Here is a 72089-nt window from a genome sequence, read left to right on the forward strand (position 1 = left end):
ACAGAGAAACCCTGTCTCAAAAACACAAAACAAAAAACTGGCTCAGAACAAAAAAAGAGAGACATGCTTTGGTAGTCAGGGATCTGGGCAATATCTGGTTGCTGAGCAGAATCTGACAGTAATTAGTTTGACATCAACAGAAGAGCTATGTTCTTACCAACTGATAGCTCCGTGGTCACATCTCTTCATGATCATTGTTTTCCAACAGTCATATTGCCTTGTTGACAACTTCAGAGCAAAAGCCTAGTTCCAATCAAAAAACAGACGGAGGTAGATTTGCAACCTAGTTCCCACCAAAACCAGTGTTACACCTACACAGAACCAGTATGCTAAGGGCCAGAGCTCTGGAATCAGGCAAACTTGAGTAGATACCTTTCTTAGTTATCAGCTGGGATACAGGCGCTGAACTTCACCAAGCCTCAACCCCCTACTCGAAGGAATAGCTTACAATGAGGTGGGGTGAGGTGCAATCTCCATAAGGGGCAGATGAATCAAAGTCTGTGGGTCAACCATGGGCAGCTATGTGTCTTTGGCCCATGGATGCTTCAATGGGATGGCAGTGTTGAAGATATTCGGAAGCCATGTGCTATGTTGTAAAACCTTAGATATTTACTGTCTGACCTGGACAGACATGGTTAAGCCACCTCAGATCTTAACTACCAGCTAATGAATGAATAATAAAGATGCACAGGAAAGTGCTCAGCGTAGTCCACAACTTGTCAGGAAGCAAGCACATATTTACTTCATCACTGTCGTGAGTGCACATGGTCTAACTATAATTTTTGACAACTCACTGCCTGAAAGCAATACATCTCAGAGCTGCCACAACCCTTTTCTTGGTACCAATTCATAAAATACCTAAAATTGTAAAAGCAGTAATAAACATTTGGCTAGGTGTGCATCTTGCTAACACTGCTAGAATTCGAGGGCATCTGTACTGGCCTGTCCTTGGGGTTCTGACAGGACACACCCTCAACTGCAGCCACTAAGAACACCACCTGTGCACATTCACTACGTTCCCTTTTAAAAGGGCCCTGCCCACCTCTCATCCCTTCTCTCTTTCTCTCTCTCTGTTCTCCCCACACTCTCTCTCTCTGCCCCTCTTTCCCTGTCTCCCTCTTCTCCCTGCTTGAAACTTGTCAAATGGTATCTTTCTCTTGCACATTGCTTTTCTTATATTATAATGAATACTACATAGCAAAAATCTCGGAGTCTCCAAAGGAGAAAATCACTTTTACGTTCTTTTCCAAAATTGGTTTATGTGTATGTGTGTGTGCCTGAGTATATGTATGTAGGCAGGAGCCCTGAAGAGTAGAAGAGGGAATCAGATGCCCTAGGATGTAGTTACAGGTAATGTGAACCGCTGAGTGGATGCTAGCCAAACCAGACCCCCTGCAAAAGCAGAGACCTCATAACCAATGAGCCAGCTCTCTAAGTACAAGAAAATCATTTCACTGATCTTCCCTCAAATGTCTCCTTCCTTCCTTCTTTCCTTCCTTCCTTCCTTCCTGGAGAATATTTATTAGCTAATTTATGCTAGCTTTATCCTCAATTATAACTAATTACTATCATACTGAAGAAACAAAATCTTGGGCTTGGAGATGTTGCTGGGAATTTAACCTATGGATAATAGTTTTCTCCAGGCTACAGAGAGCTGAAAAGGAGAATGGCTTCATTCTCGGTGAGGAGGTATTGGGGATACTGCTGTAGACAGGGGATAAGAAATGGACAAAATTATTCAGATAATCCTGTTTATAATACATTCTAGTACATGCTCAATGAAATGGGTAGGGAGGCAACCCAGAATTAAAAATGAAAGCCATTTTTTTCAAACACAAAAAAAGGAAGTCAGAATTAAACATTCTTGGGTGAGCCTCTGTCCTTTTGTGGCAATGGTAAAAAGCAATGCATAAAATGATTATTTCTGGAAATGGTATAACAACAACCCAGCCACCTACAGAAAATAAATAAATAAATAAATAAATAAATAAATGTTCATCAAAAGCACCAGAACACAGAAGATACCTGACCCGACTCTGTAAAGTCAAAACTTGCCAGGCTGCCTTTGAGACAATAAAGAACTCTCTCTCTCTCTCTCTCTCTCTCTCTCTCTCTCTCTCTCTCTCCTGTGTGTGTGTGTGTGTGTGTGTGTGTGTGTGTGTGTGTGTGTGTGTGTGTAAAACTTAGTCAGGAGAGAATCCTGGATGGATTTACATTATGGGAAAGGGGCCTCCTCAAACCAGGAAATGAAGGTATTTTCTTCATACACAGCTTGGAAAATTTAAACTGCTGAATCCCCTTACTTTCTGGGATGAGTACATTGATCCTGTTGACTCACTTAAATATCTGGAAAAAATGTTAACACTAATGCCCTTAAATATGGAAGTCAGTAAAGTGTCTTTCTTCTATATGTGAATATTCATATCAGATTGTCTATGTGAAACATGCTATCAGACATTGAGAGGAACACTTCAAACATTTTTACCTTTTTTTGAATTCTCCGTTAAAAAGCAAACTTGTTTTCTGGTTTTCCATCCGGTATCTTTAGCATTTCAACCAATCAACAGTGGCTTCCAGGTAACCTGGTTTGAACTTCTTAACATCATCAATATCTGTGAAGGAAGAAACAAAAGCATTTTGTTAAAAATCGTTTACACTCGGGAATACAATCAGGCCAGGTCTTGAGGAAGCCATGAAATGTGGGCCAACTCCAGCTTCCATCATAACCAACTGTGCTAGTGATGCTTGACAAGTCTCATATCCCACACAGACTTCTTCTTCCCTATGTAAAACACTGTTCCTTCATTCTACAAACATCTACCGGGTCCCTTCAGGACACAGGTTTCTCTCTGTCTGCAAGTTCCCAGGGTTACACAGTAGGGAACAGACAGCAAATGGTGATGAAGTGCAATGAGGTTATCATACACAAAACAGGATGGTAATACCAAATCAGGGAGTGAAAGAAAGCACCATAGAAGGCATGCACAAGTAGTCAGACAGAAGTGGAGAGGAAGGAGACGTCTCTAGGAAGGAAGGGCCACTGAACAGCACATACCACGACAGGGACTGCTATCTTCTGACAGGCAAAGGAAGGGTTTAAACTGGTAAAATCACAGTGTCCAGGATTCATGTTTCTACAAACACTGGTCTCAAAGGTCTGAACACGGTCGGGAGCAGTATCCAGAAAACGGAGCACTGAGGCCGGCCAAGAGAGGCTGTGTGAGTCTTCTCTTGTGTGTGCGATATTTAGTGAGTTCTTTCTTTGTGTCACATCCTGTTCTAAGTGGTGAAGAAAACTGAAATGAGTAGATGAGAAACACTCGCCCTCAACCGTCATGGCTGACCCTGCATGAACACAGCAAAAGAAAACAGTCCCCAAAGAATGAAACCAGACAAGGAAAGGCAAAGATGAGTCGGGGGAATTTAAACGGGGTAGGGCACAGATAGCACAAAAAAAAAAAAAAAAAAAAAATTGTCCCTAGCTCCAACCATGGTTTTTCAGGATTTTGGTTGCGAGAGCACTCCACTAGACTATACTTGGACATAAGGTTCCTGTATTGAGATTGACAAACCCCTTATTCTGTGAGGTCCCCAAGGAAGCAGCCTTTCCTAAGTATACAATTTAAAAGTATAGTAAGTGATTGGCAAAATACTCTAGAGGAGATGTTTAAGAATCAGCCTGTGATGTACAACACAGAGCACACAGAATTGGTCAAACTTGAAGAGAACTAGGAAGTTATAACTAGAACTAGGAGAGAACGACAGATAGGGATAACCCAGAAACTCCCCGGTTCCACACCTTGTTGAAAGCCCTCTCCTCCCGCTTGACAGGGAACGCCAGTGCTCCATGGGCGCTGGTGACACAGACGGCGCCACTGCCTTGCCTTTTCCCACTGGCCCCTTGCCTGGTATACAGGGAGGGGTTCAATGCCCTCCAGGGCTGGGGGCCCCGCTATAACCGAGATGAGTGTGAGTGGAGAGAGGCCTGGGCAAGGTGGAAGGTTCATTTGCTGACAGTCTTCTCCCTTAAAGTCTGAAATGATACCAAAGGCCACACATCTATCTGAAATATTTTAAAACAAGAAGCACCAAGGTTACAATTAACCAAAGGAAAATAAGAGAGACTTGCTCGAAGGGAATGCAGATTACAGTTGCATCATTAACAGGTGTCAGCATATACTTTTCGGCAGTTGTAATGTGTAGCAGATGCTTAAGACAGAGAATTTTCTGTAAGTGTACCCTCTAAGGAATGCACCCTGCACCCTGGGTTAGAGTCCTTTGTTGTGGCCCAGACCCACAATCCAAGAAACTCCTCACCCAATATAATGTTTCCGCCTCAGATTCTATTCATCTTCACATTCTCCTGCTTCTCTAAGACGTTATATCTAGGGTGGATTTTCCATTGATCATCTTCTTATATCCTCCTCCTATTCTTACAAAGCATCCTTGTAAACTGATTAATTTCAGGTTGGCCCAACTTAAAATTCTTTTATTCGCTTGGGAAAATATTGCAGTATACTAAACTTGAATAAATAGGAATGTACTTTAATTTCCAAAATAATCTTTTATTGAACTGACTGATGACTCCATCCCTGTACCTCACCCAATCCACTGGTCTTTGTCCCACTGTGCAAAGCATTTGTTTGATTATCTTTATTTTACCCACCAATTTTAAAGAAAGAAGCCCAATGCCCTTTTCATCCTAGGAAGCTCTTGGCTCTGAACTCTCGTGGAGGGGACCTTTAAGACACCAGTGATTAAAAATGTCAAACATTTAACAGTGCCAGAAAGAAGTACAATCCTCCAGTAGAAGCTACACTCACCAATTCTCAATTAATTACATCCCAGGAGAAAACAGCTGCAATTTCATAAACAGCCAAGACCTCAGACAAAATTGGAAGCATGCAATTCTAACATTTTTAAAATCTCAATAGTAAATGTCCAACCAGAAATCCAACTCAGTGAATTGACTTTTCTGAAAGCGGGAAGCATTGTATCTACAATCGATAGACTGACCCACGGAATACATATGTGTTAAATATAAGGAGACTATAGCAAAGAGAACTTGACATGTTTGCTGAAATGCACAACAGAAGCTGCATCATAAAAGCCATGAGACGTTTAATTGTTAACCTGCTTTTCTTCTTGTTGCATTGCCCAGCCAAAGGCGTTCCAAAATAAACGCAGATCATTTTCTTCTGCTATAGGAACATCTACATAGCATGGTGGTGTCCCCTGCAGTCAATTTTAGGGATATAACTCAGTTATATTTTGTTCCTCCACAATGTCTAATTGGCACCACTATCCATCTGTAGGACTTCTCCATCAGATGCATTTTTATAATGTATGCCATTTTAAAGATAAGTAGTGAATTTCTAGTACCCATTTATTCCCACTCTTAGGATTTTATGTGAAACTTTATGATGCAGACAGTTAGGGCATTTGCTGCAGAGATGGACCACACTAGCAATCAGGAAGGAGAACCTGGAAGCACCTATTTATAAAATCAAGCTAAATATGCCTAAGTTCTCTTCTGGACCCATTAAGCCCTTTTAATTGAACCTCTACTTATTACTTTACTGCACTAATTAACAAAGATTCTTCACTGAGCAAACTATTCTGACTGTAGTATGTGCTGAGTCTGGTGGAACCTCTGGAAGGAAGCATACACATGTCCCATCATCGGTTGGATTTTATCTTTGACAAGTTTCAGGTGTCCCCATTCCCAATGGTATCTGCGGTTACAGTTAAAGATTTAACTAAATATCATGTAAGCAGGTGAATTTCTTAATACAAAAAGTGTTGGCTTCCGTGAAATTAATTTTTGAATGTTCTGAAAGAACCCAATAAAACTGGTTACTAAAAACATCTGACATCAATTTAGAGCTGGGTAATAAAACAGCTGAGTTAGAGGAAAAACTAAATATCTCCCAACACATGCAGATTGCTGAGCCAGTGGAGAGGGGAAAGCATCTTACATAACCAAGTCAAGCTCGTGTAAAATGCACTCCAGAGAACTCTTTTTTAAAAAGATTTTCTTAATTTTCATTTTATTTCAGATGTGTATGAATGTTTAACTACATGTGTACCCACCCTGTGTATATCTAGTGACTGTGGAGGATGAAAAGGGCATTTTGGATCCCCTGGAACTGGGGTTACCGACAGTTGCGAGCTGCCAGGTGGTACTGTGGTTCCATTGAAGAGTATCCAGCGCTCTTACCATTGAGCACCTCTCTAGCCCCTTGAGAGGAGTCTCTGAACTGTAGGACAACTATCCAGACTTCTGCAATTAGTGTTCTTACAGGGGAGGACGGGGGATGGGAAAAACAAAGTTCTGTGGCTAGAACTCAGTGAACAAGGCAGCTCGTGAAAAGGGAGAGCCAACCACACACTTGTCACACACAACTCTCGGGGTCACACTGAGGACTTTGCCTTTTATGTTGAAATGGCTCAGGGCAGGGCATATATGTTTAAGGGACATCCCTCCATCTGCCCAGGGGAGAAACAACCACCATGTACAGAGGAGAAAATGAAGCAAGAAACTGAAAGGGCAGAGGCAGGGGGATCTCTGTGAGCTGGAGGCCAGCATGGTCTACAGAGCGAACTTCTGAACGTCTGGACAGCTAGTACTATATAGAGAATGTTGCCTCAAAAAAAAAAAGGGGGGGAGGGAGGGAGAAAGAAAGGAAGGAAGGAAGGAAGGAAGGAAGGAAGGAAGGAAGGAAGGAAGGAAGGAAGGAAGAAATAAACAGAAGCAGACACCAAGAGCTAAACATTGAGCCTGGAATCCAGTTTCAGAGAGGGAGGAGTGATGAGCAAAGAGGTCAAGACCAGGCTGCAGAAACCCACAGAGACAGCTGACTGATGGCTGGGAATCCAGCATTGGAGCAACTCAGACCCCCTGAACATGGGTCTCAGCTAGAAGGCCTGGGCAGTCTAAGGGACCTCTGACAGTGGAACCAGGATGTATCCCTGGTGCAGGAAAGGACTTTGGGAGCACATTCCCCATGGAGGGACACTCCCTTGGCCTAGAGACAGAAGGGGAGGGCGTAGACCCTACTCCAAATGACTAGACAGATTTTGATGATCCCCTCCCTGGAAGGCATCACCCTCGCTGTGAAGTGGGTAGGGAATGGAATGGGGGGGGGTGGGGGGGTTGGAGGATGGGAGGAAGAGGGAACTGGGATTGTTATGTAAAAATAAGAAAAAGGAAAACAAAAGAGAGGTGGGGGAGGGAGAAGGGGGAAGGACAGAGAGGAACATAAGAATATTTATAACCATTGAAGAAATAAATCGAAGAAGACATCAGAAGATGGAAAAGATCTCCATGCTCAGAATGAATAAAGAAAATGTAGTATATTTACACAATGGAATATTCCTCAGGTGTTAAAAAAATCATAAAATTTGTATGTGAATGGATGGAAGTAGAAAAAAATTATCTTGGGTGAGGTAACCCATATCATAAATATGATATGAATCCACTTATATGTGGATATTAGCTGTTAAGTCTTCATTACGCAAGCTACAATCCATAGAACTACAGAGGATAAGTAGAGAATAAGCAAGTAGGTGAGAGGGAAAAATCTCCCTAGGAGGGGGAAATAGAATAGTGTTAAGATATCAAAAAAAACTCAAAACATTAAGTAATAATCTAAAACACAGAAAGCAAAACGAGTCACCAAAGTGTTTTGATTTCGTCTTTTGTTTTGTCTTGTTTTTTGAAGCAGTGGTCTTTCTACATAGCCCCAGCTACCCTGAAACTCAGGCTGGCCTCGAACTCATAAAGACTGGCTGTCTCTACCTTCTGTGCCAGCAAGCATGGCTCACCTAAGGTTTTTAAATACAGCTCTCATAGGGTGTCATAACTTTTTAACACTCTAAAACTATGACTACTTTATAACAGAGATGTATCTGAATTTAAAACTTTAATAATAAGTATTGTCTCTGTAGAATTTTTATATCAAGACAATAACACCATGCTTTACAAAGTATCATACCATCTACATAAAGTTACTGAAAACTGCAGAATTTTTTTTGAGAAGCCAGCTAAAAAGCAGAAGAGACAACAAACTGTAATAACAGACAGATCCAAGCTTATTCCTTCTAAGTCCAAGTTCTTTGCTTTATTTCTCTTAACTTGAGTTATGTTTCTACAGAAACAAAGAAATAAATCTAAAATACTTTAATTAAAACCTAGCACTCTATCTTTCAGATATTACAGAACCTGAAACTAACTTCCCACTTGGGAGGGTTGTGATTTATTAGTGTCTGTACTTATTTAACTTTTGTTTTTGAAACAAAAATTGCATCAGTTGCCAAATATGAATTTCATCTCCTCAACATCCTAACATTTTACCTATGAATGCAGCTCTGTTATCTTCTGAAATAAAAACATGAATTAATGACTTAGAAAGATATGACAAACATTTAAACTAATATTAACAGCTACTTCATTCAGGCTACAATGCTACTGAGAAATCAATGTAGCCACCACTGTCTAAACATATGTTAAAAATAACACATACAAAAGGAATGTGGCCACACATAACACACCTATTCATGCATATAATTATTCAAAATATTTTTGTAAAAATACCTTTTACTTGTTGACACTGAAGATCAGACACAAAATGAATTTTTAAACTAAAAAGATAGTGCTGGAGAATGAATGAATCCTCATGATCAACTGTGTGTGTGTGTGTGTGTGTGTGTGTGTGTGTGTGTGTGTGTGTGTGTGTACACATATGCCATGGTAGCACATGTATGGGAGATAGAGGACAAATAATGAGTTGTTTTTCTCTTTCCATGTGGGCCACACAAGGACTGAATCACACTTTTTTGGGGAAGCTCCTTTACCCCAAGCCATCTCAAAGGCTCCAATTTAGATCTTATAATTTTTCTTTGCATGAGTATGAATTAAACAATCATTTAAAAAGCACATTTAGAACAAAGGGTATATGTTTTCATATAAGTAAAGCAGTTGAGACTTTTACTCAGCCTCAGCACTTGAACCAAACCGCCAGCAATTATGAACACTCCTTATCTGACAATTTTACTTTCAGAGAAATTAGAGATGGCTTCTGAAAGCATGTCTTAGCTGTTAGTTGTTTTTGCTCTTTTTTTTGGGGGGGTGATAGGAGATGTCATTCTGTAAATATGTTTCTCTTATTGGTTAATGAATACAGCGCTGTTGGCCAATAGAAAAGCAAGATAGGTGGGACTAGGAGACAAGAAGGATTCTGGGAGATGTAGTAGAAGAGATTCAAGATGTAGAGACTTGAGAGAGTAGAGGTTTGGACCCTCTCTCTAGTAAGATAAGACCACATGAAAATACTTAGATTGACAGAAATGTGTTAATGCTTAAGACAGAGCTAGCTAGTAAGAGCTAGTAACAGGCCAACAGCTTTATATCTAATAGAATGTCTCTGTGTGTTATTTGGGGCTGACAAGGCTGTGGGACCAGGCTGGTGGGAAAACTGCTTGTAATAGGGGGGTCCAGCCACCCAGCCCCAAATAAATCACACCCAAAGGCTTGTTTCTTGCCAGCCTTTGTTAATTTCAAATGATCCCATCTACCTTTTGCCTCTGGGCTTTTACCTTTCTCGACTTCTGTATATCTTTCCTTTTTTTCTTTCATGTCTCGCTGCAGCTGGGTGGCTGGCCCCTGGAGTCCTCTTTGCCCCCTTTTTCTATTCCTTGTCCTCTTTTCTCCTTCTATTTATCTATTTATTCTCTTTGCCTGGCAGCCCCGCCTAGCCTTCCTCCTGCCTTGCTATTGGCTGTCCAGTTCTTTATTAGACCAGTCAGGTATTTTAGACAAGAAAAGTAATACAGCTTCACAGAGTTAAACAAATGCAACATAAAAGAATGCAACACATCTTTGCATCATTAAACAACTATTCCACAACATAAACAAATGTAAGGCATCTTAAAATAATATTCTACAACACTTAGCACACCAACGCAGTGAACTAACTCATAGTAAAACAAATAGTGTGAAGAGAAAGCAAAATGACAAAACCAAACCAACCAGCAAACAGTAAGAAAGATACAGGGCCCTCCAAAACTCAGTCTAACAGAGACAAAACAATGGGTGTGGGGGGTCTGACTCTATAGCCACACACAGACCTGGGGCTCTACTGAACACACTGGAATATTTCTGAAGTCTGCATCAAGTAAAGAACAGCTGACAGAAATTAATCCTAAAATGACCCACATAGCCAGTCACCATAGTAAATCCACGCACAGTGGAACCTTTAGTCCCAAGGACCCCCACCCATCCCATATGCTTTAGTTACATACTGTCATTAAAAATGAGGTAGTTACTATGGATATGTCCAAGGACCGTCTGGAAATATGACCATACTTTATGAATGCTATGAAATCTTAGCTGAGGAAAAGAAACTATGAGACAATAAAAATAAAGAAGAACCAGGTGAGAGAGTATCTGAAATGGAAACTCAGCTCTTAACAGACAAACTTAGATATGGTGAAATAAAAAATGTCAGGGGCCCGCAGGAAACAGCAGTACCAATGACCTGGTCTTGGAAACAGCAGAGACAGAAGTTTATGAGATGTAAATGGCTTTAGTCATCTGGGAAATAGTAAACTGAGATATAAAGTGCCCGCGTCCCAGAAGGTAAGAGAACTGAGTGGGGGAAAAATGTGTAAAACCCAGCAGTATACATTTCTCAAATCCAACAGGACCCAGCAAGCTCAGTGCAGTCCAAGCAAAGCATGGACAAAAGGGCACTGCAGCAAAGGACAGAAAAACCTTGCTGCACTCCAAAAGCAAGAAGGAAGACTTTTAACTGGTCTGAGAAAAACAATACTTTTATAACACAAATGCTATTGAACGTGTTAGAAAGAATAGAGAGGAGAGACAGAAAGACGGCCCAGGGGGGAGGAAGGCACATGGTTTTGGAACTTAAAAAAATGAAAATGTGTAACTGAAAATACTATCTATATCCAGTGAAAATATATTTACAAAACAAAACAAAAATGCAAACCTAGACAAATTGAGATGACAAAGTTTACCACCAGCAGCAATGGGCTACGAGAAACTGAAGGGTGATGAGATCAGAAGGGGACATGAACTTGGGGGAACCTTCCAGAAGGGAGTGAGCAGGTATCGCAAAGGAAAGTATGTGAACACAAAATAATCCTTACATGTGTGCGTGTTTCTCTATTTTTTATTTTTGAGACAGTGTTTCTCTGTGTAACTCTGGCTGTCCTGGAATTCTTTCTGTAGATCAGGCTGGCCTCAAACTCACAGATCTGCCTGACTCTGCTTCCCAAGTGCTGGGATTAAAAACTGTGTAACAAAAGTACACTTGCTCTTTCATACACTGGTGAAATGGCATCAGTACAGCTGAACAGACAGCTGGACAGCCCAACAGTGGCTTACAATACTTGTCTTATGATTACATCTGACCCAACTATCCTATTTACCCATGTATTCTCTCATAGGAAATGAAAACATTATTTCCCATCAAGACTTCAATGTCTGTATCAGTCCCAAATTGGAAATCCAAATGTCCACTCACCAGTGACACCACTGTGTATGGACACCACAGAGTTCCATCCAGTGATAAAAAGGGAACACACTAGTCTGCCAGTGTATGATTCTCCAGTACACGTACGAGAGCAAGAAGTCCTATTCTAAAGGCCAGGCTTCACAGCACAGGACACCCAGTGGGTCACTGACACAGGACTACACCTATGCAAGTTCCAGAGAAGACTACGGAGACAGAAGGAAGAGTGATGTTTGCTAATGATAGGAAGGCAGGACTCACTGGCTATCCACAGGCAAGGGGGAATTTGTGGGTAACAGAAACACTTGGTATTGGGACAAACATATATAGTTGTGCGAACCCCTTAAACTCTCTATTTAAAGTGCTGTGACTACATGTAAATATATGTAGTGTTGGGGCTATAGCTCAATTAGCAGCATTCACCTATTCGCAGCCAGTTTGAGTTTCAGAAACTCCGTGTAGTAGTACACACCCATAAATCCAACATCTGGGAGGCAGGAGCTAGAGAGAGGATCAGAAGTTCAAGGTCATCCTCAGCTACACAGCAAGTTTGAGGCCGGCTCGGGATACATGAGAGCCTATCTCAAACAATCAAACAAAGCAAGTGACAGGCCTGCTCCTCCAAGGAGTTCACAATTTAGAAGCGTTGGAAGATGCAGACACGCTTAACTGAACTGAACACAATGGTGTTTGTTGGGGGAAAGATTATGTTTGCCTTACAGAATCAAAGTCCCATGGAGGGGCGGTGACCTTTAGCCTGGCTGTTGAAAGATAAGGTGTTTCCAGGAAGACAAAGAGCATTTGAGTGATGGGGATGCACCTGTAATGTCACCGACTAGAGAAGAGCCTGGCATACACGTGGGGGGGGGGGGGTGTCACGGGACGGGACGGGACACAGCGGGTGCTGGAGGGTTTACAGGGTAAATGCAGGGCAACAGGGCGAAGTATCAAATGACTTCAAAAGTAGAGAATCTGGACCTCTCTGCAAAGAGAGCATGACAAGGCTTTTTTCTACCTGCCTTCAAAGTAAGATTTCTCTAAAATCAGTTTGATAAACAATGCAGATGATAAATTTTAGTTTCAGGATGCTTGGACAAGAGAAATGTTAACAGTGCTTTGACGGAAAAGCAAGACAGGGCCATTTAAGGAAATGCAAAGGCAAGAATCGATTCCAGATACTTCTGAGGTCAAAATGAGAAAATCAGTAATAGTTTGTGTGTTGGTGACTTAGCAACCACATGTAGATGACAAAGTTTACAAATGTCACAGATATAAAAGTAAAGTACACATTCATGGCACTAAAGAAAGAACTATGATCATTTATAATGTCAACAATCCAAGCATAAAATGAATGTTTTCCTTTTTTCCCTCTTGCTGAAGTCAATGAAAATAAACCTATTTTGAAGATATTTACATATTTTACTCAAAATGTCCATTTTTGCTTCTTAACACATATATATCCCCTCATGTATCAATTCAAAAATTAAGAAATTTAGTACTTATCCTATACCAGATAGTACACAGAGGTGGCCACAGAGTGTTATGCTTAATCTTACTGCCCATCCTTGCCAACCAAGAACCACCTGTATGGATAGAGATTAGAAGAAGGGAAAACCATACTGCTCTTATGTAAATTACTCACACCAAACTTTAACACAAGAGACGAGGGCCTATATCCCCCACTGAGGAATTTTCATATTTTAGCAAAACCCAGTAATATATGTATAATGCCACCTCTTTGGTTCTGTTACATTAAAAAAAAAAAAAAAAAAAAAAGACACCAAGAAATTGAGCTAGACTTGTATACAATCAGCCCCTCTAAACAAAATCCACGGGAGGCAAGAACGTGTGCTTTAAATGCTGCTCAGAAATATTGGAAAGGAACACCGGTCAATCCCTAACACTCACCACATCTGTACATCTGTACCACAAGTCTCTGCTCCTATGCAGCGAATGCTTCCTTAGCTGTTCTGCTTACTCGGGGCCTCCACAGACTTTCCTGTTGACAGGCCTTTCCACACACTGACGTCTAGTGCTTGTGGGCTAAGGCGCAATACCAGCCCTGAGCTGACCTCTCACTCTCCATTCTCCTCCCTGCCCCTGCTCTTACCAACTCAAAACCGACACTAAAAAAATACACTTGCCACACAGAAATGGAAATGAATAGTATTCTAAGTCTCTGTGGAAATCTAAATACATCAGAAAGCAGTCTCGAAGAGTTAATAGACGTTTTATGCCAAAATATAAGTATCCATTACTAGTTAATAAGAAACTTTGCATGATCCCCCGAAATGAACACCATATCTGGACCTCGTGCAGAGAAATGTAGATGTTTTTCTAATGTAATGTTACTTGAAGCATATTGAGGAAGTGGCTACAAGGGCAGGCAAGCAGAGACTGCCCCCAAACCTCCAGTCCTAACACATAAGAGTCTCCCTACAACAGATTAGGAGGTGAGCTGTGTTCCCAAGAACTCTCTCATGACCCCATGGGTGAGGTTCTGCAATGTATACAGATATGAAAAACCCAAGGCAAACACCACACATGCATGCATGGAAAGGAGCTTAGTAATAGGAAATGGGTAAGAGGACAACCCACCAACCCACAACTGCAGAATGGAGTCGCTAGGGCTTTGGGGCGGGGGGTGGGGGGGGAGAGTGACATGATGAGAGACACATGATTTTTCCAATTTTAGATCTTAGACCTCCCCCACGTTAATTAATGCAGCATAGAAGTATGACTAAAGTCCTAAAAGCTACAGGGGTCAAAGTTCAAAAAAAGAAGCAACAGATTCCCAGTAGTTAATCCCTAATGATGTGCACCACACCCAAACCTTTACACCATTAATAAAATCAAAAGGACAGCCATCGAAAGAACTACCTCTCTAGTAGACTTCTCATGATCACCAGTTCATTACTGCCTCGGGGAGAATGGTCACTCCCCCAGAGGTTCCTAATAGTCTTGACTAACTCTACAAAGGCAAGGAGACACACACAGCAGGGAAGTTCCCGGGTCTGGAAGGAGGCAGGATTTGAATGGCTGAAGTGTGACTTTGTTTAAGTCACTGATTCTCCCCCTCTCCTAGGGCTCAGTTCCCTCATTTAAAGGAAAAGGGCGGGGGCACACCTTGACTGACAACTCCAAGAGAAGCCTGTGGCATCGTTCCCAGACACATGGTCACTCAGCCTGGCACACACTGGGGCTCCAGGAATACAGTAGTGACAGATAGTCAGATGTCCCTTCTGGAGTCCCCACTGTCTTCCAACAGGGCAGGGAGGGAGACAGAACACTCTGCCTCTGGTTACAACAGTTAGCAGAGACACTCTGCCCCGGGGCTTCAATGCTGCCCACCCCCCCCCTACTCCCACCCCCCACCCCCGCCCAGTTTGTTTTCCAGTGACAATATTAAATTATGCTCTAGGAAAAAGAAAACCAAACACGTACTAACTGGATTTTTTTAAAAGAGCACTAGACATGTTTACATAGAAAGTGAAATTATAGCCAAATGGATACACTTTGCATATGTTCATTCCTGTCCTGAAAGACAATAAAAGGACCTATGAAGTTTATTTGATGTTTAAATTTCCTAAACGTATGTTAAAATTCTACCCACTTGAAACACTTAAAACCTCAGCTAACTTCAGGACAATTTGGATGCTGGCCTTTGAAAGCATTCCAACTTCCTCCTGTAAAATAAGTTCTGCATTGCTCAGCTTGCGTAAATTACTCATTCAGATTGTACAAAAATCAAGATAATTGCGATGATTTTAAGTTTTGGTTTTTAAGCTTTCATTTTTCAAAAGTATAACATCACCTCACAGGCAAAAGCTCTTACAGGACAAAAGACAACAGTTTTCATTTAGTTAAAGACAAAACAAGAAGAAATGTGCAGGCTGCCAAGCATGGAGACCTCCATTACCAACCCTACTAAGGTCCTCAGGCGGTTAGTCAAACCAAGAGAAGACTAACACGCACACTCCAGTCTTCTTAGAAAGCCCTGAGCTGGATTATTTCTTAACCCAGCACTATTATCTCTAATGGCCCAGTCATCTCCAGTACAATTAGATGCCCAGGGAGTCTTATTAACTCTTTCAAGCCATTCGGATACCATAATGAAGCATTAAGGACTGGAAACTAATTACAGTTGATTAAATAGTCTGGGACTTCCCAAGTGTTAATGAGCCTCACCCCCCCCCCCCCCCCAAAAAAAAAAAGACCAATTTTTTCCTTAGGGAGTACCAGGTTTATGTAGTCTTTGAAAAATTCCACAATGTCCAATACATCTACAGAATATGAAACTTGATAGATAGTAATGTTAGTTAGTGATGTAGAATACTGAGGGCAGAGAGGATAGGATAGAGAACATGGGGGAGGATTAACTTAAAGAAGAGTGTGGAAACCCACTATCTCTCACCCAAAAACTGTAACAGGAGGGGGGTCGAACACATGGGGCAACGAAAGAAGGGGGCATAGTAGGAGTTAAGGGATTAAGTGGGGACGGAGGTAGAGGGATAGGGAGGAAGGGGGTAATAAGTGCAGTAACTAAAACTAAGGGTCTACGAAAAAGCTTTAGGGAAACCCACTAGTTAGTAAGCTAATTTTAAAATCTAATTAAAAAAAAAAAAAAAAAGTTTGAATGAGGTGCCCAATGAGTGAGTGAACAATGTCGTTCCAGAAGACATGGGTTATTAAATGAAAATCTCAGTGCAAGTCACTACCCCTCTCCCCCATGAGTTACGGGGCCAGGGTGGCCCCAGGGGTCTTCAAAACAATGCAGGTTACTGCCAGGGTCCTTGGTTTCCCCCATAACTGTACAGTAAGGCTGAAGATACCACAGACTTTAGCTAAAGGACAACAATGACTATCAAAGCAACAGGGAAGCTCCCTCCCTGCTGGCTGGCTTTCACGGTGCCGGAATGTGCTGTGCAGGCTGCTGGGGGAGAAAAAGGGTCAACGATCTTACGTGTACATGCTCAATCCTGACATGATAGGCAAAATGTGACCAACGCTGCAACAGTGGGTACCAGCCGCTTTCTGATTAGATGTGAAACCTGTTCCACAGGAGGGAATGTCATACCTCATACATTTGTAAGCCGGGTCAGGAGCCTGCGACTTGAAAGGTTATAGGCTCTGAGGAACTTGCTATTGTTCTTTTGGTAAATGGTCAAGCCGTCAGACAACCTTCTAAATATGTGCATCGATACACAAAGACATGGGCTACTCTCAACCTTGGTCAAAAAAGCATCTTTCTGCATTAGACAGCAATCAACTCAGAGGCTCCTAATTGGTCAGAGACTGTGTGTGCCCAGCCCTAGACAGAACATCTTTGTCAATGATTACCTTCCTCCACCCTCCATCAAGTCTCAGGAAACATCCAGGGAGGTGGAAGCAGAAAGGACAGGAAAGCTGTGGGGAGGAGCATAGTGATGTAGTCTTCTGAACACGACACACATGCACTTACACAGCTGTGCTTACCTTCATAAGACTTGCCAGGTTAAGCCAGCCAGTCATGGCAAGGAGTACCTGAGGACCCACCTGCCCCTGAGGAGCTCCTGGCAGTGATGGCTGCTGGGGGGGGGAGGGAATTGTTCCCTCTTCCTTGAGGGAGCCATTACCCATGCTCTAGTTGACAGCCCCATAACTGCCCACATATGAGAGGTGCTAATTAGACTCCGGAGGGGCATGGTTTAAAAAAAATACAGTAAGAGGATATGAATTTGGGAGGGGGAAATGTTAAAGGAAATCTAGTGAGAGCTGGAGTGGGAATAAGAGGTAGAGAGGGGGCCTGATCATCTATACATAAAAGACATTCTCTAAGAACAAAAAAGAAAAGAAAAACAAAATGCCAAAAATACCGATGGCAATATTTAAATCACCACAAAACCACTTCCTTCTTTGTGTTAGAAATTCCAACTCTATGTGGTAATTTATATTTCAGGTCACTGTTCTACATCCTTTAAAGACGTTATGAAGAAAAGCATTTCAGACATGGGTGAGACTCTGAGAATCGATGGCAAACACAAGTTCTTATAGAATAAATTGGAAAATACGTGGTAGTAACAATGAAGATAAAAAAAATTAATGATAAAAAACAAACGTGAAGATTACAGTCTAGGAGGACACTAGAGAGAGGCCTATGGTGGCCGTGCAGCAGGTTCAGAGCAGAACCCAAGCAGAACTGATCACTTAATAGATATAATCAATTAGCTGATCACTTACTATTACACAAGGGCATTTTACGTTCCACTTAGCTTTAACTTTTAAGATTTATCCAAGAGACAGATATGGATAAATAATATTTAAAGGCTATAACGACTGCATTTTTTTTTCTGTTATCACAAAGCTTCCAGAAACATGCTAAGCATGTACAGACAAATAGTAAGGCTGTGATGGATGAGAAAGATAAAGAAAATTTAAAAACCCTAAGTTCTACACTGGGTAGTGTGAAGTCATTGCTTCAAGTCGGCGAAGTGACAAATCTTACATAGCGCTGGCATCCAAGCATAAGAGTGGCCACCCACCATCGGAGAGCAGTTGTGAGTACTTGTGAGGGGTCCTCAGGACCAGGACCCAGTGATGTCCTCTCATTGAAGGAAGACAGCAGAGATCTTAAACGGACCATTAACAGATCTGTCACCCTCCCCTGCCTCTCCCAGCCACTGTGTGTAATTCTGCCTTGTTGCCCTTGTGATCTCAGGAGGGGCTAGAGCACACAGAATGTGGAAGGTTACCTGAAGGACATCCGTCTATATGGAAGTCACCACCCATGCAGGGATGGCTTCCTGCTGCTCTGATGTCACCTATGAGCCTGCAAACAACCCTCATCCATGCTCTGAATGGCTCTCCAGTGGACTTTGGTGGAAGGTACTCAGGTTTGCTGTTGCCCTGGGAGAAGGGAGAAGATGCCTTCTGGCTCCCCCAGGTGGACTTTGGTGGAATGGACCTGGGTTTGTTGCCCTGGAATAGATATAGATGCCTGTTCACATCTCTCCAGGGAAAAAGTTCCTCCAACATAAAGACAGCTTGAGACGTGGTAAGATAATTGAGGGGGAAACATAAAATATTAAAAAAAAATAGAGAAGAATGAGGAAAGTTTTAAGTCCCTGTCTTTTTAAATGGCAAGTCAAGTCAATAAAGAGAGTACACAAATTAAGAACTATCCGTAAAAACACATCGCTTATGGAACAAAAGCAGCTACTCAAAGCTAAGAACACATGGGTAAAAAGCACCAAGGAGGAGGGAAATGGGGAGGCAAGATGGGAGGGAAGGCAGGGAAGCGGAAAGGAAAAGCAGTAAGCAGGAATGGACACAAGAAATTTCCTCATATCCCATGCAAAGTATCATTTGTCTGTCTCATTCTTTTTCTTTCTTTTTTTTTTTTTTTCTTCCTCCTCCTAGCAATATGACACAACTCATACAAAAATATTTTAGACTAACCTCTGTGGTCTACAGTAAAAAGAGTTTTAAAAATGCTGTTCAATACCTACATATATAAAGTGTGTTTCGTTTCCCTTTTCATTTCTAAGAATTCCAATGACTTGCTGATTTACTTCTGTTTTCTGGAAAGATTCAGACTTACCATGAAATTTATCAGCCTCAGGATCATTCACATTAATAGCAATTATTTTCCAATCTGTGGCATCCTGATCGATAAGTGCCAATATCCCAAGGATCTTCACATGGACCACATCTCCACGAGGAAGAACCTTTACAGAGAAAAGATGCCGTCATTTGCAAGGCTTGGGAGGGTTTAACTATAAAACCCTACTCACACAATGGAAACGTAACAGTTCTGGGAACTATAAACCATGTGAAAATGATCAGAAAGTCTGTCTTGCAGTCTCTTTCCTAGGAACAAGTATCTCAAAACTTCCTCTTCCACCCATGAAAGGGCTGCTGGCTAAATAACCAAAACAATCAATCAAAGCCTTGTGTACTTCGAGAAAAGCAGACATTAAACAGGCAGTGTAGGACCAAGACTCTGAGGGAAGTGACTGGAAGAGGAGGGGTCATGGAAACTGCCTGGGCTTTGTGCCCAGGGCAACTGCAGGGTACAGAAGGGGGAGCCAGAAGGTGTCCCCGTCCCCGGACCGCCACATCTGTTCCACGGTACGAGCGCATGTGCACGAACACACACACACACACACACACACACACACACACACACACACACACACACCAAACAAACAAACAAAGTACAGTTTAAAAGGAACAACCACTATCACCAAGGAGGACGAGGTGGCTACAATCCCTGCTTCATAGACTGGAGTCAAGATTTTACTCTGGAAACACAGTGCAGAGGAGGCTGAAAGTGTCCTCAAGAAAAGGTTACTTAAGACCCAGCAAGTGTTACATTTTTATGCCTAAAAACTATCAAACAGATTGTCTTAAGACAAGGAATGACAATGAAACAATTGTTAAAGCTAGAAAGAAACAAAACAGGTTCCTCGAGATGCTTTTATAAAAGTGAGTGTAGGGTAATTAAAAATGAGAAGAAGCTGGGCTTAGGGAAACAGTTCAGTCCCACAGCACTTGCTATGTAAGCATGAGGACCTGAGTTCGAGTCCCAGGACTCTTATCAAAAGCTGGGTGTAGGGCTTGTAACCCCAGTGGCTAAATAAGCAAGAGCCTGAGGTTGGTGAGAAACTCTGTCTCAAAAGTAGATGGCACCTGCGGAGGAATGACACCAGAGGCTGACATCTGGCAGCCACATCAAGTAACACACTCTCCCACATACATACATCTATACACAGACACAGACTGTATCAGAAGTTTCCTCTGATACTACACTGCTTGAGAAAGTGATTTCAGCGCTCTTGGGCTGCCAACACCTCAAATCTTTCTACATTCTTTTATTTTCAAAGGGTTAGTCGGCTATCAAACTGCCTTGTAAGCTTAGACTCTAAATGTGTTTCAGAAGACAAATTCCCTCGTGGTCCCAAAATGCAGCTTTACATTTTACAAAATAAGGTATGCAAAACAGAGTCATTTATGTACCCCAAAAGTGTTTAGACAAAATGATGTTAAACCAGAAAATCAAGTAAATCCATTCAAAATATTTGCAAAATGACAAGTCTTAATCGAATTGTCCACGAACTGACTGTCACACAGTCGATTAGTGTGACTGTAGGAATGACACTGAAGGCTCCTTCTTTAGAGAGGGCACACAGACAATCACATAAGGGTCTCCCGTGGCTAGTCTATTATCTATGAAACACCTGGTACTGCGTTAGGAAAAGAGCGAAAGAAAAAAAAAAAAAAAGGGTGGAGTGGGGGAGAGACAGAGAGAGAGGAAGGGAGGGAGAGAAGGAGGGAGGGAGACAGGGAGAGAAAGGGAAAGAGGGAGAGGGGAGGGAGAGACAGAGACAGAGAGACAGAGAGAGAATTAGACTCCAGCCACACGGAGGCCAGGACAGCCTTTTTGGTCTGAGGTAGAGGTAAGAGCTAGTGGCGGTTTCTTTTCTCATCTTCAGCTTGAAGTTTGAACCCAGTATCAATCATGGGTGTATATTACTCGTGTTACAAATCCCTGTTTGCATTTACTACCTTGTCTGGGATACTTAGATGTTGCAGGTGTGGACAAAAGAAAAAAAAAAAAAAAAAAATAAATAAATAAATAAATAAATAAATAAATAAAAAACAAGACACAACAGCGACCTCAAATACAAAGGCTCTACCATCGCACATCTCAACCGCTGGGTTGCAGGGCCCAACCTGCAATTTTACAGGACAGAGATGGAAGGGATACAGGCGGGCATCAGTCTTCACAAGCATTAGCCCTGGAGGCGGGGCCCCATCAAAGCCAGAGACAGCCTCCAGAATCACACCTCTGGGACTGGATCCCACTCTGGCGCTTTCCAGCCATGTGAGGTGAAAGTGAGACAATGTGAGATGCATGGGTAGCTTCGGAAAGTTTGGGCTCATATAGGGAATCATGATTTAGATCCCCCTTCCCACTCACAGTAAATAAAAATGTGAGGGAGGATTTAAAAAAAAAAAAAACAAACACAAAAAAAAAAAAAAAAACAAAAACAAAACAAAACAAAAAAAAAAAACTGGTAAGAAAACAAATAAGCAGCTCACCTTTAAGCATATCCAAAAGACAAGGATCTAAGTGATGTTTGATGTTAGTTCCTACAATTCTACAAGAAGTATGTTTCTGCCATTCTTGCTATCATTAAGGAAATACCAAAATTTCTTTTTTTCAGAAGAAGAAACCCATCTTCAGTCACAAAAGAGGAGTTTCTTCCACTCTAAGCCCAGGGAAAGCTTTGGGATGCCCAGGAGACTCTTGGCTCTAGGGATGGGTAACTGCAGATCTTAATGATATGACTTTGCCCTGTTTGATTGGCACTGCTGTTCTTTTTGGAAGAATGCAGGGCTAAGAGAACCCCAGCCTGTGAAGGAAATAAAACAGCAACCTTACCCTATAAGAGTTCAGGTGTCAATCAAATGTTGCTCCTTCCTGCCCCATCCCACCAAGCCCTTTTCCTTAGCTATAAATCACCAAGTATCTCGGGTACCTATCCTCAGGTCTATATTGTTGTTTCCCAGTCCCTAAGTCCAAAAGGAAGATGTAGAGGCTGATACTTGTGAAAGAAGGCGGTGCTATTCACAGCTTTGGGTGTGCCTGCTCTCAGCCCTGAAGCACTTCATAGACACAGCAGCTGGCAGCTAAAGCTAATACAGGCTGGAGTCATGGTGTTCACTTCGAAAGAGGATGAGGACAGAGGAAACCTGGGGGACAGACACACAGACAAGGGCCCAGGACACTGTCAGGAGAAGTAATTAGAGTATTAACCCTTGAGGACAAGGCTTCAGGACGGCATGGTACACAAGACCAAAGGAACTGTAAGGTCTTCATAAAACATCCTGAGTTTGAAGCTATGTACACGTACCAATTAAAAGCTGGTCATGTTGGGTAACTCTCAACCAAGGCAGTTTTAACCTCTAGGAGACCCTGGCTGCCGGAGACACCTTTTGGTTTAATAGTATCTCATGGAAGAGGACGGGGATGTCTGAGAGACACACTGCCCTGACAAAGCTTGAGCCATCTCAAACGTCAGCTGCGCTACAGAAGAGGACAGCACACAAGTTCTTGAGAACTTCCACTCTCAATTATTTTGTTTTCTTACTCATAAAACTGATTTCCCAGCAATATAGCAACCAGTGAGTTTATTTTGTAGACTTTGAGGCTAGCAGGAAGCAAGTTTCAGGTGACTGTCAAGTTTCATCAGATGAACCAGCTTTTGATCTCAGAAGAACACAGAGAGGGAGCCTTGCTTCAAACAAACTGGACTGCTCTTCCGAGGAATTGACCGAATGCAACCTACGTTACCACTTCCATGGGAGCAACTCAATCCAGTTTGTAAACTAGGTTGAGATGCTGAAGCTAGGGTGTTTGTGCCTAGGTTTCAGGGAAATCCAGACAGAGGCTTTTCTAGCTGCTGTGGGGACATTTCCAAAGGCAGGAATGTCAGTCGTAAATGCTGGGTTGAATTTGTCCTCCACAACCCCGAGAGATGACATTAGGCAAGTTACTTCTTACAGTGTTTTAGGGCTTAGTGTCTCAGTAAAGTGAAGATGGTGTCTCAGTTCCCTATACTGTTGAAGAGACAAGGGAAAATAGATGTATAAACTCAAAGCCAAGAGATCTTCTACAGAGAGCATTGTTCCCCCTCTGGGACCTATTTATTATTAAAATACACCTTCCCAGTGACAATGGTCAGGGACCTGGAATAAGGGGATGTAAGAGGGGCCTATAAACACAGGCTCCATGCTGACTCAGGTCTGAGGGAGGCAAACTTCAACCATGGACAGTTAACACAGAAAATAACGGGAAGCAGTGTTTAAAGCATATTAACTTGTGAACTCGGTTTTCTACTGTTGTGTAGTAAGTTATTGCAACTTAATGGCTTAAACAATGTAAGTTTTCATGGACCAAGAAGAACCCATGCCAGGGATGGGCGGATTTTCTGCCTAGGGTTTAAACAGTAGTTGGGCCTATAACATTGCAAGTTCTAGAATAGACTAGCAAAATATAACAATAATTAGTTAACATACTCCAGTAATTATACATTAACAAATCACATATTAACATTACTAAATTTTATGGTGTATATTCTACAACTTGGAAACCTCTATTGAGGTTTCTTAGCTATTCTTGGCTTACAGATAAATGTGACTGTGTCATGTCAATGTATAAGTTACAAATGTTGCTAACATTTCTTCCAGTCACAACTCACTAATTATGTGGTCAGTGACACAGTACACGGGCCTTTGTTTAAGCTTCTTATTCAACCAGGTTTAAACTGACTAAATATGAATGGACTACCCCCTAACAGTTATACCCCAAAAACAAGAGGATTTTTTCTCATGTCAGAAGCACACAATTGTTCCAGCAATGAAAAGTCACTTAACTTAGCCATCTTTACTTGTTATGAAATAAGATATGGGCTGGAAACCAAAGAGCCTAGCATGGAATCTAGGCAGAGGAGGTATTCATTAGGATATTTTATTCCTTTCATTCTTGTAGCCTGTTTAATTTTATAAACATCATTTACACCTCTTACAAGAATATACTAAAAAAAATAAGTTCAGAAAAACTACAACTTAAATTTGAAGTTAAGTCATAATTTGTTCGTACTTCTGTTGAAGACATGTGCCAGGCAAGAGTAACAGTCACATACACATGAATTCTAACAATTCTGAGCAGGAAATGAGAATTACCACTAGGGTGAGGATCCCTCAGCTCACAAAAGGAGGAAGAATGAGGAGGAAGATGAGAAGAGGGGAAGGTGAGAAATGACAAGAGGGAGAGAATGGGGGAGAAGAGCCGAGAGGGAGAGGGTGAGGAGAACGCTGAAGGGAGAAAAACAGAACGAAAGTAAAAAAAAAAAAAAAAAAACCAGGAAGTAAAAAGAAACAAATGGCAGGAAATACACAGATGGAGTGTCTGCCCCATCTGGTCCCATAGCCGTTTGGCCCCAAATAAACACACAGGGTCTTATACTAATTATAAACTGTTTGGCCAATGGCTTAGGCTTCTTACTGGCTAGTTCTCTCTTAATTATTAACCCAATGCTATTAATCTATGTATTTCTACATAGCCTTATCTTACTGGAGAATGCCGGGCATCCTATACTCCAGGTAGCTACTTGGTGTCTCTCTGGCAGCTCCTCTCTGCCCTCCTCTTCCCAGCATTCTCCTAGTCTGGTAGCACACCTATACTTCCTGCCTGGCTACTGGCCAATCACATTCATTCATCAGCCAATAATAAGAGAAGCATATTCACAGCACACAGAACATCCCCCATCAGAAACATTAAGAGGGGATGAAGAGGGAATCAGAATGATGAAGAACATTAAAAACAAGAGGAGAGAAACAACAAAAAATAGTAAAGAGAGATAACTATTACCTGAAGATGCTAACATAAGTTTCCAACGACTGATTCCAACTAAGTCAGAAGAACGTAATAACTTGGCCAGGAAAGGAGGTAGGAGCCAGGTACCAAAGGAAGCATGACAGCAGATTTTGTGACTTAGCAAGGAAACTGGTTAGCACAAGGAATACATCAACTGAGACATTAACAGTGAACTAGACGAAACTACTGGCAGCAAGAAGGAAAAAATTAGTTTTGAAAGCTCTTTGGACACAAAATCAATATTGCATCATTAGCTGGGTGAAGAGAAGCAAGCCATCAAGATGATCCCGCTGTTCCCGGTGGAGGAGCATGGAAATGTGAGGGGAAGGGGCCAAGCTGTCTTCAGTAGTATTCTCTGTTTGCTTACTGTATTTTCTGTCGCTCTCCTCGCCCCCACGCCCCATGGAAAGTAATGAGAGCTATAAATTAGAAAAAGGAAAAAGTGAACGTAGCTTGGACCGTGAACTCGAGAGGCCCAAGAGACATCGGAGTACAGCTAATACGCAGCTGAATGCAAGGCTATGAGCTGATGTTGTGTACTATAAGAGCAAAGCCAGGGACACCTAGGGGAAGAGCACAGGAGCACAGGAACTAACAGGGGCCCCTCCTCCCCGCCTCCCCAGCCCTACGGGGCAGGCAGGAGGAAGTGTGCCTGAGAATGAACTCATGTGCAAGCCAGAAAGCTTGCACAGAAAGCCAAGTACTGTGATATAATAGAAGCCAAGGGGACAGCTGACTGCTTCAAGGAGGAAGAGGAAATGGCAGCTAGAGAGCGCTACAGGAAATCCATACTCTACGGCAGCTCCGGGGAACCCTACTGATGGCAGTTTGATGGAAATGATGGTGGACAGGAGGAAGAACCACCTTCGCAATGGAGTGACAACTACGAGAGAAGGAGATGGAGATGGATCCTGAAGGCTCTTCTTCCAGGGCTCTGTGAAAGGGGCCGTCGGAGAGGGTGCCTGTGATAGGAAGCCAGAGATGAATGAGGGGCTGTTGACCCTGGAGAGAAGGGAGGAGAAGAAAACACGCCCTGCAGGCGGGAAGTGTGAAATCTAGAGCAGCTATGGGGGTGGCACGGACCGCCTTACACAGTCCTGAGGGGAATGAAGACGGAGCTCGCCCCTGCTGATGTCTACGAGCGCTTTGACTCACAGACTAGGGAACAGCGCAGGACGGCAATGTGCGCTAGTGTGAATGCAGTAGAGACGGGAACCGAGCAGACCGAAGAGCTACTGAGAGGAACCAGCACACAGACTCATTTCACAGGACCTTGTTTCGCACCACAGGACTTGGCAGCCTGGAAGCAGATATGGAAAGAAAACGGGGGAGGGGTTTTGCTTTTTCATGTGTATGTGTGTGCATCTGTAGACACATGTGCAAGTGCAGACATACATGCCTGTGGTCAGAGGATAATCTCCAGGGTCATTCCTTAGGCTACCTGGAACTTCGCCAAACAGACCTAGCTAGCTGGCCAGCAAGGTCCAGGCACCTGCATGTCCTTTCCTGTCCAGGAATGGCATTACAGGTGTGTCACCGTGCTTGGCTTCCCCCTGGGGTCTGGGGATCTGAATGAACACTCTCTAGTCATGCATTTTACCCCGGGAGCCGCTTCCCCAGCTCGGGCAGTTGGTTCCCATCAGTACTGAACTCTCTGACTAGACAATGACACGGAAGCTGAAGTCAGAGCTTGACAAACTCCCAATAAATGTCAGAAGCAAACCCTGAAGGCCTTCCAGTCCCTGTTACAAGACCTCCTCAGCTCTGCTGCTCTGACATAAGAGCAGCGCTAGACAAGGCACACAGGAAGGCAGCTGTGTCACAGACGGAATCAGAACCAGATGTCGGCTGGCTTTCACCTGCCCTGCGTGGCTCACCAAGGCGGGACCTGGGAAAAAGCAGTGAGGGTATAGGAAGAGTCTCAACATCAGGGGAACGAGCACATTCAGACTCCGAGTAGAAGAGCTAGAGGCCAAAAGGAAGTTTTATGACGAGAATAAAGCAAGCACACGTGAGGACTAAGGCAGTCTGTAGGACAAACCTTTGAGCCTATTTCACAAACGTCAATGGGATCGTTGTCTCCACAGCAGTTTGTGGTCTTATCTTTCTGATAAGGGTCTTCCCAGGTCTAAAAAACAGAACAAAACAAAAAACAATCAAAACTGAGGCAGAAATGTAGGGTAACACTCACTGTGGGATATATATGCTAACCTTTCCAATGACCGTGACGTTTTATAACTAGCCATGACTCAAAGGGAAAATGAGCCGAGGTTACCCACGCAGGCTCCGTGCTAACAGCAGTCCAAGATACACCCTCAGGCATCATAATCATCAACAGGTTTACAGCCCTTCTACTCTCTGTCTCTAATCTGTGTCATCACATCTGAAAGTGGGTAGCATTTTCAGAATATTCATCTTCCAAGCCTAGTCAGCGGCTAAATTCACACTCACAAACCTCAGGGTTTCGCTGTTTCTCTCTTTCTGCCGACACGACGGTCTCAGCCATGGCCCTGTCACTCACTGCTACACCTGACGTGGTGGCAGTCTCCCAGCCTCGCTTTCCACATCTGAAATGAACTTCCTATTGGTTAAGGGTCTCCTAAGCTAGAAACAGCTTTCCCTCCAGAAGGCATGGTTTACTCCAGTGCGGAAAAACCAACCCATCTCTGTCCATTTTCCTCCCTTAAAAACGTCTGAACCTTTGTCATTAAATTTCAGGCTCCTGACAAAAATCATGCAAATAAGTCAGCTCTTGGGTCTACTGGGAAGATGATAACCTATTGGCTATAAATTATATGCCACAGTTTTGGAGATGAATAATGTAATGGGCATTTGCTGTCAATTTAAAATCTCTCCCAGGCACCATCTCTTCCCAGAAGCTTGACTCTGAATCAAACTATAGAAATGGCCTAAAATGAATTGTCTTAAATTGGCATTAGAAGGGATGAGAAACTTCCATCTCAAGATTCAGCCACTGACATCCCGGCATTTACATTATCCAAGTTTACTTTCTCTATTTTATGAAGGTAACTAAAACTGCACTTATTTACAAGTAACCCCAGAAAAAAAAAAAAAAAAAAAAAAAAACAGTATTTTCCTTCTAACCTTAACTATAATACATCTACTGACCCATCTTTACTTTTAAAAACAAAACAAATAACAAAACACAACAACAAAAAATCAGGCCCAGCAAGTATGTCCCACTACTAAACCTACTAAAACCAAAAAACCTAGAATAACAATCAATATAACCTTATGTACCGGCCATAGATGAGAGATACTGTCTAACACACACACACACACACACACACACACACACCTTGTGAGGAATAATTATCCATCCCATAATACAAATAAACTGAAATGGTTTACAGGGGTCAAAGCTCACCGAATCTCTAAGTAGCAGAGTCAGGGTTAGAATCCATGGTGTGAATCAGAAGTTACGATGCTCACATTTCAGCAAGAACAGCAAGTTCCGCCTCCCAGTTCCCTTCTTGACATGTTCTTCCTTACTCTGACAAATGTCTGTGCTTCCTGCAGTAGCTCCGTTCTCTCCTAGTCCTCCCATCGCTTCTGCATCTTTCCTATTGCTGCTTACCAGGCATTTGGATCCACGCACAAGGCTGGATACTGAGTATCCATCAATAGGGCAGGCTCTCTCTGTTGCACAAATTCTCAGAGTCAGCTATCAGGGGGTGAAAGCTGAAGGATCAGAGAAGCAGAGCCACCAACCACTGGAGAGTCCTTACCTCTAGCAATGCTCAGACAAAATCCTGTCCTCAGACTGCCTGCCCTGCCTTATATCCCTCTCTCCATCCAACCATATCCCTTCCTGTCTCCACTTCCTTAGCTGGGATAAAAGATGTGTGAGTCCCAAGTATGAGATTAACGGTGTGAGCCACCACCACTTGGCTCTGTTTCTTTTTTTAGACTAGATCAATTTCATGTAGCCTAGGGTGGCCTTGAACTCACAGAGATCATCTACCTTTTTCTCCCAAGTGCTGGGATTAAAAATGGGTGCCACCACTGCCTGGCCCCTATGGCTAACTAGTGTGGCTAGCTCTGCGCTCTGATCTTCAGGCAAGCTTTATTTGTTAGATCATCAACAAAATATCCCAATAAGGCTCAGTAAGCGAGAGAGTGCTGTGTTAATAAGTGGTGTAACATTTGTCTCCATGTGCAGAGGAACCAACACAGAACCGAACTGAAATCACTGATCTAGACCATAAAGTCAAAAATACCCATGAGTTAGTTTCCTCTTTCCTAAGGCATGAACTCCATTTCCATGGATTGAACAGGAAGTCATGCTGGCCAAAAGAAGACAGCTACATACCACAACAGCTCTGATTAAACACCCAGACCTCAGTTTCTTCAACTATATAAAGAATGACACGAGTAAGGTAACGTTCGGATACTTGTCATCCGGAGTCCTGATCGTTAGTGTCTACTCATAATCTCCATGCATACCACCAGTGAATAGGAAGCGCACAGATTGATGGGATGACCTAGCCTATAGAGAGCAACATTAATTAATTAAGCATAATTAGTTAAGAAACTCTTTGCTAATGTTGTCACCTTGGTTGTGAGCTGAGCCTCTAACAGCTGCCCATCTCTACAGCCCTTGTCTCTTATTTTGAGGCAAAGGTGTCTTCTCATAACATGCACGCAATAAGGCTTTGGGGAATTTTTTTTCCTTTTTTTAGATTTATTTGTTTCATGTGTATGAATGCTTGTATGCACGTATACATATACACCACACTTCTGCCTGGTGGCTGTGGAGGCCGGAACAGGGCACTGAATCCCTTAGAACTGGAGTTACAGATGACTATGGCCATCGTGTGCATGCTGGGAAGGGAACCTGGGTCACCTGCAAGAGCACTAGTGTTCCTAATCACTGGACTATCTCTCTAGCCCCTTGGAGAATTGTTCTGTTTGTTGATTGGCTGACTGAACTCGCCTCACTACTTTCATTATTATCTATCAACTTAGTTTCTAATGTTGAGTAATTAAAAATATAATGAAATATTCTTAAGCCATTCAATGCTGTTAATATTAGGGTCGTTTCTTCACAATCTTCCATATCAGCAGACACAACACACACACATTTCTGCCTTTAGTATTTCACATCTTCAGGCTTTAGTTGTGTTCCAAAATTTGTACATTAAGTAGTGTCACTTTTAACATTTAACAGATGAGGAAACTGAACAATGTAAAACTTTGAGACTGCCCTCTAGTGGAAGTTTAGGTGCATAACAGGGCAGAGAAAAGGAAAAGGCTCAGACCGGTGAAGTATAAAGAGGGGAACATTGGAACTCTTGAACTAAGTAAGAAAAAAAGGCAAACAGGACTAAGTGAGCTAAAGACATAAACAGATGATTAGAGAAAAAATAAATATGGGTGATTTACACATTTAAGAAAAGTTGTTAATCTGAGAACCACAAAGTAAAAGTACGTTTCAACACTATTTCACAGAATTCAGAGATTTGATAACCCAAAATAGTAGCTAGGCTATTGCTCACCTGGAACCCTATATAATGTTCGTAAGAGTATAAATTGTTACAACTTATTATATGACTAATCTGAGAATATTTGGTAGAGCAGAATGGGCATATAACTCACAATTTGATTCACAAATGCCTCTCTAGTATAGTGGTTCTCAACCTTCCTGATGGTAAGACTCTTTAATGTAGTACCTCACATTGTGGTGACCCCCAACCATAACATAATTTTGCTACTGTTATGAATCATAATGTAAATACCTGTTTTCAGATGGTCTTAGGCGACCCCTGTGAAAGGGTCATTTGACCATCAAAGGAGTTGCAACCCACAAGTTGGGAACTATGGATCTAGTACATAATCTAAAAATAAAAAAATCTTAGCATGAGACCAAGAAAAGGATAACAGAAAGCCACAAGCAACATATTAAGAAATAATTATAAATCTACAAATATGAAATCATAATACATATTGACATAGCCTGAAATAAATCCTGGCTTTGAACAGGAATTGGAGATCATTACTTTACAATCTCTATCAACCAATAAATATCCTTTTATCACTATGTTCTCTGAAAAACATTGAAAACAAAAAGAAACAGCTGTCCACACAGGTGGGTTTTGGCAAGTTCTTGTTGATCGTCTACGGTTCTTAGCTCCAAATTAGAGCTAGTGAGAGCTACTCATCTCAACTGAGATCATACTGGATCAACAGTCTATCGCCTTTATCATCGTCAGTAGCATCAGCGGCAACAGCCGAATTGCTGAGCTAACATTGTTAAGAACCATCTACAGAGCTCACCCTAGACCACCCCCTTCATTACAATAGCCTTTCCAGGTAGGAGTCAAGATCATACAAATGAATATAAACAAGCCTAGAGAGATCTGATCTCTTTTCTCAGGCTCTAAATATAACAAACACCACCATTTACTTAATGTCTGTGGTCAATGACTCAAATTTGTAAGGGAGTTTAAAATAATGAACATGTCAATACTGTATTCAGACTGAAGGCTGAATTTTAAAGTGAGACTCTTTTCGTATTATCTATGCAAGTGTTCTAAATATGTACTTAGAGAAAGGGATTACTGGAATGACCCTGGTAGATGTGGGTAAACGTAAATGTAAGTGTGGAAGATGACTTTTATTCAAGTCCGAGTCAAAGTCGGAGGAAAACACTTCATGGGAGACCATAGAGAGCTAGAGGTCTAAGATGATGATGTCATATTGATGAGTCACAACCTCACTGATGATAACATTTCTACTTAGTGTTCTGCTTAAATGTCCTTCTAAGCAGTTGGCTTGGTAACTGTTCTTAACAAATGTTCTGCTCAACCAAGACAAAATGTAGGTGACCAGATGAACTTAATATCCACATGTGCTGGACTGGTTGGTATTCTGTGTGTCCATTTGACACAGGCTAGACTCATTAGAGAGGAAGGAGGCTCCGTTGAGGAAATGGCTCCATGAGATGCAGCTGTAAGGCATTTTCTCCAATAGTGATCAATGGGGGAGGGCCCAGCCCAGTGTGGGCTAGCAGTGCAGTCCTTAGTTTTATATGAAAGCAGGCTGAATTAAGGGCCAGGGTGTGGTGTCATCCAGGCTTGGGCTGCTGCCACGGGCCATGTCCCTGCTGCAGCCATAGTCTGCGTTGATGTCTGTGACTCCAGTTACCACTGAAAGCGGTGAGGATAGAGTCACACAAAGTTGGCTCGGCCCCTCACTGGCTGCATGCAGCACTTGGGAGAACAGGCCACAGGCCCTGCACCTCACCAGAGTAGCCCAGTAGGGCTGACCCTATTGATGGGGTGTGGGGGGGTGTGATATGCAAGAGGTCTAGATGTGGGTGAGGGAGAGAACACCTCCCCCTTCCTCACACCCCCTCACCGCCTATGTGGGGGGGGGGAGCAGAACCTGCACCTCACCCAGGCAGCAAAGTCGAGCTGATCCTGGTGGTGGGCGGGCAGCTGAGCCAGCCCTGAGGGCATGAGAGTAGGAGACCACAGACAAACAGACAGACAGACAGATAGACAGAAAGACACATAACACACCTCCATATGCTCCCTGCAATGATTGGGAAAGTGGGCCCTGCACCTTGTCTGGGCTAAACAGCAGAGCTGGCCCTGGCGAGGGGAGATGAGATGAACCCAGGTGCGTGAGAGCAGAACTGCCCCCACCCCCACCCCCTCCCCCACCCTCACCCGCCGATCCTTGCTATCTGCTGCACTGGGTGAGTTCACCCAGGTGAGGGAAAGCTGGTGGGCTGACCAACCCAACTACCACCCAGGCCCAGAGTCAGGGCTACGAGTTGGCTCACCCCAACATCCACCTGACCTTTGAACTGTAGGAGCATGTGAGGGGGCCGGACCCGAAGACCCAGACCTGCAGGAATTCCATGGCACAGACAACAGGGATAGCTAAAAGAGGTCTCAGAGAAGACCCATTACCAATAGCACAGCTGAAGTGAGAGGCCTCAGGCCAGACCAAGACTCAGCAGCACACGAAAGGGTTTGCTGCATGACTCACTACACCCACCGCAGCTTCCACACTGAGAACGTTTGTTTTGTTTTCTGGGGGAGGTTGCAAGCACAGAGGGTTGATGCAAGGGGACAAGGGGGACAAGCGGGGCAGGGATGGCTAATGTGAAATACACAGAATCAATAAAAATATTTTCAAAAGAAAGGAAGTGCGTTGAGCAAGCCAGGGGAAGCAAGCCAGTAAGCAGCATCCCTCCTCCCTCCATGGCTTCTGCATCAGCTCCTGCCTCCAGGCTCCCGCCCAGTTGTGACTTCCTGCCTTGACTTCCTTCAATAGCAAACAGCAACACAGAAGTGTAAGTCAAATGAACCCTTCTCTCCCCAGCTTGCATTTTAGTCTTGGTGTTTTATCACAGCAAGGAAATACTAAAACATGTACCATGAGGCAAACACCCCCGCAATGACATCACTAACTTATTCACCCCAAAACGTTTACTGTTGTACACAGTGCTACATTCCTGTAATCCTAGGACTTGGGCAGACTGAGGAAGGTATTTTCCGTGAGCCTCATGAAAAGAATGCAAAATTACTGATCACCAATTCAGGGTATCAAGAATTAAACTGGTCCACTGAAATATAACCACCAATAAAACAGAATTCCTGAGCTAATGAAGTCTGCATTCTACCTTCAAGAAACTGACAGTAAACAAGATAACTTACAGTCAGTTATAATTTGGTGGGCATTTAGAACAGGAGGGAGTAACTCGTGTGAACAGTAAAGTTCATGAGGCAGGGTGAAAGATTTACAGCTTGAGAGACATCACAAAGGCTTGGACTAGAGCAAACATTCCAGTTAGTGAGCTGGGCGTGCTGGAAAAGGAGTCAGCTGAAGGGAGGGCTGGGAATAAAGAAGAGAGAGGAGAAGGAAGGAGGACACCGAGGAAAGATGGATACAGCATCACAAAGGGACCAGTAATTAATTGGTTTTCCCTCTAAAAGCTGTCTGATCAATAACCAGCTTTAAAAAAAAAAAAAATCGCATGAAGTTATTTTTATGTGGGAGATAACAAATATATGCAATCTTTAGTGAAGCTGTATATAATGAAGCACACACACACACACACACACACACACACACACACACACTACACTGTTGTGTTTACTGTCTGACTTTCTGTCTGGAATAAAAGTTCTTGGGGGATTCTTATCACCTTTACCCCTGTCCTCATAGCAAGAACGGTCCCTGGAAAATAGGCACCAGTGACTGTGTGACGAGTGAAGAGGGACTGTGGGGGCCAGAGATCGGGGACACCAGAGGACCCACAGGGACAGAAGTGGGGAAGGAGGGACCTTCCAGTGAGTCTTAGAGTCACATGGCAAGGGGCAGGCTAAGAGCTTCAGCCTTTAGTCTCCTACCGATACAAAACCACTCAAAGGTTCTTGTATGAGGAAACATTACCAGACTTTGTTGTCATTGGACTGGCTGTCCTACAACTCTGATTGTAGATCAGGCTAGCCTCAAACTGACAGAGATCCCCCTGCCTCTGCCTCCCAAGTGCTAGCCAGATCTTGATTTCTAAAACAGCATTTTAGATGCTGATTGGAGTATGCAAATTAGGCAAGGGAGAGTGCACAGTACACAGTAAATTAGGGGCAGGCTCCAGTTTAATTCAGTTGAATTAAGAAAGGACACGCCTTTAATCCCAGAATTGGGAGGCAGAGGTAGGTGGATCTCTGAGTGTAAGGCCAGTCTGGTCTACAGAGTGAGTTTCAGGCCAGCCCGAGCTATAGAGAAAAACCCTGTCTCAAAAATACCCCTCCACACACAAAAAGAATGAAAGAATGAACAACTGTACCTCACAGACTAGACCCGGGCAGGTAAGAACACCCTGAAAGTTCACACACACACACACAGAGCAGCACAGAAGGTCCTCTCGGCTTCAGTCATCACCCCTTCTCATTAGCAGACTTGCATTTGGTTCCTTTGTTAATTCTAGCAGGGTGGGTGGGGTGTGGAGTTGAGACCAGGCCTAATTATATATAACCTAGGCAGGCTTCAAACTGGCAATAACCCTCTTGCCTCAGCCTCAGAAATACTGAAGTTGCAGGTGTGGGCTGCCATGCCCAGATTTGCTTCATTGTTATTCTTAACAAAATAAATAGAATCAGTACCAGTCAGTAGAGCCAACTGTGCCACATTGTAACCAGTGACTTAGCTGTCAATTGCTCTAATCCTGTGGCTCTCAACCTGTGGATTGTGCACCCCCTTGCCAAGCTTCCTATCTCCAAAAGTATTTGTATTAGGCTTCACAACAGTAGCAAAATTACAGTTACAAAGTAGCGACGAAAATAATGTTATGGTTGGGGGGGAGGGCGAATCACCACAACATGAAGAACTGTGTTAAAGGGTGGAAGCGTTAGGAAGGCTGAGGACCGCTGTACCAAGCACTAATCGTTAAGATAAAAATAACTGCTACTGAAAACGGGTGCTGTCCATCACACCCTAGTCTAATGAAACTCCCCAGGCAGCCCCTCAGCACAGCCACGCGCAGTACATGTCCGTGTCCTCTACAGATGAAGAGAGGCAGGCCATGTCAAGGTCACAGTGCTGATGTGACAGCCAGGCTCTCGAGCCTACCCACTCGGTCTCCCGTTACTCTGCCCGACCTCATGCCTACTCCCATCTTTTCATACCCTTGCCTCTAGCAAATCGCCCTTAAGAAGCAGCTCAAGAAATGAACACTAGTTTGTTCCCGAACTGCTCAACTTGGCCTGTCTCTGCTTTTGCCCCCAATAGGTAGCTTCTTTGGCCTTCCTTTCACCCACATCCTCCTCTTCCACAATCCCCTAAGCTCCATGGACCTGTGTTTTTTAACCTTTCCCTGTTAGGTTCCACAGAATCTTCTCTGTAGAGACCTAAGAAGTGAAGACAACTGCCCTCACGACTTGAGCGTACACTCTCATTTCTAGCCATCATTTCAAGAGTACCAGAGTGCATCCAAGTGGGTAGTCCGGCTACATCAGAGGGAAACCGGCTCTACAAAGGACAATTTTCCGTTCTTTTCATGTGAGTGTTTATCTAATGGGACACAGTCCCCCGTGTAAGTTTTCATGTAATTGAAAATTAGTACATAAAATTACAAACATCAAATTTCCACACAGCTCATAGGGCTTACGATCATAAAGAAAAACCGGTTCTCTGTTTCCAAAACCCAGACTTTGGAGCTGATATACTGAGTCTTGCTCACTGAATAATCAGGAAGAGTTGCTACTTCAGAGGGTGAGGAAATTGGGAGGTCAGTAAAAGGGGTCAAGAGTGGCAACATGGCCCACATCGGAACGAGGACTTGCCATCACTCACGCCTTGACTTCCTCGTTTCCCAGTCACAATTCCAGATTTACAACGGTGGGTTCTGTAAGTAATGTAACTCAATTCACCTGTTAGATTTATCAAAAATAAAATGCATCCAGTCGTGTAGAAAGGTATATAAGAGCATATGAAAGGAATGGCTAGATAAAATTTGCTCAGAACTGTTCATTGACAACAGCTAAGCCTACAAAAAAGAGATGTGCTTAAATGTCAACTGTCAATCTTCTACATGCCAGACTCCAAGAACCTGAGGGATGACTATATATGGTTTGAAGTAGTTTACTGGTACAATTGAATGCCAAGTTAAAAACTTTTAAGTCACAAATCTCTGAAACTGGTATGCTCTAGGAACCAATCTAAATTCAGGGAGCAGACAGGACTTATGGGGATTTCTTTAGAAGGCATAAAAGTTTACCATTGTAACAGGGATGTTACCTGAGGGAGGGCCCCGTAATTCCATATATAGCCCTTGTGAGGGAAGATATTTGGTACATAGCGTAGCTGTCCATTCTTTACATCTTGTTTAATGGGATTCAGTGGCTCCTCAGTGGCAATCTAGGCAGATCACAAGGGAAGGCAGGGAGAGAGTGAAATGGTTAGCCCTGCACACAATGAACAGATTTTAAATCCACCATAGCACGACCAAATATTCACATCCCAACTTAATAATCAAAGGTGCTTTAGGGTAAATTACATCAATTCTTATCAGCAGTTAACATGTACCATATAAGAAAAACCACCTGAAAAGAAGACACTCGATTACATAGTTAGGCTCAAAGTTTTTGTACCCTGCATTATCTCTAACAAGAAACAGTAAGATGAGTGGAAAGACAGGAGGGTAAAAGTTAATCTATATTTTTGTTGTTGTTGCTAATCGGCTTTTACTGCCGATAGTCTTAGGCTACTATAGCTAACTCAAAGGTGTTTAACTAGACAGTGAGCATCTAGAGAGATGGCCCCACGGTTAAGGGTGCTTGCTCTGCAATCATATGAACCAACCCATGTAACAAGCCAGGTATCTGCAAACACTGAGAGCCCAGGTCTGGGTGTGGTGAGACAGGAGGAGACAGGAGGAACACTGGGTTTGCTGACTACCAGTGCAGAGGAGACACAAGCTTTAGGTTCTGAGTAGGACACAGCCTTGGCAGAACAAGTAGAGAACGATGGAGGAGTACACCCAACACAATCTCTGGCCTCTGTAGCCCCTGTACACAGCACCCGAGGACGCACACATGCAAACAAGACAGAAAGCTTTTAGGATACATCACACACACGAGTAAAGGATTTCGGTCTTGCCATTGTGATTCAGCATAATGTTGGAAGTCCTTGCCAGAGTAGTGAGGCAAGGCATCCAAACATGAAAAGAAGGACTAAAGTCATCGCTGCTTACTGACAATACAATGCAAATATATATGTAGAAAGCACATAAGGTTACACACACACACACACACACCAGTGCGGAAGGAGAGAGAGAGAGAGATTACCAAATGGATGTAGTGAATTTGCAAGATATAAAACCAACACACAAACCCCACAGGATTTCTGTATACTACCAATGAACTGCTCAAAGCAGGAATCCAGAGACTATCCTATTTGCATCAAAACAACAATACAACTCAGAGCACTTGGGGATAAATTTAATGGAGGAAAAGAAAGATGTGTTCCTGCTGAAAACTAAGTTGATGATGAAAAACATCAAAGGATACACAAACAATGGGAAAGACGTCCAGTGTTGGATTGAAGGAGCATAATTCAGGGTCATTGCAATTCACAGCGAAGTTCCAAAGTCATTTAAAAAGAACAGAAATAGAAAGAACCAACCTTGAAGTTTCCATGGAAACATACACACACACACACACACACACACACACACCCTAAAAAGCTACAGCAAGTATGAGCAAAAAAGAAAAAGCCTAACCACACTACAAAGCCACAGTAATAAAGTCGGTAGAATCTGCAGAAGTCAAATTCAGAAACAGACAGGTGAGACCGAATACAAATGGGTTTCAGCAGAGGTGCTGGCAACACAGGACAGGAAAAGCACACTCTCCTAAAGAAACTGCACTGGGGAAAACAGCATAAGCATGTGTGGCAAGGACAGCTGAAAATGGATTCTTTAAATATAAGGCAGAGGCTGTAAAATGAGAAAACAGGAGGGAAGGACAAACTGGTATACACAAAAACTTTGGGGATTGGACCACAAAACCACAAGCAATAAAAGCAAAAACAGACAAACCAAATTACATCAAATTTAAAAGCTTCTGCGTGGAAAGGGAAACAACCAACTGAATAAAGAAAGGCGCCTACTACTGTAGAATATTAAGATATACTACATTCGTTTCAGCTGTGGAATATTTGTTTAATGACGCAATGATGCGCTGCACTCTTTAATGTTGTATTTGCTTAACTCTGTGAAGCTGCGATGCTTTGCCTGTCTAAAACACCTGATGGGTCTAATGAAGAGCTGAACGGCCAGTATCTAGGCAGGAGAGGGATGGGTGGGGCTGCCAGCAGAGAGAATAAATAGGAGAAAAACAGAAGAGGGAGGAGTGAGGTGGACCTCGGGGCAGCCACCCAGCTACCCAGCAAGCATCGGAACAGGAAGGGAAGAAAGGCATATAGAATAGAGAAAGACAAAAGCCGGGAGGTAAAGGTTCACCTGATAACTAAGTTAAGGAAAGCTGGCTAGAAACAAGCCAAGCTAAGGCCAGGCATTTAGAAGAAAGAATAAGTTACAGTGGATTATTTGGGAGCTGAGTGGCAGCCTTCACCCCCGAAAGAGTTAAAAAAAAAAAAAAAAAAAAACTATATACACCATAGGAGAAAAGAATATTTCAAATCATACATCTGACAAGGGCTTAAAATCCAAAATATACAAGAAACTAAAGAACTAGACAGAAAAATAAAACAAGCAAACCAAAAAAAAAAAAAAAAAAAAAAAAAAAAAAAAAACCTGTAATTAAAAAATGGGGGTAGTAGACTTATTTCTCAAGAAGATACACAAATGATCAATGAGAAAAAAAAAATAGTCAATATAGCAATCAGGAATATTCCAGTCAAAACAATAATGAGGAGGCCAGCAAGATGGCTCAGACGGCAAAGGTATTTTGTGTCAAGGCCTGAGTTTGAGTACCAGGGACATCAGGTACATCACACAGGACAGACAGAAAGAACCAACTCCCAAAAGATGTCTATTTACACACACCTATTTACCTATTTACACACACACACACACACACACACACACACGTTTAACAAAAGCAGCAAAATACCACAGTGAGGGTTCACCTCACTCTAGTAAGGAAAACTGTTACCAAGAAGATTACAGACAGTTAGTGGTAGTAGTAAAGATTCGGGGAAGGAAAGGCTACCTTGTTGACGGAGGACAGCTTTGTACACTGCTGATGGAGGATAGCCTTGATGAAATAGAAATTAGTGCAGCCTTCGAGGAAAACAGCACAAAGATTACATGGGAAATGAAAAGCAGAACTGACAGAAGAAGCCATTCCATTCCAAACGCACAGCCGCAGGAGAGGAGGGCAGTCGGCTAACTTGGCACCTGATAGCACCTCACTGTTCACAACAGCCAAGGGATGGAAACAGGACCACCAACTGATGAACGGACCAAGAAAACGGGCTCCAAGGTTGAGCTCTGAGGCTTGAAAGAGCAGGAGGCGAGACAGGATGGGGAAGCTTGATCCGGGGCAGAGGTGCTGGTGCAGCTGCATGGTGTGGGGACAGCTGCAAACAACAGGGTACGCTTCAAGGGATAGAAGGACCCGGAAAGTGTTCACTGTGGAAGTCTAATGCGATTCAAACAATACATATCTGTTTAAGTGTAACATGGCATCATATTTATGTTTCTATGTTATAGTTAATAATTAAATAGAATTAAAATAACAAATTTCAGCTTTAAAAAGCAGAGCAAAATGGCGATGATGGTCCAAGAGTATAAAAACTTTAGACAAAAATATTTTGCTGTGTTGTGTTGTGTTTTGAGCGCTGTTGTGCAAGGCGGTGAACACAGTTACCGGGGTATTACACACTTCAAAATGTCTGAGAGAGTAAGACTTTAAAGTGACCTCACCAAAAAAGATATTTCAGACTGTATGTTGACCGACTTGACTTAATTTTTATCTCATGGTCATAAATCACATCTGTACTCTACAAATATATGTTGCTAGTTTACAGTAATTTTTTAAACCAAGCTCAGATCTTTGCCAAGTGACTCCATTTTAAAGCTATTTTTCTATCAAACATATTCATATTAGTATAGGAAAAGGGCAAAAAAAAATCCTACATAAAATAAACAAGCTAAACAATGAGGTAAAGAAACAAAGTAGCCCCCCTTGAGAATTCAAACTTGTCTGATGGCAGGAAGATGGGGACAATGACAAGCAGAGGAGGGATCCCTGACAGCTTTGTGTTTCATGGAACACAAAGTGTTTCATGGAACACATGTGTTTCATGGAAAAAAATTAAATAAAGTTAAAAAAAAAAAAAAAACTTAAGGGCTAAAGTAGGTGCTCTTAGATAAGATCCAGACTCGGGAGAAGGCACTGTTCCCAGGCAACGTAAAACTCTTAAAGGACTAAGTCCCTGAAAACCGAAATTGCCACCAGAGCCAGACAAAACGCTACAAAGTTTGTGTCTGAACTAAATACAGAGCACAGCCTGAATGAAACCTGAAAGTGTTCGACGTCAAGTCAGGGAAAGGGCAGAGAAAATGACATAAAGGCGTGCCTAAAAAACGGGGAAACACTCTTAAAAACAAATATGCAGTTCAAACCATTTTCTTCTTGAAATTAAGGTCTACACTCACAAGAGCATTTTAAATTATGTCCTACATAAAGAAGCCTGGCATCCCTCTTCCAAATATGCCAAGTAGCTAGAAAAGATGCTCTTATACGATTAAGTTAGCATTTCAATTTTATGTTAAGAGAATATATCTGTACCTCCATTTTGGCATTTGTCCACCGAGGTATTTCCACAACCATATTAAACAAATTCTGCAGTTAAAAAAAAAAAAAAAAGATGGAACATTAACCTTTTTATTCACCTTTTATTTTTTTCACTTGGCACTGGGGGACTGTCTGCTAAATGAAAATCAGTAGACTCTAATAAAAGAATAACGCAAGTTTTCACCCCAAACATAAGATAGTTAGTGCCTGCCTTCTATATCCATCCCCTTCTTACAGTTAAGAGAGGCCACCTAACACTCAGAGGCGTCACGAATCTGACCATCGCGGCGTAGCATCAAAGGGCACTGAACATCTGGAAGCTCTTTCCAGAGCTGTGGCAACGCTGGGGACAAGGAGACCTGTTCTCTTTCATTTATTTGTTCTGAGGCAGTCTTACCAGGGAGCTCTGGCTAGCCTAGAACTTGCTATCCAGGCTAACCTTAAACAGAGGTGTACCTGCCTCTGCCATCTGAGTACTAGGATTAAAGGCGTGCACCATCATCACACCTGGCACAAAATGAGTTTTGTCATTTATTTTCCAGCTAAAACAGTAAGTCAGACCAGTTCCGCTCTACTCACGGCAATGTGGTTAAAATAATGATATGCAATTTAAAGGAACACATACAGAAAAATTAAGTAGTCAAAAAATGTTGAAAATGATTAAAAGAACATTTGTTCTTGCTATCATCATAATGTAAAATCAAAGGTATCATTATAGGCAGTTAGAAAGTTTACAAGGAGTTAGAAATGCCTTTCTAAAACAAGGCTAGTGATTTCAGATTCCTTAACATTACAAAAGGGCCATGGCTTCTTTTTCTCCCTTCTACATTTTGTAAACTGCTTAACTCGAAGGAGACACTAGGTCAGTGTGGGTACATACAATGCCTACAGCTTGCCTCACAAAGAAAAAGTCTTAACATTTAAAGGTGGCTTACAAAATTAGGTAAGGCTATTATGCTTATGTCAATGAATCATGGTCAAGGGGAAGGAATGGTTTAAAACAGCATAGCCCAGGCCCATGACCAGTCTGCAACAGTTACCTGATCATTTAGAAACATTTGCAGCTAACTGACAGTAGTTTGTGTATCTACTGAATCTCACGCTAAAAAAAAATGGAAGCTTTGTAGGTGTGTCCATGTAGAAGACACTCCCACAGCACGGCATCACGCACATAACTATATGGCAGATGGTTACACAATGTATTCATCTTTGAAAACCTGGCTGTAAAAGGACAGACGCAGATGGATGAATTCAAGGTGAGGGCAGAGGGGACTGTGCTAGTTAACCCACCAAAGCCACTTGCACAGAGCCGCAGGGCCAAAAGAGCACCAGCTTTGAAACTTGAGCCTGCAAGCCACACTCTCAGTCACCATTTACACTTGACGGCCAGAGACTCATGCCACCATGCCCTTCTCTCCAGCTGCAGTGTGCTCTGAATGTAATTTATCAAAGCCAGGATCGCTCTTGTTTCCCTAAGATTAGCATTAGTAATAGGCCAACAATTCACTAGCAGCATTTATCAGACAATTAAAGATACCTATTTCAAATCAGAACTATGACAGGGCAGCCTAATCCCTCCTTTAGTCCTTTTCTTTTTATTTTCCCCCTAGGGGGAAAATAAGATAATAGATAAATACCAATCAGTGCCCAACATATAATCTGTGTTACAAGAATTAATTTTTTGTTTGTTTTTTGAGACAGGGTTTCTCTGTAGTTTTGGAGGCTGTCCCTGGAACTCGCTCAGTAGACCAGGCTGGCCTTAAACACACATAGATCTGCCTGCCTCTGCCTCCCAAGTGCTGGGACTAAAGGCGCACTGCCTGGCTAAAGAATTAAATTTTAAGCTGGCACTCAGAACTTGCAATATATTTTTCCCCACTGAAAAGATAACTTCAGACTAAAATGCCATCTGTAATGCCAGCTGAACAGGATCTGGCTCTCTCTTCTGACCTCCATGAATACTTACCTGCACTCATGTGCACACACAGACACACACACACAGACACACAACACACACACACACACACACACACACAGGGAATAAAATTTTAAAGGATTCAAACAATCGAAAGAAACAACAAAAGGTACCTTAAATTCATCATCATTTCGTGCTTTCTTTCTGGGAATGCCATTTTCCTGTAAGAGCAAAGATGGTAATTGTGATTAGAATGTCTCATAAAAAAAAAAAAAAAATGCAGGATGCACAGCAACAAAAATGTGCCTACTGCACACGAGCTTTATCAGGTGCTGTCTAGAAATCAGTCTCAGCAGACAACCTGCTAGTACTGTCTGTCCCCGAGCATCCCCACCCTCAAATGGACAAATAATCAAAGAGCTTTAAAAGTATCAGGAAGTCCAAAGCTCTTCCCCCTAACTAACTCCCCAAGTCTGCCTGATGCAGGCAGAGGCTCTGCCGAGTGTGCAGGGAGAGACAGGGAGAGACCCGCAGGTTCCAGTGACCGCATCTCAAACAGTCATTTCATTATCGAAATGAAACTCCCGGGAGCTTGACTAACAAGCTGTGAAAGTGCTTGGCTCTACCTCCTGCCTGTGAATCCTATCAAGGTGTGATTACTCTGTCTCCGCTAAGCATTTTTAAATTAAGCCAGGCTACGTGGTGGGGTGGGAAGAAAGATTATGCCATTCACAAATGCTCGCCGGTCTATGTAACACTTACACACCAAAATGACTACGAAGGAGAAAACAAAATAAACAGAAAATGATGATTCCAAGTCACACTGTCCTGAAACATTATTCTTGTTCTGAAAACTTTACATCCCAAGATACAAGGTGCAAAAAGTCCAATCATGACTGGCTCCAAAGTAGGGAAGCCCATCTATACCCATGCCGTGCACCTCTACACGCATATACACATACACCTCTGCACCTCTACAACTCACTAGCCTTGTGTCTTATAAGTTGTCCTGTGTGTCCTGCCTTATCCTCAAATTCCATAGGCAGAATGTTACACCCACAGATGTGTGTCTGTCTTTGTTCCACACCCACCCCTACCTACTTCCTAATTAAAAACAATAAAACCAAAACCAAAAAACAAACGCAGCTTTGGCACCGTTGCTGTTACGCAGTGTACACATCTGTTATGGTGAACCCCAGATAGGACACTACATAGTCAGTCATCCGTCTTCCTCCATCCTCCTTTACAGTATTAAACACCATCTGACTGGCCTCTCCTATGGCTTGCCTGTGTCCTCCCACTGAGTGTGAGCTACATCTGACTTGCTCACCATTGCACACAGAGTGCCACGGGTACTAAGTGTGCAACGACTATTGGCCAAGTGGATAAACAAATGCATGCACACCTCTGGCCAAAAGTAAGGTGTTGGGCAGACAAGAGGTATTTAGTTCACAACACCCTGTCCGTCAGAACACTGAAGAGACAGGCTAAGCACTACGTCTAAACTGAAGCCCATCTCATAACAGCTACAAGTGGGACCAAGGGCAAGGCGTGGAACCTCATCAAGAAGTAAGCTAGTAACTAACGGTAGCTGCCATCAGGGTTACAATAACACAAGGCGAGCACCGCGCACTTGTACCCAGCCTTCAGGCGCCCTCGGGGCTCCCTTCTGCAGTGGCTGACAACCCTACCTCACCAGCATCCTTCCGACTGTCAAGTGGTTTCCAAGAGAAGACCTAATGAAACTCTGGGCTCTTCCAGCTTTATGTTTCTGCTTCATAGGGTGGTAATGGGCAGGAGCTCTGTGGTCAGAACGGCCAGCTCCAAACCTGGCTCTGGCGCTGGCCAGATGTGCGCTGCTCTGCAAACCAATGAAACCCCTGCTGCCTCATGGCCCTTGGGCAGCTTATGGCAACTTAGCATGGGTTAACACACAGAAGTCAGCCGCAAATGTTAACTGTATTATGACTCAACATAAGCAGATTAATGTCCCACATTACCGTCCTTGAATCTTCAGTTCCTACCAAAGCTTAAACTTCACAGACCACAAATAACCCTTTTCCTAGCTGCCCACAGATTTTAATTCACAAAGGAGGCTTGCAGCCCTGTTCCAGCTCCTCGGTTTCTTCTCCTGCCTGCCGACCAAGTCTTTACTTTCGAGGCATTTCTAGACAAGAATTGTCAGGTCCGGAGGGAAGTACCACTTTTGTACTATCATGTACAAGAAGTTGTTCAAGCCCGAGACAAGTAAAAAACAATACCTGTTTAGAATCCACCTTCAGAGGGATATCGTGGAAAGGGGAAATGTAGTGGCCAGCTACATTCTCTGTAAAGGAAAAGGCAAGGCAATTAGGAGCATGCACACCCTGCTCGCAGCGGCAGCCAGGCCCTGATGTCCCTCAGAACCGGGAGGCTTTTAGCAATGCTAATTACATTTTAGTTCGGCTTTCAAACCTTGCTCCAGCCTGAAGATAGAAATATATGCCAGCTACCCATACTTGGTTGCTAAAATCATGTCATTCAATATTGTGCTTGGCTTCAAACACCCGGGCAGACAGCAGCTAAGGTAGAGTAACGCTCTCATTACTCAGTGGATTAGACTAAACTGATGTTCATTTCCTTAGGAGGAATCTAACAGTATAACCCACAGTTTCCACCTATAACCCACAGGAAGAAAGGTCCACCTGGAGCTGGCAAGATGCTGGGGCAAAAAGCCAAAATAAGCGATTAATAAAATTATCACAAAACAGCTGGCTAAACAACAAATAATAAGTTCTGAGTCCAGTTCAATAAAAGCGGAGGCGGACAACTTAATAATGCCACTATTTTATTAAACTTTTACTCCTCCCCCTACTCAGGGTCATGAGCATGTAGCCAGGTTAAATTCTGAGGGAAAGTGTCCTTGTTGGTGCTTGGTTTTGTCTGTTTTGCTACATTTCTATTGAATTCCCTTCATGGAAAAAGGTAGCTAGCATCTAGCTGGCATTCGGTAGTTATCAGATAAACAATTTATTACTATTCCATTTCTCCCCCTTTCCACGCCATTAATGTCCTTTCCCAACCCTTTCCCAACAAGGTAACTCCTGCAGGACATATGACAAGGCACGGGGAAAGCAGAGGAAGAGCATGATGGGAAGGAGAACATGCATCGGGGTTTGTTTGAGGCTGTGTTGTTTTTACTTTTATGACACTGGGTGTTTTGCTTGCAGGATATGTGTATACCACATGCATGCCTGGTGCCTGTGGAGCTCAGTGAAGGGCATCAGATTCGCTGGAACTGAGTGCTGAGAAATTAACCAGGGTCCTCTGCAAGAGCAACAAGTGCTTTTAACCAATGAGCCAGCTCTACCACCCCCATTAATGCTTACTAGGTTTCCTGACATTAATTCACTTGGTAATTCTTTGCAGAACATGTGTGCTTTTCTAAACACTGTTCTATGTGCCAGGCATATGTATTCTAACTTCCTGCTCCTGTGCACATTATAGTCTAGTGGGACACAGGAGTGATGCTTACGTATAAACCACAGCACGAATGGTTAGCCACAAAACCAGGACAAAAAGAGGGAATGCTGGTGACTCTGGGCCGTCAGGAGGTATCTCTCACACAGGCAGCATGGCGGCGGCAGCCTGCAGGAATGGAAGAAGAGGGTCCAGCAACTATGGAGGAACGGGCTGAGGAGAGTATCACAGACGAGGTGATGGGCCAGCTAGGCAGGAATGCAACAACCAGAGGCAAGAGGATGATTGGCAGCAAAAGGGAGGGCACTGTCTCACATCTGCTCATAAGGAACCTTGCATCCTAACTCAGTTTTCAAACTTCTTCTGAGTGGGACAGAAAGCACGCTGGGCTTGAACAGAGCTACTTAAACAGGATCATGTGCCTTCAGTAAAGAATCAGGAGGCTTCTGCCACTGATCTCCTGAAGGTGATGATGACAGGGATGCTGTGGCAAGGATGGGGGTGGACAGGAAATAGTGTACTCTGGGCACTTTTCAAAAGCTGACCTGGATATGTCCCAAAAGGATATGAAGCCAATGACTCAACATGGGACAAAGGTAAGAGAAGGGACAAGTAGGTTGCAGGGGAAGGGGCGTGGAAAGGTCAGCTGAAGGCACATCACAGCAGTTACACCAGGCTCCAGGAGGCTAGTGACCACAGCTATAAAACGGACCACAAACTTTCCAATAGCTAGACAAGAGGCTTCCAACGTACTTGCTATACAAAAATAATAAATATCTGAGGCAATGAATATGCCAATTTCATTAGCTTGATCAAAACTGATAAACATGTTGGGCAGACATAGGTGACCAAGATTTTCTGTTTCATGCGTGGGAACTGTAGTGTGGTTTGTAGTAAAGGAACAATACAAGGTGCAAAGCTGGCCATGTGAATCCTGTCTCCAGACTGGTGACTGATGGTGTAAGCCTAGGACTTATGGACAGGCAACACTAAGACACACAGTAGGTCCGCCCAGAGCCATAGTCAGCTGACTCTGGTCACTGATGGCAGCGCTGAGCAGTTATGACAGAGGTGGACAGTTCATGTGGCCTAAAATATTTCCCATCTGGTCCTTTACAGACAACTTTGCCAACTCCAGGGGAGAGAGACGGTGTAGAGGCAGGGGCTATGAATTGGGAAGCATTTCACAGGTTAGAGGTCAGAAATAAGAGAAGGGTCATAGAAAGGGTGATATGAAGAGAAAGTCGTCAAAATAACTGTTATCAACTTTGAGCCACATATCACACCCTCTCTCTCGCCTACCTATCTCAGTGTGTGCACAAGGCCTGAAGCCCTGCTCGGCTCCCTCCCAACTCCACCCGCTCTGACACACACACACACACACACACACACACACACACACACACACACTAGCCACTTCCATCACAGCCACACTTCTTTAAGACAATGATAAAATACTGTGAACTCTTGAGCTCCAGCGGCTCCTTCTTTGTTGATTGTGGACTGTCGCTCTGACTTTAATATGGTATTTACTAGAAAGTTGACGAGATAAATGTCTGCAGTCACCACACTGTGTCTTGGTATAAAGGCAGTCTGCAGCCCTAGGCAAAAATTAATGAATTCCAGCAGGCTCATCAACGTGTCCCAGGTACTCCAGCCTCGCAACTTCCTCGTCAACTGTCTAAACTACTTTTCATTCTGTCAGTATGTAACTCTTTAAGGTTTCACTGTCTCATGTTGCTGAAAATGTATTGTTTGTATTTGCAACTGAGAAAACAGAGCAGACTGTGGAACCCTTACCTAATATTTATAACATTATAAATACCATATTATATAATTAAATATTATACCATTATATATTATAAAATATACAACATATCCATATATTGTAATATCATAATATATCAACTGATACATAATTATAAATTAATCATATAAAGTATAATTATATATTATATAGTATGCTATATATTATATACTATAATATATAACCATTATATAATATAGGACATATTATAGCATTATAATATAACATTTATACACCAAATAGCTATATTGACAGCAAACACCAACATACACAGCATTACTGACCCATTTACAGAGATTCTCACTGGAAACTTGATAACAAATAAAATGAAAATGAGCTTTGCAGTACTTTCTAAAATATTAAGAAATTTGAAAGATGACCTTCAGTGAAAAAAATGTGCCCTATTCTTCATCTAAATCACAGAATTTCCATTTTACAGCTCTTCACTCAGAAAACTAAAGTGTTTGAAGGTTCTATAACTAACATCAAGTAAACATAACTTTTAACATATCAACTTACTAATAATATCAACATAATAACAATTATGTTTAAATGTATTGATTCTAACTTACAGGAAGTTACTCGTAGGGAGTTTTACTAAGTTCAAACATGTCACCACCCACTACTCAAATGATGTAATTAAGAAAAACGATGGTAATTTCATCTCCTATTTCCAAAAAGAAGAAAAAAGAAAAAGAGAAGGAAATCACATCAACAAAGACCTGAATGACTCAGCCCTGGAATAAATAAAAATAGCTTGAGTTACATACAACACTGTTCCATAAAGCGAATCTGTCTTCTACCACATACCAACAAGACTCCACATTATGGAAAGTATGGGTTTTCCCCCCTCCTTTAAGAAAAATTTAAAATCTAAAATAAGTCACTTTCAAGTTACCACCACCAAAAAAAAAAAAAAAAAAAAACCACCGGCAACGTCACAGGGAGCAGACAGGCAGTGCTGCACGTGTAATCCTATCTAAAGCGGGCTCACTGTCACTTCGCAGCTAATGCAAGGCTGCAGGGCTATGTCCACTACAAGTCTAAGAACTGAATCCATCACTGTCACCCTCCATGGGATTCAACAGAAAGAATGTATCCCTAATACTATGGTCAATCGTATAATTTGAAGTCAGGTATGGTGATACTGCTCACCACATAATTTTTATTCAGTAGTCCTTCGATTATTCGGGATCTTTGTGTCTCCCCATACGTTTCCAGAACACTAGAATACTGACTGAGATTAATCTGTAGATTGCTTTTGGCAGGGAGGTTATTTTCACAATCTTTTTTTTTTTTTTTTTTTCTTTCCCTGCTAATCCATGAGCATTGGATGTTGTTCCATTGTCTCGTGGCTCAATTTCTTTCTTCAATGTCCTAAAATTTTCATTGCAAAGTCTTTGATTTCCTTGGCTTATTTCCAGGTGTGTGTGTCTATTGAGAATAAAATTGTTTCTATATTTTTCATATGTCTATCAACTGGTAAATAAGAAGGCTACTTATTTTTGTATGTTAACTTTATATCCAACCACTTTGCTAAAATTATTTATTAGCTCTTAAAAATTTATAATTAAAAACAGCATGGTACTGATACAAAAACAGACAAACAGATTAATCAAGATAGAAGTCCATACAACTATACTTACCTGATTTCTGACAAAGATACCAACAATGCACATTGGGCAAATGTAGCATTTTCAACAAATGATGCTAGGAAAACTGGATTTAACTTACTGAAAGACGAACCCAGATCCTTCTCTCTCTCATCATGCACAAAATGGGACAAAGACTCAGCATTAAGACCTAAAACTGCTACAGGGGGGTGAACTCCAACTCACAGGTGAGGACTTTGTGAATAAAATGTTGGTAGCACAAAAGCTAAGACCACTGACCAACAAATGGGATCTCATGAAACTAAGGAGCTTCTGTGCAGCAAAGGGAATGCTCGTGCATGAGTAGGGGCCCACAGAATGAAGAAAACCTTTACCAGCTACACACCCAATGGGGGATTAGTTGTCTAGAATACATGAAGAAAAAAAAAAGAAAAACTGTTCTAAACAATAGGGAAATAGCCCAATTAAAAACTGGTTATAGACCTGACCAGAAAGTTCCCAAAAGAAGTAGAAATGGCTAGAGAATACTAGAAACACTCTTAACAATCAGGAAACTACATATTAAAGTCTTTAAGATTCCATCTCAGGGGCTGGAGAAGTGACTCAGTGGTTAAGAGCACAGGATGCTCTTCCAGAGGTCCTGAGTTCAACTCCCCGGAAACAACGTAGCGGCTCAGAACCACCTTATAATGGTATCTAATGGCCTCTGCTGTTGTGCACACATACAGGAAGACAGAACATTTATAAATAAATAAATCTTGAAAAAAGTTCTATCCGAGTCCACTCAGAATGGCCCTCATTAAGGACAGACGTGACCGACCGCAAATGCTATCACAGAAGGCAGCAAAAGGGAGTATTTATGCGCTGTTGGTGAGAGTATAAACTAATGCAGACACCGTGGAAACCAATCTGGAAAGGTAAAACTAGGGCCATATGATCAGCTAGCTGCACTACTACCGGGGAATAAATCCAATGGGCTTTATATCCAACTACAGAGACACTTGAAAACCCCCATTCACTGTTATTCTTTTCACAGTAACCAGGAAATGCCCTTCAGTGGGTGAATGGGTAAGAAAATGTGATACATATACACAACGGAATATTACTTAGCTGTGAAGGTCAAAAAATACAAAACCTGAAATGTGCATGTAAGTGCATGGCAGTGGGAAAGATTGCACTCAGTGAGTAAATTACACTTACAACACAAACTCTATACTTGCTCTCTCAAGCCGGGATTCTGGCTTCTAATCTTTTGCTTGTATGTTCAACTTGGAGCACGGTGGAAGCCAGCAAATGAGAAAGAGGCCTTTGGGAGGAGGCACGTTCAGGTTGGACAATCAATTACAAGTAAAATGGAAGCAGTGTATCCCTCCAGTGGATAGCTTTAACTGGCATGGGAGAGGGGCTAATTTAAACTGTGTGTTAAAAGCCATAGGAAAACCCACTAGGTCTCAACTTATTTAAAAAGTATAATTGGAGGGAAGTAGGCAGAGGTTTTCATTGTCTAGGCAGTGGCTCTCAAATAACAAGGTACTTAATATTAATTATAAATGCTTGGTGGATCGCTTAGGCTTGTCTCCAGCCAGCTCCTGAAACTTAAACGAACCTATTTATATTCATCTATGTGCTGCCGTGAGGCTCCTTTACCTCATCTATGAACTTCCCATGTTGCTTCTTCTGTGTCTGCTCGTGACTCCTGAGACTTCACCCTTCGTCCCAGCATTCTCTGCCACAAAACTCCTGCCTAGCTATTGGCTAATCAGCTTTTCATTAACAATGAGAGCGACACATCTTCACAGCATACAAAAAAAAAAAAAAAAAAAAAAATTATTCACAACAGAAGGATGGTGAAATACATGGAATATGAAATATGGTGGGGCAATAATAGGGGTTAAAGATTAAGTAGGGATGGAGGCAAGAGGGGGGGGAGAAGAGGGGATAATAAATAGGTTAACCAAAACTAAGGATCTATGGAAAAGCCTTATGCAAACCCCGCTAGCTAATGAGCCCATTTAAAAATCTAATTTAAAGAAGGCGTTTGAATCAGGTGCCCTACATGAGTACACAATGGCACCTGCAGAAGTTATTAACTGAGAATCTCAGTACAAGGCACGGGATGTCCTGCTATGAGTTACTGGTCAGGGTGGCCTCAGAGGTCTTCAGACACACAGGTTACTGCCAGGACTCGTTACCCACACACTCACAGAGACGCTTGCTCCCTGCTGGCTGGCTTTCACAGTACCAGGTATGTGTTGTGTGGGCTGCTGGGGGAGAAGACACATTCCCGGTCTTTACCCAGCACTGGACCCTTGGTGCTATAACACGGGTAAAACAGTGGCATAACATTTATGGGGTAATGGACTACTTTCGAGCTGGAGTTGAAGCCTGCTCCACAGGAGGGACGCCAAGCCTGGTACTGTACTCTTGGTCAGAGGCACATGGCGGGGGAAGACTTGAAGCTGTTATCGTTTGTTTGCTAAATGGTCATATTGTCAAACTGCTTTCTAAATATTTATGCTTAAACCCATAGACCCAGATGCTGTCAACCTTGATATCAAAAAAAAAACAAAAAAAAAAACAAAAAACCAGCATGTGCAGTAGTCACCAGTCAATGGAGGGATGCGTACTTTGTCACTTGTCACAGTGAGTGTGCAGCCTAAACAGGCCATGTGTATTCCTCCCCCTATTACCATGGTTCAGAGAACACCAAGCATGATGAGGTGAGAGGAATGTAAGAGCCCAAGTATGCAGAGTAGTGCAGCAACACGCTGTCTTCTGGATATGACATGGATACCACAGTCATGAACTCACTGCGGCTGGCTGTGGGTACCTGCACAAGACCTACAAAAGATCAAGCCAGCTAAAACTGGTGCTGATGGGGTAGGTGATCAACAGACCTCACCCTTTACTGAGGAACTACTGGCAGTGTGTATTTGCTGGGGAAGAGAGCATCATTCATTTTGGAGGATGTGACCACTGCTCGATTTCCCAGGCTCCAGTGCATGGTCCCACACACATGCATATGGGTAGCTCTAGCTAGACTTAATTTAAAAAAAAAAAAATGCAGCTAGGAGGAATTTGGGGAGAGTTGGAAAAGGAAAGGAAAAGTGAGGTCTTATTGTATAACTATAAGATTTTCAAAAATAAAGAAAAACTAAAATGACTGATTTCTTAAAATCAAAAGAGAAATGGTGATGGGAGATGTCATTCTGTATATGTTTCTCATACTGGTTAATAATAAAGCACTGTTGGCCAATAGGAAAGGAAGATAGGAGGGACTAGGAGACAAGGAGGAAATAGGAAGTAGTAAGGAGGAGTCAGGATGGAAAGCCTGGAGAGACCAGAACCGCCAGCCGCCTCTCCCTGGTAAGACCACGTGGAAATAAATAGAAATGGGTTAATAATTAAGATAGAGCTAGCCGATAAGAAACTAGCACCTGGCAAACAACATAATATCAAATACAAAATCTCTGTGCGTTATTTGGGGCTGGCGGCGTGGCAGCAGGACAAGACCAGGTGGCAGGCAGAAAAACCGTACTCGTTACAAATGGCGCCCACGTGGCTAATAAAAATTTACACTTAAGTTAAAAAAAAAAAAAAAAAAAAAAAAGCTTAAAAACGCGGTGTTAGAAACAAAACAACACAGACAAGCAAGGTTTCTTGGTAGTAGCATTTTTCTCGGTTGGAATCTGCTTTGCAAGAGACAAGCAGATATTTGTGCGGCTCCTTTAAGCGAGGATTCCTGACTCACCAAAAGCCGCAAAAAAGCACAGGGCTTTTAAGAAACTCTGCTAACAATTTATTGGTGTGTATGAGAGATGGCAATGGCAGTGACCACATCTCCAAGCCGGCAGCATGCTTTCTGGGTGGCAGCGCAGACCAAGGCGGTGAGCACAGCTTTCCGTGCTGGAGGTAAAAGTACCCGCCACCATCTTTGGTAAACCGAGGCTGACACAGCTATGACTTTCATTTTAACAATGTTGTTGTTTAACAGATAAAGACTCATGGCCAGAAAAAGATAAAGATTTACAGTAGAGACAGATTTACATTAAGAAAAGGTGCTAAAAGTTTACAGTGTGTTTTAAAAAAATACATAGGCTTGGGAGAGAAAAATAAAATGGTTTTAAATAGACAAAGAGAAACTGGGTGTGGTGGCACACACCTTTAATCCCAGCAATTGGGAGACAGAGGCAAGCAGATCTCTGTGATTTGCAAAGTAAACCTGGTATCCAGAGTAAATTCCAGGACAGATAAGAGTTACACAGTAAAACCCTATGTCAAAAATAAAAAAAATAAAAGTAAAATAAACAGAGTAATAATAAAGCCACATAAAGATAAAAAGCTCAGAGAGAATCTGGTTACTGTATGGCATTATATTGTCTTTATATCATTTGACTGCTGAGGAAACAACAACTGTTGAAGGAAATGCTGGATTAATTCAATTTATATATTTTAAAAATGCTTTGACTCAAAAATGTAAGTTCAAGGACAAGTTACTGGGGAAAAGGATTTCTATTTTTGTTTCCACAGAAAATAAAAAGCTATGGATTCCTTCCAGACTAATGTGGTTTGAGCAAGCCAGGCCCCCTGAAACAGAGTTCCTGATGATCCAACATTCAAAACTGCTTGAACAAGGCAGCCATGCAGACTACTGCCATCTTCTCAGGATCCCCCCATGACAGCGCCCCCTGTCAGCAGGAAGTAGTTTGGAAAGAACGACGCCCAAATTCCCAAACATTGTTTATAAATGTTTGTTTTCATTTAAATGGACTTGGTTATAAATGGTTAATGATCACAACCAATATTCTTTTTAAAGGTAAAAAGGGAATTATGGTATAGATATGGATACTTTGTATTGGAATGGATTTTCATTTACTGATACAATTTAAGGTCAATTTTGTGATATGTATATTTCTCCTCTTGTTTAGGTATTGTGTTTATATAGCTCATTTAGAAATGTAATGTATAATGTAGTACAGATTATAGATAATTACCTATGATAGTCAAAGCTTAGAGTTAAGTTAGTTAGGTTTTCAAGATAAACAGAGATGTATTTGAGATAGATAGGCATTCTTCAAACCTTTCAAAGACCTACAGAATATGGCATTTAAAATGGTTTAGGATTTTTGTGACAGTGAGACATAATTGCTCTTGGCAATACCACCTGCAACAGAAAGGAAGATGGACATTGAAGAAACTCGTTATGGAGTTTACTTTCAATATGGCAAGACTAGCCATGTGGACAAGATACTGCTCTTGTCTGGACTGTTTGACTTTGTGCTATATAAACTGGACATGCAGGACCCATAGAAAAGTGATTGCTGATTCAAGATGGACATTGCTACAGAGATCCTGCTTCATGGAAGAGTCTTCGAGACAGTATGCAGGACACAGAGAAAAGTGACTAACAAACTGCCAATAAAGAAGACAGTTTAAAGTTTTCTGCTTTACTGGAGAGTCTGTCAGACATACTATGGCCTATGGGCTGAAGATGGAAGATTACAGAAGAACTTCGGGTGACTGAAAAGGCAAGATGTCTCTGTCATTTCTAGAGCTTATATATTATCCTTCTGTGGTCTTTGAAGGAGTTGAAGACAGATAGTTATAGTTATAGTTTTCCTTAGTATTAAAGATAAGTTACTTTAGACACACAAAGATAGGATAGATGATGGAATATTTTCTTCAAATCTTGCTAAATGTTAATGGACTAAATAGTGTTAACTGTGATTATTTGATAACTGTTATGTGATATATTTTGCTATGTTAAGGTTAAAACCCTTCATGTTATTTTAGACAGAAAAGAGGAGATGATGGGAGATGTCATTCTGTATATGTTTCTCATACTGGTTAATAATAAAGCACTGTTGGCCAATAGGAAAGGAAGATAGGAGGGACTAGGAGACAAGGAGGAAATAGGAAGTAGTAAGGAGGAGTCAGGATGGAAAGCCTGGAGAGACCAGAACCGCCAGCCGCCTCTCCCTGGTAAGACCACGTGGAAATAAATAGAAATGGGTTAATAATTAAGATAGAGCTAGCCGATAAGAAACTAGCACCTGACAAACAACATAATATCAAATACAAAATCTCTGTGCGTTATTTTGGGCTGGCGGCGTGGCAGCAGGACAAGACCAGGTGGCAGGCAGAAAAACCGTACTCGTTACAAAATGGCATAATTTAGTAACTACTGCCATGAGACACTGACCATTTTTATACACACCTCACTGCATGCACGCCTCACAACACGCCTCACTGCATGCACATCTCACTGCCTGCACATCTCTCTGTATGCACACCTCATCGAGCAGGCATGGAAATTCTCTGATTACCCCTAACCCTATGCTAGAGACAAACTGAGCTAAAAGGCCAGAGAGGTCATACCATGCTTAGCTCAGCCAGGTGACTTGTCCAAGATGGTGAAGTCAGAACTAAAGCTCATATGCCTTGCTGGCTTGTGTCTATCACCATAGCCTACCAGCTTCTAGAGGCTGAAGGAATCACCCTGAATGGTACTTCCTAAACTGAGTTCCAGGAAACTCCAGAGCTACTCAGACATTAGCAATGTTCTAAGAAATAAGTACTCACAGTTCAAACGTTTGGGATGCACTGCCTTACATCAGAATTTTCCAGAACTTTAATATGCACATTATTATTCTCCAAGAAGGTATTAAATGAGAAACGTTTTAGTTTATTAAGTGACAAAACCCTGTGTTTGAAGGCAAACCTAGAATCTCAAGGGACACTTGTGTTCAAGTAAGCGTAGTTTGAAAAACGGTTACTGGGCTCAAGTCTCCCATTCCACGATTTATAAAATAATGTTCAGAAACAAAGAGAAGTGAATAAAGTTCGGTAAGACACTAAGCAGGGCCACAGGGCAAGGGGGAGGGGCTGCCTCCCTTTCCTCAACTTACCCTCAGGTAGATTCCCATCACTTCATCCATCCCTCTCAGCAAGTAGAAAAAGTCCTGGGCCACTGATGCCATCTGGTGGTAATTCAGGAACTGTTTAACTCAACTTTTCCAGTAAGAGTCCCGCCATTTGAACCTCCCCCCAGATAGTAAGTACTTGCTTTTACTCAGATCCTTGCCATTTACTTCAATAAAACCTTTTGCTTGTTTTTCCTTCTTCTGTTCTGCTCTATTTACTCAACTGAATAAAAATCAATTTTACTTATGGCATCTGAGTTTCAGAATAATCTTAAGTACATTTGGTGCTTAAAAAAAAAAAAAATACAGTGTAGTCTCGGAGATACCCATCACGGACCTTTCCCAATACAGATTATGTGAATTTCTATTACTAATGCATTCAAATCCTTGAAGGAATACTAGTGCACAAAGGACCTTGAGGAGTACCACAGGGTCAGCTGCCTCCTTTTAGGGCAGAACTGTCCCCAGAAGATACACTGCCACCACCTGCCCAGCAGCACCCAGCAGGAGGACCATGATTAAGATCCAGGCCTCCCCATTCCAAATCCAGTGCTTGGCCAGCTGTGCTGTAGACTCCAGGCTCTTGAACAGCTTTTCTCTGTTTTTATATTCTTAGCCATTAGTTACATTATTTTGAGGGCAGGGTACATGACTACATCTTGTACCTCTCCACTGCTCAGCACAGTTTTTGCTGTCCCGTACTGCACGGAGACTACAGTGTGCCCTTATCTAGGGTAGATCTCAATATATCTCGTTATAACAGTAGTTTTTCAGGCTGTGCCTTAGCCTGAGAAACTCCATTTTACAAGCAGAATTTACTCCATTTTGAGCAAAAATGCAGAGGCAGGAGGACTCGGCACCTTGGCAGACATGTAAATAACACTGCCTGAAGAACACCACCAGCACAGACAAATCAATTAATCAATCAAGGATATAGATAAAGAAATAAATCACCCCTAAAAGTCCACACAATGATATTCTATCAAATTATCCAAGTACATTGGGACCAAATAAGCACATGGCACATTAAAATCTTATCAAGCTCTGGAAAGATAGATCAGTGCCTAAAGACACCTGCTGCAAACTCAATAACATGCATTTGATCTCCAGGACCCACATGTTAGAGGAAGAGAACCAACTCCCACATGCAACTGGCATGTGCATGCATGCATACACACACACACACACTTCACAAATGTAACAAAACCCTATCAGAAAAGCCAGACCCAAGAATTTATCAAACAAAAAGATAAATGAAAAGGTACAACATCCTCACCTGGATGTCATAAAGCATGTTGCCCAATATAGTACTGGGCAAATGAGGATTTCTTCTTTGAGGTTCCTAGTCTTACTCATAGAATTTAGAATTTAGAAATAGACTTCAAGTGTGACACCGATTTTATTAGAAATCAAGAGGAAGAAAGAAAGCCACAGTTTGTAAGCAGCCACATGGTGACAGGGACATGGGCAGCTCTGGAGAAAGAATGAAAAAGCCCAGAGAATCGGAAAACTCACACTTAAGCTTTGGAAAAAAGAAAGAGCTGTTTTCTAAGTAACTCAGAAGAGTGGACAAGCTCAGCTATGCTAGGAAGTTCTGCAAGCATCTATGCTGAGGGTGGGGCTTCTGGGAAGGATAACTACATTATCCATTACATATGAAAGGGATAATTATTCCTCCCATCGCCTTAACATAGCTTCAGGTGTTTGAGCTTTCCCCAAGGCTGAGTCTACTTCCAGAGTCCTCCACCATAAACTGCCTATCCTATTTCTACCCCTTGTTTTTTATCAAGACCACTTAATCCTGAAGGGTTATAACTACCATCAACCTGTCATCTGATCATCAACTGGGTCCAAGGATCAGGAGACAGAGCTCCAGAATGCTAACCCTGGCCAGCAATCAAGGGAAATAGACTACTTGGCCAAGTATGGCCCAACCAAACCCTAGTAGCTTCTAAATTTACTGTTATTAAATTAACTGACATTGTAGAACAACTAATGTTGTTTGTTTCTGACAGAACACATTCACTACATGTGACCGTACTTACTGTAAATGTAGAACATTTCACCATATTATACATAAGAGCTTTTCTGCTTAGGAAGCTGTCATTAGGTAACAGTATCTTTATGGAGAACATTGCCAGTAACTGTTACATTGTAACTTTGGGGACACAATCCATTCAGAAATGAGTCTACTTTATTAAGGGCTTCTCCTTGGGGTTTATTATTATTATTATTATTACTCTTGTTTTTGAGACTGGTGTCTTACCCAGGCTCCCACTGTGTGCAGAGCCCACTCCCCTTTTAAAAAATCTAATCAGTCTTGACTAAACAAGACAGGATGGAAAAATTGTAGCACAGAAACTAATTTTTAAGAAACGATTTAGTACCAGATGCATTACTTAGGAGGGTTTGTCAAATGAAGAGGCCCCTGTATTCAATCCAGAAGGCAGAGGCAGGCACTGATTCAAAAATCAAAAGAAAACAAGAAGACAAGAGTTTAAATTAGCTTTGCTCCTTTATCATAAAACAATCCTCAACCTCAAGTTCCAGAAAGGTAACTATAAAAAGTATAGTTATTAATGATTACAAGTTACACTATAAACCTAGTGACTACTTTGCACACACAGCAATGTTTGCATCCCCGTTTTACCAGGTGGAAAAAAAAAAAAAAACTAATGCTTAACAAGTTAAGAAATAGGTTGGGGTTTCCGAGCAAAACCTACGCATTTCCAAGATTCTAGCTCCACCCCCTTCAGGGTGTAAACTCCTAACAGGTGTGCACAAGAGTTTACATGGCTTACAGCTCTCCTCAGGGCTCTGAAGTCAATGGGGCATGAAGGCACCTCGATCTTCGTGGCTATTTCACATTTGGGGGGGGGGGGGAACTACACGGTGAAAAGAAAAGGTGAGTAGCCATTTGTCTTTGGTGCCCAGCTCAGGGCAGCACCAGACACCTCCCTCTAGGTTAGTTCAATGGGCAAGAGGTGGTGCCACCATCTTGCTAGAACGCCAGTCAGAGTCCTGTTTGTGGATGGCATTCAGGGTGCAAACTTTCAGGTATAAACTCGGTTTATCAGTGTTGTTTTTCAAAGTCAGCGCTACAAAATAACAGGTTCCATTGGGGCATTTGCACACTAGCCTATGCCAAGCGCCTGGTCCCCCCCCCCCCCCCCCCACTTCCTCCCTCCAACTACGCCTGCGCTTGCAGCCAGCTCACATGCAAACTCATTTCAGGAGTGAGCCCCGGTCCCCAAAGTAAAGCGACCGGACCGTGCGGAGGGGGATGGGCTGGCCGCTCCCGGGAGGGCGGCGCGGGAGGTCAGCGGGTGGAGTGCGGCGCTGCGGGCCGCCTGCGGTCGCTGCAGAGGGCGGTTGGCCCCGCGCCGCCCAGCGCGTCCCCGCTGCGCGCCGAGCCCCGGTCCCCGTCGCCGCGGGCTGCGGACCCGGCCAGGCAGGGCACGGCGGCGCGGCTGCTGGTCGGGCCGGCGCGGAGCTCGGCGGGCCACTTACTGAAGAACAGGCGGTAGTTCTCCGAGGGGGGACGGCCGCGCTCCTCCGTGCGGTACAGGGACATGACGCGACGCGGAGGGCGGGCGGCGGCCCCCACGCGCCACCCTCGGCCGACGCTCAGGAGCGGCAGCAGCGCGCGCATGGCGGACGGACTGAGCCCGTAGGCGCCGGGTCGCTCCTGGGCCCGGCGCGGCCGCACCACGGCGCCCCCTGCCGCTCGGAGCCGGCACTGCCTCCCGGTCGGCTTCAAATCCCACCCTCTTCCTGCCTTCTTCACCTTCCTCGATGCGCCCTGAGAGCCTCGCCCCTGGAAGTCACTCGTTCACACACTATGATCATTCTATTACATTGATGTAATACTGGTTGCGTGGCTCTAGAAACTGCTCAAAGGCTGCCCAAATCAGGACACTAGAGGACACACACACACACACACTAACACGTGATCGAACCTCCTTCTGAAGACCTTTGGCACAGACTTAGCCAAAATCTTTAATTCCCTCAAGTGCCACTTCCTCCAGAAGGCCCTTTAATATTTAACCCAGCAGGTAGAGGTAACTTCCAACTTCACAGCAACTGCCCACATCGCAAGGGTTTATAGCTAGTCTACTGGCTGCAACTAGTCACAACAGCAGCCTTTATTCTGAGGTCTTTGGTCCAGCAAACAACAGGAGCTATGGTACTGCAGAAGGAACAAGCGACAGGGCCACAAATGTCATTTTCCTTCTCTGTGGACCAGTTTTTTGTTTGTTTTTGTTTTGTTGTTGTTGTTCTTTTTCGGAGGGGGGAGGTGCTCATTGCAAAGGTCCTCGAGAACTCTACCAGTTTCTCCTCAACTGTGAGCAGGGTCCTCGTCCTCACCAACTGGAAACACGGGTTCTTTCTGCATCTAAATTGCAACAGAATTAAAATGGGTGTCAACTTAAGCTGAATTGTTGTCCTATGAAAAGGAAAGGAAGCATTTCCCTTGTGCATGTATCTCATTGATTTATATAATTTTGTTGCTTATATTAAAAAAGAAGTCTACATTTTCAGTCAAAGCTCAGAGACTGGATATTTAGACTGTGTGTTGTTTAATGGTCTACATTCTTAAAATTAACATCAAGTTCTCCAAGTATGTGATTTAGGGACATATTTATTACTTTGTGGCATTAAAAGCATTGACTTGTTTTTGGAACATGTAAATTTTGATCTTTTATTTTCTATAGTTTACTGAAATACTTGTGTATCAAAACTAAATATATATGTTATGAAAAAAGTTGGCTTACTGGATAACTTTACAATACAAATTTCTGAGGATGATTACCATATAATACTTCCCCATTTCAAATGTAGACATTTGGGGCCTAACACTGAATTTCCTCCATGGGCATCTGTCATTACCATGTAGTGAGTATGAGTCTTAATTCTGAACCCCAGGACTTTACAAGATGGAGGATAAACACACTTGTACAAAAGCTCTTAAACACATCTCCAGAATTTACTAACAAAATACAAAACTAGTAGAGTTTGGAAGGTTGGTTTTGGTCTTTTGAGACAGTCTCACCTCTTCCCAGGTGAGTCTAGCAGATAGTCAAGATTAGTATGGTACTGATTTTTTTTTAATTTTATTTATTTGTTTGTTTGTTTGTGTATTGATCTGAGGGTAGTGAGACATCCAAGCCAGTTCAATGTGGACCTCAGAAGACTATAACATGGAAAGTGCAGAACTGGGAATAAGACACTTTAGAATAAACCAAATCACTAGGCTGTTAACATCAAAGTCGAGTTTTGAGGTTTTCAGTTAAGTAGGTTCCTTTTCCTGAAGTGACACAGATGCTGTTGGAAGTGAAGGCCCTCCAAGTAACTAAGAGGCCATATGTGCTTTAGGCTGAGAGCTGAGTGGGCAGGGTACCCACCACCCCACACAAGGCCCGGATGACGCCATCATCAGCCCCAGACACCAGATAAGGAGAGGCAGAATCTTGTGATTACCTTACTGGGTTTAGGTCTTGCTGTGGTCCCATTGTTTATAACTATAACCTTATTTCTCTCTTTCAGACTTTGTGCCATTGAATATTGGCAGTGTGTAACTAGTTTTTTGTTTTTTGTTTTTGTTTTTACATGGCCTCATAAGAGATTGGCCGAGCTCCAGCAGAGACTTTGTATTTAGACTTTGAACTATACTGGAGCTTTGAGTACTATACAAAATATAATAAGTACATTTTTGCCTTATAATGTGAATATGAGAGTTTTCTGGAATAGAGAGGCCATATCATGATTTCGAAGTTAAGTTTGGCTGACATGTTGACAGAGTGGATTTTTTGATTGTCTGTCTGCACTGTCAGCTTAACTAGATTTTGGATCATCTAAAAGACACACCTCTAATCATGACTGTGAGGCTGTTTGCAGAAAGGTTTAACTAGAGAGGGGGAAAAAAACTAACTTGGATGGGCTTGAGTCTTGAGCCGAATAAAAAAGAAGGAAGTGAGCTGAGCATCATCTCCTTCCAGGTGCCTCCTGCTCTTGCACACCATGAGAGACCGTACCCCAACCAGTGAGCCAAACAAAACAAAACAAAACAAAAGAGCTCTGCCCTCATGAAGTTGCTTTTGTCATATTTTTTTCCCAGTACCAAGAAATATGTCTAGTTGTTGTGGAATTATCTTTTTGTACACTGTGATGATGTTTTTGCCAAGGCACCTTCGGATTGGTTTAACAAAGAGCTGAATGGCCAATAGCTAAGCAGAAAGAGGTTAGGTGGGACTTCCGGGCAGAGAAAGATACTGGGGATGAATCTAGGTTCAGGAGAGATGGCAGAGGACATAGAGAGGAAATGGGAGGTACACGTTGGTAGTATAGTGGTGAGCATAGCTGCCTTCCAAGCAGTTGACCCGGGTTCGATTTCTGGCCCATGCACCAGCCCTGAGAGGTGGTACATGCCTGTGAGTTCTGGGCTGTAGTGCACTATGCCGATCGGGTGTCTGCACTAAGTTGGCATCAAGAGGTAAAAGGCCATTGAGGCAAAATGTAGATTAATATAAGTGGGTAACTTTAACTAGTTAGGAACAAACCTAAGCAAAGACCTTTCTTAATAAGTCTCCCCATCATTATTTGTGAGCTGGAAGCCCAAAGATTTTCTATATTTAATATACAATCAAGATCTCTCTATGCTCTGCTCAATTGTTCTGTGAACACAAAACTGCTCTTTTTTAAAGGCCCATTTTAAAGAAGGCCGTGCAAGCGAACAATGATAGTAAAAGACATATCTCAAAATTGTAGAATCATTGTTTTGTTCTTCTCTTCCTACCTTTTCTCATCTTCCTTTTTCTGCTGCTGCTTCAAACAGGGCCTCACTATGCAGTCTAGGCTGGCCTCGCCCCCCCACTCCTGGTATTACCAATAGCAAATATAGTAATTTAAATTTAAAATGTTTCATTCTTTCCCATTGTTAGTTGCTATGCCTTGCATTATCATTAGTAATTACCATTGTAGTGATATTTTGTTTGTAATCTAACAAATCAGAGTACAGAGCTAAGCCACACACACACACACAAACACACACAAACACACACACACACACACACACACACACACACACACACTGACCCATTAGTTAGCCAAACACCTAAGCCACTAGTTGGCCATAGAGGATAGGCAGAGGTGGTCAAACCTTTAGTCTCAGCACTTGGGAGACATAGGCAGATGGATCTCTGTGAGTTCAAGGCCACCCTGGGCTGCATGAGAGTGAGTCTGTCTGAAAGAGAAACAGAGCTCACACCTTTGATCCCAGCACTTGGGGTGACATGCCTTTAATCCCAGCACTAGGGAAGACTATAAGGCAGGAGCTCAGTGCAGTCTCAGGGAGTCTGAGGTTTGGTGGAGAGCATTGCAGTCTGCAGTCACTCTGAGGACAGGACCACACACCCCCTTTGGTCTGGGCCTTGGTAGAAGTAAGAGCTGCCACTTTGCTTTTCTGCTCTTCAGCTTGAACCCCAACATCTGTCTTTGGGTTTTTATTATTCCTGTTACACACCATTCTTTCAGCTTCCTAACTAATATTGCCTGTCACTAGTACTGTCAGATTGCCTGTGTATGACACACACTTGCTTTCAACTCAGACTGGCTTTCGTGACTATATACATACATGCATAGTCTATACCTCTATAAATAGATATGGATATAGATAAAGATGTAAATATTACAGCCTAGACTAAAACACCCATTACCCCTTGAATGTTAAATGGAGCTATGTGGCCACAAGGTGCTTCCATTCTTTGAGAGATTTTAATGTTTAGCTTTATTTTTAAACAAATACTTCTTTATTTTAATTTCACAAGTCATTTGTCACCTTAATCATCCACATCTCTTCTAATTAGATGAAAAGAGCTTAAATTCTCAAAACCCTTTTTTTTTGGAGACCTAATTAAAAATAACAAAATGATTTTTAAAACATATAGAGCTACTGCATGGCATCTGATTTTACAGCATTTAAATATAAATAGGGTATTTCTGAATGAGGAAGTAACTCATTGGTAATCATTTTGTATTTGCTGCATCATAGGTCTTTAGGTGCATGAAATTCCTTAAAAAGATGACTCAACTCATATTTGTACATAATGTGACAATATATTGCTGTCATTGGTGTAACAAAAAGCCGAATGGCCAATAGCTAGGCAAGAGATATAGGCAGGACTGCAGGACAGAGAGAACTCTGGAAAGAAGACAGTCATCAGCCAGACATGGAGAAAGCTGCAAGAGCAGCATGAGGTAACAAGCCACATGACAGAACATACATGAAAATAAGTGGGGTAATTTAAGTTATAAGAGCTAATGGGATGGGCCTAAGCTAAGCCTAAGCTTTCGTAATTGATAAGTCTCTGTGTCTCTGTACAGAGAAAGACTCATTCCAGATCTGGGTACCTGGGGTAGGGGAATACATACATACATGCATACATACATACATACAAATTCCAGTGGGTTTGAGGCTTCTAACTGCCCAAGAGACAAAAGAGTAAACTATGTGATAATGGCATTCCATTTATAATGGGGTTGAAAATCGTAGGATTCGCTAACACTACAGGAGACTTTGTCGTGTCCTTTTGTAAATGCTACTTCTTTATAAAAGCTAATAATATGAAATCTTTTTCAAACCTACGCTCATTATCCAGCCCCCTAGAATTGTAAACATCAACAACAGGAGTGGAGCATAGACTCCTTCCCCTACACATCCAAAGTACATTGATGAGCGTGGTCAAGTGCTCAGTACAGAATAATGGAAGCTGAAAAGAACAAGACATAGAAAGGAACCCCATCAACGCTTTGGTTTCTTCCTAAAAGCTGTCATGCTGAAAGATCACATGATTTGTCCCTTGGTTATGTTTTCCCTTATGCTAAAAATTAAAAATAAAAAAAAAGATTTTGATCTAACTTTCCTGAAAGAGTTGGCCCAAGGAGCAGACTGATCCAGCAAATGGAAACAGAGCGAATGAAGGGGGAGAGATTAGTTTGATTCTCCCCGTCTGGGGAAAGAAAAGCAGGTGTTAGCATGTTGAAATTCTTGCTAGGGTGATTTGGTCTGCGCAAAAACAAGCCTGTGTCCTGAGGCTCTTAAAAACTGAACAGGACAGACAAGTTACAAGTTACTTTTATGTGAGTCCCAGTGATTTGCAGAAGGGACTCGGTATTAAGCACTCAGCCTTTCTGTCTCCTCACTAAATTGGCCATAATAATATTTATCCATCATACTAGAGTCACATATGAGCTAAGTATACACTATTAAGTGGCATGAGGAAAACAAAGTTTTCTTTAAGTATTATGACTGCTTTTAGGCTAAATTAAGCATGAGGAATTTCAGCCCCAATGTCACATTATAAATTCCTTATAATACTATAAATACAGAAACTCCAATCCAATTTAAGGGTTGAGCCAGTAATTGGTAATAATAGGTCCTGAATCTAATGAGACAGCCCATCTTTTCTGCCCACTTTGTAGATGTTTCCCCTTAGGCCTTGAGCAATGGTAATTAACTTTGTTTTTTAAATGATTTAACTATAGAACTTCTAGTTTTTCCTTTCTTATACATATTCTAATTACAGGAAAGAATGGGTTTCAAATTGGATTCAAAATAATTCTGGGTTCTAAAGGCACTTCTTTCAAATAAATTTTATGTAATCCATTATCAGAAAATGTAGATGAGATTAGTTTATATCAGACCTCATGCTGACCCCCCAAAAGAGTCTCAGCTTCCATACCTGAAATAATTTAGTATGGCTTAAGAATTTCAATTGTTGACTTTTGCAGTGAGGAAGCCAGAAATACGTTTTTCTTAAAAAATACTTTTTTTTTCCACCATCCTCTATTCAAACCTTCGTTCATTTGACTAACATTTATTTAAAAAATACTAATGGTCAGAAGTAGGACAGCAATGGTATAAAGAACAATAGAAAAGTAGGAGAGGAAGAGGAGATGGTGAAGGAGGAGAGAGGAAGAGGAGATAAACTAGTATAAAACTTTAGACTCAAAAAGATAGATAGATGATGGAGTATTTTCTTTAAATTTTGCCAAATGTCAATAGACTAAATATTGTAACTATAATCCTTCCTTGATAACTTTTTATGTATAATTTTACTATGTTAAAGTTAAAACTCTCCTCTTTATTTAGACAGAAACGGGGAGATGATGGAGGATGTCATTTTGTATGCTGTGACTATGTGTTTCTCTTGTTGATTGATGAATAAAGCTGTTTCAACCAACAGACAGGCAAAATTTAGCTAGGCGGTAGTTCCAAACAAACAGGCAGGGAAAAGCAAAATAGAGTGATAGACGCCATATTCGCTAGGCAGTCGAGATACCTGGGCATCACCGGTAAGCCGAGGCCATGTGGTGCTACACAGATTAATAAAAATGGGTTAGTAATTAAAAGGGAGCTGGCCAATAAGATGCCTAAGTCAATGGCCAAACAATTATAAATATATATTGTAAGGAGTAAGGTCCCCCCCCCTCGCTGCCTGGTCCCACTGCCAATTCACATACAGAGACTCTGTATTTGATATAATGCTGTTGGCCAGGTACTTATTTCTTATCGGCTAGCTCTGTCTTAAGTATTAACCCATTTTTATTAATTTAAGTATTCCCACGTCATCTCATCTTACCAGGGAGCGGGCCCGGACCTCTGTTCTCCAGTCTCTACATGCTGACTCCTCCTTACTACTTCCTCGAATCCTCCCTGTCTCCTAATCCCACCTATTGCTTTCCTATTGGCCAACAGTGCTTTATTCATTAACCAGTATGAGAAACATATTTACAGACTGACATCTCCCATCAATATATTATGTCTCTGAGTGGTTATTTCATAGCAGCTGTGGGGACCCGGTAGGCGGAGCTAGTGGGACCAACTTAGATGGTGAAAGTCTCCCCTCTATAATAGTCTTTTCCTGGAAATGTCTTCCAGGCTAGGTTATCAGTTACATCAAGTGTTTCTGATACAGGAGGCAGAAGAGATGGCTCAGCAGTTAAGAGCACTTGCTTCACATTCAGAAGACGGAGTTCAGTTCCCAGCACCCATGTCAGGCAGCAATGGCCTGGAGCTCTAGCTCCTCACACTCCAATGACCCCTCGTTGGTCATTGTGCGCACTGCGCTCGTGCCCACTGCGCTCATGCGCACAAACCCATTTATAGCCACACACCGAAAAATAAAAATAAAATCTTTTTTTTAAAGTGCATAGATTCTTACAATGTCAAGTTTTCAAAGGAATTTAAAGCTTCTCAACTCATTTATTTGTAAGGAGTATGGTTTTTTCGCCCACTGCCTGGTTTTGTCCAGCCGCCGCGCCAGCCCCAAAATAATGCACAGACTCTGTATTAGATACAATTCTGTTGGCCAGTTACTTGTTTCTTATTGGCTAGCTCTGTCTTAAGTATTAACCCATTTCTATGTATTTCCACATGGTCTTACGTGGTCTTCTTACCGGAGAAAGGGGTCAGCATCTCGTCTCCCCAGTCTCTCCATCTTGACTTCTTACTACTTCCTGTTTCCTCCTAGTCCTGTCTATCTTGCTTTCCTATTGGTCAACAGTGCTTTATTCATTAAACAGTATGAGAAACATATATACATAATGGCATCTCCCATCATTTATTCTTTGTTGTTATTGGTTTATTACAAAGGAAGAATCTGAAGCCGGAAGTCACTGATTCATCCACTCTTTTGTTTATTTAGTAGACATTTATGTGATGCTTACTAGGAGCTAATATTGACAGATCAGATACTATGTCTGAAGATATCTGGATCACAAAGCACGCCTAATTTCTGCTCCATCATACTGCCTGTAACTGATTATATATCCCCATCTGCAAAAATGGCACCAGTACCTTTCATCCAATGTGTCTTAGAAGGTAGGTGAGCTCTATCAGGAAGGGAAATGTCACTCTCCTCCCCTTGAACAGGCTGAAACTTGATTGCATTGGCAGAAGTGAAATTGTATGACTGCCAAGAGGAGATGTGCTTTATGAACTAGAACACTCGCTCTTAAAACCTTAAAGTTTTTTTCTTTAAATATTATGTGTATTTATTATCTGAGAATTTTATACATATATATGCTTTTACCTTTATTACAATGCACACACAAATTTTATTTGTGTTTTATAATATATACATAAAAATGTATGTGTAGTTTTTTTTTCTTTTTTGAGACAAGGTTGCTTTGAGGGTAGCCCTAATTCATCCTGGAACTTGTTCTTGTAGACCAGGCTAGCCTCGAACTCACAGACATCCACCTGACATTGCCTCCTGAGTGCTGTGACTAAAGGTGTGCACCACCACTGTCAAGCTCATACAATATATTTCTATCATATTCACCCCAGTATGCTTCCTAACTCCTCCCAGATCAACCCCTGACTCCATGAGCCTCCCCTCCCCAACTTAGTGGCCTTAAGATAATAACTCATCAACTCCAGCTTGTGAGACCCATTAACCCCTAGGTGTGGGATCATCCACTGGAGTATAGCTGACCTATCTTCTCCTCCCAAAAGCCATCAGTTGTCCATAGATCCTCAGTTAGGGGTGGGGACAAATGAACTCCTTCCTACTCTAAGTTGAAAGGTTGGCCGGCTTGACATATGCAGACAATCACAGCTGTCATGAGTTCACGCATGCTTTGGTCCTGTCTTTCTTTTCTTCCTCCCCAGCAAGTGGCTCTTATAGTCTTCCCACCACCTCTTGCACAATGGTCCCCTGGGCCCTGGAGAGGGTGTGTGACACAGATGCCCCATTGGTGGCTGACCTCTCCACTTCCCTATATTTGCACTTTGACCAGCTGTGAACTTTTGAATGAACCACCACTAACTACCATGGATTGCACAAAGAAACTTCTCTAATGAAGTCCAAAAGTTGCAACAGTCTATGCAGGGAGAGAGAGATGAATTCAAAGGGCAATTTGATAGTAAGTTTATTTATGAGAATAATAGTAGTAGATTCTACTCACCTGTAGATTCTCATCCCTGGGGTCTTGAACTTCTTCAGCCACGGGTTCTTAACCAGATTTCTAGTGCTTCCTCCTCAGGAGAGGGCCTTAAATCCAATCAGAAAGTGACTGGTGACAGGTTGATTTTTTTTCTTCTACACCTAACTCCTCAATCAGGGGTTGGAGAACTAGCTAGAGTCATCTGGGAAGAGGAACCTCAACTGAAAAAAATACCTTCATCAGGGTTGCCTGAAGGCAATTCTGTAGTGCCTTTTCTTGATTAATTACTGAGTTAGGAGGGCCCAGTCCATTGTGAGTGGTACCAACCCTGGGTAGGTAGACCTGGGTTGTATGAGGAAGTAGGCTGTTCCTTAGTAAGCCACTAAGAAGCATCCTCCATGGCTTCTGCTTCTGTTCCTACCTACAGATTCCTGGCTTGAGTTTCTGTCCCAACTTCCCTCAGTGATGCCCTGAGAGTAGTAAGCAAAAATAAACCCTTTCCTTTCCAATTTGCTTTTGCTCGTGGTGTTTTATCACAGAAGTAGAAAGCAAACTAAGATAGTTACCCCCACAGCATTTATGCTGCTATTGTACCCATGGGCGTATCTTGCCATGTCAGTCATTATTACAGTTCACAGTTGAGTAGGGCTGTTGGTGATTTTCCAACCCCTCCAGCAGCATGCACAGCACCTTTTAGTATTATGACATTTCTCCATGCCCTGCCACCATTGTGTGTGGTGTCTTCAGCAATCCGGCCACTCCATGTAGGCCTGGTTGTTAGGACTAACCTAACTATAAAGATAAAGCTGGCCTTAGACTCTCAGAGATCCACCTGCCTCTGCCTCCTAAGTGCTGGGGTTAAAAGGGTATGCCACTACTAACCTAACAAGCAATAGGGGTCTTACCATCTAGTTCTTCTGGGCAACCAAGAACAATGGTCATAGCCATTTTGGGAGTACTTGGAACAACCAGACAGACCAACAACTCAGAGAGTATTCCACACCTGGTACTTGGGTTTATATGGCAAGCTGTGTAAAACCTTGCTTTTAATGTAAGCTGTGCATGTTCTGGGCTTGTAAGGATGCCTACCCTCAGCCACGTGGAAATACTACATTGTAAGGCTATGAAAGCAAGATGCCTGGGGAAGTCCCTACCCACTTCTGCACTGTTCTGTGCAACTTCAGTCATCACCCAACTACAGCTGCGAATCTTGAGCTTGAACCCTGCAGGCCAGCCTTTTGACATTCTATGCCAAAGCAAGTTAACCAGGACACTATGCTGAAGATAATCCTCTAATTATTATAGATTGCATCGACCAACAATGTTTTCATTCCTCCTATATCATTGACCTCTCCCATGTATCTTTGAGGTTCCCAATGGCAGCATGTTTGGCTCTAACCAGACAAGGAGTTCAGCAGTGTGACTTAGACAAAAGGACATGAGTAGATGCTACACAAGGGGAAGTGTAAAGTAAGCTGGCACACCTGGATTTGCCCTCTGTAGTGTTCTCGTCTCCATTGGAAGAGTGGCCATCAGACACTGATCCAAGGGATTAATGAGTGACATATATGTCTATCCCAACTAAACTTACCTAGAAGTGCAAATACTTAGCTATCCCGCACTTGCTTAAGAAATAATATTATTATTGTGGACAGACTTGGGGGTGATTTGGTTTTCAGTAATGGTTAACTGACACACTAAACATCTTTTTAAAAACACATTTATCCACTGCATGCAGCAGACACACATGTGATACAGACATACATGCAGGCAAAATGTTCTTAAACATAAACTAAAATGATAAATATGAAAAATTAAAAACATATGTCTACTAAAGATAAGCATAAAATACTATGTATGAATACAGAGAAACCATCATTTATCCCTTGAAACTTCAGAATTTGTACCTTGGAGAATATGACTAGATTTAACCAGAGTGTAACACCTACCTTGTATTCGCTCAAATTCATTTAGTGTCTTTACTTGTAAAAAGGGAATACCACTGAAGCCTCAGAGAAAATTAACAAAGATAGTCCACAAGGTTAGTAAGAATGCTTTTGTTACAAGCAAAATAAATGTAAGGCAAACTAACCTAAGCAAAACCAGCAATTAGTTGAAAACAATCTGATATAATTGAGGACAATATTTAAAAAGTGAACTATGAAG

The 72089-nt window shown here is 42.3% G+C and overlaps 1 protein-coding gene across 1 annotated transcript; it reads right to left on the reverse strand.

Moving 5' to 3' along the window:
• Positions 1–2503: 2503 nt before the first annotated feature.
• On the reverse strand, positions 2504–60645 carry LOC127218107 (inorganic pyrophosphatase 2, mitochondrial-like). The gene is given in 9 exon segments (XM_051179143.1): positions 2504–2550; positions 2553–2612; positions 19114–19240; positions 26999–27085; positions 36733–36852; positions 41253–41306; positions 43347–43394; positions 45435–45499; positions 60486–60645. Coding segments are annotated over 9 exon segments (750 nt in total). The 5' UTR covers positions 60628–60645.
• Between the last annotated feature and the right edge of the window lie 11444 nt (positions 60646–72089).

The sequence above is a fragment of the Phodopus roborovskii genome, unplaced genomic scaffold, assembly GCF_943737965.1.
Source record: "Phodopus roborovskii unplaced genomic scaffold, PHOROB, whole genome shotgun sequence".
Taxonomy (NCBI): Eukaryota; Metazoa; Chordata; class Mammalia; order Rodentia; family Cricetidae; genus Phodopus; species Phodopus roborovskii.